This window comes from Bos indicus x Bos taurus, chromosome 11 (genome assembly GCF_003369695.1).
Source record: "Bos indicus x Bos taurus breed Angus x Brahman F1 hybrid chromosome 11, Bos_hybrid_MaternalHap_v2.0, whole genome shotgun sequence".
Taxonomy (NCBI): Eukaryota; Metazoa; Chordata; class Mammalia; order Artiodactyla; family Bovidae; genus Bos; species Bos indicus x Bos taurus.
In genome coordinates, this window is record NC_040086.1 from 66,442,972 (window position 1) to 66,515,060 (window position 72,089).

At 41.1% G+C, this 72,089-nt stretch overlaps 1 protein-coding gene across 2 annotated transcripts; it reads left to right on the forward strand.

Moving 5' to 3' along the window:
• The first annotated feature begins 9,494 nt into the window (after positions 1-9,494).
• PLEK (pleckstrin) lies at positions 9,495-36,862 on the forward strand. Of its 2 annotated transcripts, none has more exons than XM_027555664.1 (9): positions 9,495-9,694; positions 20,799-20,954; positions 21,196-21,377; positions 23,207-23,298; positions 25,236-25,420; positions 27,083-27,187; positions 32,815-32,898; positions 33,731-33,800; positions 35,144-36,862. In XM_027555664.1, the coding sequence occupies exons 1-9, from the start codon at positions 9,653-9,655 to the stop codon at positions 35,278-35,280; spliced, it is 1,053 nt and encodes a 350-aa protein (XP_027411465.1). In that variant the 5' UTR covers positions 9,495-9,652; the 3' UTR covers positions 35,281-36,862. The 2 variants fall into 2 exon arrangements, with proteins under 2 accessions (XP_027411465.1, XP_027411466.1); XM_027555665.1 differs by lacking the exon at positions 9,495-9,694 and adding an exon at positions 18,802-18,899.
• The last annotated feature ends 35,227 nt before the right edge of the window (positions 36,863-72,089 follow it).

Sequence of the window (72,089 nt, forward strand, 5' to 3'; positions counted from 1 at the left end):
GTAAATTTTCCTTTTACTTTGAAAATAGTGCAGGGACTAGCTGAGGGTTCCCATTTGATTATGGTGGCTCATGACCAAGCCAGACAGATACCCATCTCTTTTAATTTTTTTTTTTTGGTTTTTAAAAAATTAATTTATTTTAATTGGAGGCTAATTACTTTACAATGTTGTAGTGGCTTTTGCCTTACATCGACATGAATCAGCCACGGGTGTACACGTGTCCCCCATCCTGAACCCCCCTCCAACCTCCTTCCCGATCCCATCCTTCAGTGTCATCCCAGTGCACTGGCCCTGAGCTCCCTGTCTCATGACTGAACATGTACTGGTGATCTACTTCACATATGGTAATATACATGTTTCAATGCTATTCTCTCATATCATCCCACCCTCGCCTTCTCCCACAGAGTCCAAAAATCTGTTCTTTATCTCTGTGTGTCTTTTGCTGTCTCACATATAGGGTCATTGTTACCATCTTTCTAAATTCCATGTATATGCATTAAGATACTTTATTGGTGTTTTTCTTTCTGACTTACTTCACTCTATAATAGGCTCCAGTTTTACCCACCTCTTTAGAACTGATTCAAATGCGTTCTTTTTAATAGCTGAGTAAAAGACCCTGATGCTGGGAAAGATTGAGGGCAAGAGGAGAAGGGGACGACAGAGGATGAGATGGTTGGATGGCATCACCGACTCACTGGACACGGGTTTGGGTAGACTACGGCAGTTGGTGATGGATAGGGAGGCCTGGCATGCTGCTGTTCATGGGGTCGCAGAGTCAGACACTACTGAGAGACTGAACTGAACTAAATTCCATTGTGTATATGTACCACAACTTTCTAATCCATTTGTCTGCCGATGGACATCTAGGTTGCTTCCATGTCCTAGCTGTTGAAAACAGTGCTGTGATGAATATTGGGGTACACGTGTCTCTTTCAATTCTGGTTTCCTCAGTGTGTATGCCCAGCAGTGGGATTGCTGGGACATATGGCAGTTCTATTTCCAGTTTTTAAAGGAATCTCCACACTGTTCTCTATAGTGGCTGAACTAGTTTGCGTTCCCACCAACAGTGTAAAAGGGTTCCCTTTTCTCTGCACCCTCTCTAGCATTTATTGTTTGTAGACTTTTTGATAGCAGCCATTGAATGGCATGAGATGGTACTTCATTGTGGTTTTGATATGCATTTCTCTAAAATGAGTGATGTTGAATATCTTTTCATGTGTTTGTTAGCCATCTGTACGTCTTCTTTGGAGAAATGTCTGTTTGGTTCTTTGGCCCATTTTTTGATTGGGTCATTTATTTTTCTGGTATTGAGCTGTATGATCTGCTTGTATATTTTTGAGATTAATTCTCTGTCAGTTGCTTCATTTGCTATTATTTTCTCCCATTCTGAAGGCTGCCTTTTCACCTTGCTTATAGTTTCCTTCATTGTGCAAAAGCTTTTAAGTTTAATTAGGTCCTATTTGTTTATTTTTGCTTCTATTTCCATTATTCTGGGAGATGGGTCATAGGGGATCCTGCTGTGATTTATGTCAGAGAGTGTTTTGCCTGTGTTTTCCTCTAGGAGTTTTATAGTTTCTGGTCTTACATTTAGATCTTTAATCCATTTCAAGTTTATTTTTGTGTATGGTGTTAGAAAGTGTTCTAGTTTCATTCTTTTACAAGTGGTTGACCAGTTTTCCCAGCACCACTTGTTAAAGAGATTGTCTTTTCTCCATTGCATATTCTTGCCTCCTTTGTCAAAAATAAGGTGTCCATAGGTGCGTGGATTTATCTCTGTGCTATTTTGTTCCATTGATCTATATTCCTGTCTTTGTGCCAGTACCATACTGTTTTGATGACTGTAGCTTTGTAGTATAGTCTGAAGTCAGGCAGATCGAGTCCTCCAATTCCATTCTTCTTTCTCAAGATTGCTTTGGCTATTCGAGGTTTTTTGTATTTCTATACAAATTGTGAAATTATTTGTTCTAGTTCTGTGAAAAAGACTGTTGGTAGCTTGACAGGGATTGCATTGAATCTATAGATTGCTTTGGGTAGTATACTCATTTTCACTATACTGATTCTTCCAATCCATGAACATGTTATATTTCTCCATCTATTTGTGTCCTCTTTGATTTCTTTCATCAGTGTTTTATAGTTTTCTATATATAGGTCTTTTGTTTCTTTAGGTAGATTTATTCCTAAGTATTTTATTCTTTTCATTGCAATGGTGAATGGAATTGTTTCCTTAATTTCCCTTTCTGTTTTCTCAGTGTATAGGACTGCAAGGGATTTCTGTGTGTTAATTTTATATCCTGCAACTTTACTATATTCACTGATTAGCTCTAGTAATTTTCTGGTGGAGTCTTTAGGGTTTTCTATGTAGAGGATCATGTCATCTGCAAACAGTGAGAGTTTTACTTCTTCTTTTCAAATATGGATTCCTTTTATTTCTTGTTCTTCTCTGATTGCTGTGGCTAAAACTTCCAAAACTATGTTGAATAGTAGTGGTGAGAGTGAGCACCCCTGTTCCTGACTTTAGGGGAAATGTTTTCAGTTTTTCACCATTGAGGATAATGTTGCTGTGGGTTTATCATATGTGGCTTTTATTATGTTGAGGTATGTTCCTTCTATTCCTGCTTTCTGGAGGGTTTTTATCATAAGTGGATGTTGAATTTTGTCAAAGGCTTTCTCTGCATCTATTGAGATAATCATATGGTTTTTATCTTTAAATTTGTTAATGTGGTGTATCACATTGATTGATTTACAAATATTGAAGAATCCTTGCATCCCTGGGATAAAGCCCACTTGATCATGATGTATGATCTTTTTAATATGTTGTTGAATTCTGTTTGCTAGAATTTTGTTGAGGATTTTTGCATCTATGTTCAAAAAAAAAAGCTTTCTTTTTTTGTGGCATCTTTGTCTGGTTTTGGTATTAGGGTGATGGTGGTCTCATAGAATGAGTTTGGCAGTTTACCTTCCTCTGCAATTTTCTGGAAGAGTTTGAGTAGGATGTGCATTCGGTTCAGTTCAGTTCAGTCACTCAGTCATGTCCGACTCTTTGCGACCCCATGAATTGCAGCACGCCAGGCCTCCCTGTCCATCACCAACTCACGGAGTTCACTCAAACTCACGTCCATCGAGTCGGTGATGCCATCCAGCCATCTCATCCTCTGTCGTCCCCTTCTCCTCCTGCCCCCAATCCCTCTCAGCATCAGAGTCTTTTCCAATGAATCAACTCTTCACATGAGGCGGCCAAAGTACTGGAGTTTCAGCTTTAGCATCATTCCTTCCAAAGAACACCTGGACTGATCTCCTTTAGAATGGACTGGTTGGATCTCCTTGCAACTCCAAGGGACTCTCAAGAGTCTTCTCCAACACCACAGTTCAAAAACATCAATTCTTCGGTTCTCAGCTTTCTTCACAGTCCAACTCTCACATCCATACATGACCACAGGAAAAACCATAGCCTTGACTAGACGGACCTTTGTTGGCAAAGTAATGTCTCTGCTTTTGAATATGCTATCTAGCTTGGTCATAACTTTCCTTCCAAGGAGTAAGTGTCTTTAAATTTCATGGCTTCAATCACCATCTGCAGTGATTTTGGAGGCCAAAAAAAAGTCTGACACTGTTTCCGCATCTATTTCCCATGAAGTGATGGGACCAGATGCCATGATCTTCGTTTTCTGAATGTTGAGCTTTAAGCCAACTCTCTCACTCTCCTCTTTCACTTTCGTCAAGAGGCTCTTCAGTTCCTCTTCACTTTAGTGTGGTGTCATCTGCATATCTGAGGTTACTGATATTTCTCCCAGCAATTTTGATTCCAGATTGTGCTTCTTCCAGCCCAGCGTTTCTCATGATGTACTCTGCTTATAAGTTAAACAAGCAGGGTGACAATATACAGCCTTGATGGACTCTTTTTCCTATTTGGAACCAGTCTGTTGTTCCATGTCCAGTTCTAACTGTTGCTTCCGTTAGCTCTTCTCTAAATTTTCAGTAGAATTCAGCTGTGAAGCCACCTGGTCCTGGGCTTTTGTTTGTTGGAAGATTTTTGATTACAGTTTCAATTTCTGTGCTTGTGATAAGTCTGTTAAGATTTTCTGTTTCTTCCTGGCTCAGTTTTGGAAGGTTATACATTTCTAAGAATTCATCCATTTCTTTCAAGTTGTCCATTTTATTGTCATATAGTTGTTGATAATAGTCTCTTATGATTCTTTGTATTTCTGTGATGTCTGTTGTGATTTCTCTATTTTCATTTCTAATTTTGTTGATTTGATTCTTCTCCCTTTTTTATTTGATGAGTCTGGCTAATGGTTTGTCTATTTTATTTATCTTCTCAAAGAACCAGCTTTTAGTTTTGTTGATTTTTGCTATAGTCTCCTTTGTTTCTTTTTCATTTATTTCTGCCCTAATTTTTATGATTTCTTTCCTTCTACTAACCCTGGGGTTCTTCATTTCTTCTTTTTCTAGTTGTTTTAGGTGTAAAGTTAGGTTATTTATTTGATTTTTCTCTTGTTTCTTGAGGTAAGCTTGTATTGCCAGGAACCTTCCCCTTAGTACTGCTTTTACTGAATCCCATAGGTTTTGGGTTGTCTTATTTTCATTTGTTTCTATACATATTTTGATTTCTTTTTTTATTTCTTCTGTGATTTGTTGGTTATTCAGAGGCATGTTACTTAGCCTCCATATGTTTATATTTTTAATAGTTTCTTTCCCTGTAGTTGACATCTAATCTTACCACAGTGTGATCAGAAAAGATGCTTGAAATTATTTCAATGTTTTTGAATTTACCAAAGCTGGATTTATGGCACAGGATGTGATCTATCCTGGAGAATGTTCTGTGTGCACTTGAGAAAAAGGTGAAATTCATTGTTTTGGGGTGAAATGTCCTTTAGGTATCAATTAGGTCTGATTGGTCCATTGTATCATTTAAAGTTTGTGTTTTCTTGCTAATCCCCATCACTTTAGATCAATTGATAGGCAGTGGAAATTGGGGGGAAACTCAAGATCAAGTGCTTATGGAAGATCAGGCTATAGAACAGGTGAGGTGATACTGCATAAGAGCCTGGGAGAAAATAGAGGTTAAAGGACAGGCTTTCTTTACTTTAAGAGAAGACCTCATCTGCCCAGAGAGACAATCTCTGCTGGGACAACTTCTTATTAGTCTGTCCAGTCCTGTCATCAGAGCCAATTTGAACATTCTCTGGTGTGATTTTTAACTATGAAACTATGACTACAAAAAGAAAGATGAAATTTTTGATACTGAATGGCCATAATATTCTTTAGACTCCAGAGAAAACGGGTTAAAATGAAGCCTTTTGAAATTGCAAAACTGGTTCTTCTTGCACATGTAATTAAAATAAAAATGTTGGCTTGTTAAAATACTTTTTTGGAGCTCAAATTCTACCTGAGAAACAAAAACAGGCCTAGGCAAAAACCTAAAGTTAAGTCTTATCATGTGCTTGGGATGCACAGCCCACTCTATCTGGGACTCCAGCCATGAACAAATTGGTAGAACTCAAACCAAGAAAAAGAGAAGGGGCAAAGAGACATTTTAAATATCGAATAGGAAAAAGAGACATTTTAAATATCAAGCAGAAAACTATGAGATCTCTGTCTATATGGCTATCAAAATTTATGAGTCTCAGTGTGTGTCTTTGTCCTTGGACAAAATTGCTAAAGGCTGATTGGTCAATGAGCTCTATTTAATTGGCCTAAAGAGAAATAAGTGCTTACAAATCAATTCTAAATTCAAAAAAATTAAACTAAAATGAATTTCAGACTTGTGTAAACTGGGAAATATTCACTATTGATTTGATACCTGGTATTAATGTTTATTTATTGACTCTGTGAAGATACTTTTGCAAATGACATAGCTTTGAGTGGTTTATATTTACCAATCTACAGAATGATGATATAAGGTACAGTTCATGGTTGCTAAAGGAAAGTAAGCTGTGTTTTTAATAAAAAGGTATAAGGAATGGAATTACATTCTATTAACGAAAAAGGAAGTACATCTGAACTTGCAGGTGGCTGTTTTCTGAATGGGCAAATAGAGTGATGAATATAGAAGTGTAAAAAAGATGTGTGGCAAGTGAAAGAGAGTTTTGTGCATGATACAAGTTTCTTAAGACGTTAAACTGCCTTTGAAATCTTTTACTGTTACTATGACTAAATGAATAACTATTGTTTCACAATGAATTTAAGCTGGTATCAATCTGGAATTTGATTTTCTTTTCTTGTTAAAAAAAAACAAAGTCTTCTTGGAATATGGCTTTTGATAACAGACTATGTAAATTTCTTTGTCTTTAAGTGAGTCATATTTGCTTTTAAAATCTTTTGTTACTTTGATAAAGTGAATGAGTGTTATTTCACAATGATCTATGAAGACTGTGACACGCATAGACAAAGCTCATTCTGCTTCTACAAAATTAACCCCTCATCAGGAAATTTAAAATGGATAAACAATGGCTATAAACCAAACAGTCAGGGCTATGGGAAATCCAAGATAGCTGCTTGGCTTTTCCCTGCTCCCTGAACAACCTTACTTTTATTTGATAGGATGAAGCCTTTCTTGGCTGTGGGGTTAATAATCTCACAATGAAAAAAAAAATGGTTAAAATACATTTTCTGCAATCTCCAGTGATCGGAGCACCCACTTTGCTGGTCAGGTCATACAGACACTGGCAAAAATTTCATGAGCTTCTTGGAGACCATCACTTTCACTGATGTCCTTTGTTGTCAAGCAAGGACCACAGAACAAAGGAACTGGTTACATGAGATTAAACAGACTGCTAAATATAAATACTATTTTCATGACTTTTAGTCTGATGCATTACTGGCTTCTAATCTTTGTTTTCAGATATAAAAATCTTTTCTCCTCAAGTCACTGATGGTTTAAAACAATTTAGTGATTTACACCTGTGGGTAAAATTAAAACATTTTTCTTTTCTCTCTGCCTCATCCCTCCAGAAATTGAATACACATGAGTTCTGAACAGCCTCATCAAGGTAAAAAAGACTGTCTCCAGACATATACAAAAATCTCAGAGTATACTGGGGAGCCCAAACTCATATAGATGAGATTAACAACAGGTTGGTGGATATAAAAAAATGCAATGCTACTCTTAGAAGATGAAGTACAATGTCGTAAATTATAAATATGTTTAAAGTGTGATTGGAACATTACTACTTTTTGTGTAACCCCCCAGGAATATAACCAATCTGAACACTCCTGGGAAAAAGTTAGATGGCACTTGCAGGGCCATACAGATGACAAACCTTCCTCTAGATATTAAAAAGCTACAAGCAAAAATCATTGGCATGCAGCATGGTTCTCTTAGACTATTAACAGATATAGGTAAACTTCAAGGAATAGAAGAGAGCCTTAACTCATTGAGTCCTCTCGATGGATCAAAGGCATTGGAGGTGGTCTCATTGAAACACTAGCCTTGTTTTGCTGTTTGTTGTTTTAGCTATAATCTTCTGTTTAGTCCTCAGATACATGCAAAAATCCCTCTGAGAACCAATGAAGAAAGAAATTGCAAGAGCAACATATCTTCAGCTACAAAAACAAAAAAGGGTGTATGCAGGGGTTAATAGTCAAGCCACCTGTTGTTCTGGCCAAGCCATGAGAAAATCACCATGGGAAAAGAATAAAAGCAAAATATAGCAATACAACATAACCCAAATAAAAGTACATTGGGTTGATCAGTTGGGGTTGTCATGCCCTGTTAAGCTAAGGAAAAACATAGTGAGGACCTTGGAATGCCAGGTCAGCATAAGTTCAGAACACTGCTTGTGTACACCCTAAGATGTTTTCCCAAGGCATATGCAGGTCTATGTACAAGAAAATAACAAAGATGGTTTAAAGTAACCAATAAAATTGGAGACGTGACCGGGGACACAGGAGGCTGATGACTTCATTGTAGCACAACAGATACTTTCTGCTTGCCAAGACACTCAGTAAAAGTGATGTGGCTCTGAGGAACGGGGCTCTTGACTCAAGAGGTCTTGAGTCTCCCGGTCCCATCTTTTAAAACTTTAATTCTGTCTCTAGTTTCTTTTTCCCAAACTGTGCGTCAATTACTTTTGATCCCTACCTGCTGTGCTGGCTGCAGCAGACATAAAACATCAGAGATTGATCATTTCACAATCCTGGAGGTTAGAAGTCTGAAATCAACTGGCAGGGCCATGTTCTCTATGACTGCTGTAGAAGAGAAATTTGCCTGCTTCTTCCAGCTTTTGATATTTGCTGACAGTCCTTGACATTCTTTGGCATGTAGAGATATCACTCCAATTCTGCCTTTGCTCTCACATAACTGCTTTCTTTCTGTGTCTCACTCCTCTTCCTTTTTTTTTTTTTTTTTTTGATGTGGCTATTTTAAGAGTCTTTATTGAATTTGTAACACTATTCTGTTTTATGTTTTGGTTTTTTGACCACAAGGCATGTGGGATCTTAGCTTCCTGACCAGAGATCAAAACTGTACCCACTGCATTGGAGGGTGAAGTCTTAATCATTGGGTGACCTGGGAAGTCCCCTTACTCTTCTTATTTAAGGGAACCAGTTATATTGGATTAAGGCCCAACCTACTCCAGTATGACCTCATCCTAACCAATTACATCTTCAATAACACTATTGCCAAATAAGGTCGCATTCTAAAGTACTGGGGGTTAGGACTTTTTTTTGCGGTTGAGGGTCATTTTTAGATATTCATGTTAAATATGTTTTTGAGTTTTTTTTTTCAATTCAACTTATAACAAGAATGTTGATAGAAATTGCTCAAAAAAGAATTCTGTGGTCAAATGAATTTGAAAAACACATTTTAAACACCATGACAGCAGGATTCTTGGCTGTAGTACTTGTGGGTGTGTGTGTGTTGCGGGGGGGGGGGGGGGCGGTCTTTAATTTGTACAGCTTCTCAAACATGTTTGAATACTGGCTTCTTTTTACTGTGGGATTAACGTTCTGTGTGACACACGCATCTCGCGCCAGATAGGAGACCCAGCGCCCTGGTAAGGACGCTCCCTACTCTTCTGGCCCTTACCTGCTGTGTATCCTCAAGACAACTCTTTTCTTCTCTAAGCACAAGTGTCCTTACATCTTGAGTTTTACAGAAGGAACAGTATACTGTCCCCTATGGGTTTCTTGTAACAGCTACATTAAATGAGGCCGGCCGAAACACACCTCGGAGAATACCTGGGACAGACCTTCACTTAATACTGGTTGCCTTTATGTTCACCAGTTTTGAATTTCTTGGCATTTTTATTAAGCATTTTGAGGCTCTCAGGAATAATTCCTAAGCCAGGACAATTTCCATGAGTAGGGTTTTCTTTTTCACTTTCACCTTCCTTTCCCCATTTTTCTCCCTTTAGGAGAACGCTTTCGTTTTTGGTAATAAAAATTGACCCTCAGGTAAATATTCAACCCAACTGTACTTATGGTAAGTCTCCAACATTAGCAAAGAATGGGTTGTTTCAAGCTGCAGTTCCTTATTCTGATCTTCCACCCCAGTGAGGAGAAGAGGATGTGATCACGAGATTGCCCGCAGAGGGGAAATTGTGAAAGAGACCTCACTCTAGAAAAGCAGCCCACAACTGCCCCACCTCTCAGAGGAGGCTGAGCTTCTGAGACGACTCATCTGTGAGGGCCCCCGGCTGTCTGTCCATCCGACATGGAACCAAAGCGGATCAGGGAGGGCTATCTAGTGAAGAAGGTAAGCAAAGAGTCACCTGCATCGGTGACCCTGGGCATAGGGTGGGGTAGGATTGGGGTCCAGCTTTGCACTCTCTACCGCTGAAATAGGAGAGTACTGCAGGTTGTGGAAGGTTGTGGGGAGAAGCCAGTATGTATTCCACTGCCTTCTGGTTCTTAAAGGTGGAAGGTTCCACCTCAGGTGTCAGCATAGCTTGATTATGTGGGACTGAGAATTCCAGAATGCGGGGTCTGGAAATCCTTCATGATTTAGAGCATCCTTTTCAAGAGTATGCGTGTGTGTTATGCCAGAAGACTCAAACTCCTGCTATAGAGGTTATTAGGAGAAACTACTCATTTGTTAGTTAAATTCTTCCTCCCCTTTTTACTTTTTTGGAAAGGAAGAAGAAGCAAATGATTAAAGATGAGCTGATATAGTGATACAGTAATGGTAGCTTATTTATCTTTTTTTACTGGACTGAAATCTCTTTATTTGTAGTTCTTAGTGAATTTGTATAACATGCTGTTAAGATGGTAGGTAGATACACCATTTTAAAGGTTAGAAAATAGAGACAGGAGTTTACTCAAAAAAGCTCAGTTTGACTGGTTAGGCATCAGGAAACTGAATTTCATTAGCACTGCTGGTTTATCTTCTGATGGTGGGTGTGTGCCGCGCCACTGTGAATCTTCCCAGGAGGGTGAGTTCTCACATAGGCTTGTTAGCATCCTGTGGACGACACTTTTATGAGCAAGTAACTCACACTGACCCAAGTGAGCTCAGGGTGTTAGAAGTGAACTGGATTCAGTACATTCCTTTAGAGGCCCCGTTTTTTAATTGATGGAGTGCATAGTGGGACTTTGTTTAGACCATTCATGGTTTAACCTGAATTTTAGCCTGAAGTGTTCTACTAAGAGGGGGTCAAACTGCTCACATTGCTGCCTGATTCTGTTTTGATTTAAATCTAGAAGGGACCTTAGACCATCTGACCTCATTCCCTCATTTCCACAAGAGTAAGCTGAGACCCAGAAGCTGGTGACTGCTCAAAGTCACATGGCTGTGACAGTGTTGGGATCAGAAACTTACTCCCTGTCTCCTGGCACTGCCTGTCTCCAGTACACTGGGATTTTCAGAGTAAATTTCAGAGTAAACCCTAAATTAGGGTTTGTAATGTGTAATGGCACCCCACTCCAGTACTCTTGCCTGGAAAATCCCATGGACGGAGGAGCCTGGTAGGCTGCAGTCCATGGGGTCGCTAAGAGTCAGACACGACTGAGCGACTTCACTTTGACTTTTCACTTTCATGCATTGGAGAAGGAAATGGCAACCCACTCCAGTGTTCTTGCCTGGAGAATCCCAGGGATGGGGGAGCCTAGTGGGCTGCCGTCTGTGGGGTCGCACAGAGTCGGACACGGCTAAAGCGACTTAGCAGCAGCAGCAGCAATGTGTCTGTGGTTGTGAGAGTTACAAGTAGGTGCCAGAGAATAAATGAACCCTCAGCAGGTATTCTCTCTCATTAGCCATATTTTGAAACATCCTTTGGAAAAGATGCACATATACACACAGAGGTGTATGTAGATACTTTGCAGTAGGCCCTAATAATCTCTTTGAGAACCAGTAATAATTAATGTTGCTATTTCTTTCCTGCTTGCTTAGGCTAGTATCCTGACAAGAGCAGATGAATGGAAACATTTTCTGCAAAGGTTTTCTGTTTGTTTTAAAAACAATTTAAGCATCTTGTAATTAAAATTGCTCTTATATTGTATACTTGTATTTTTAACTCTATAAATTAGTTTATCAGAGAGAATAAGTGACTTGCCCATATCCAACAACTGATAAGAGGACAACCTGGGATTAAAACCCAGGCTTGCCTAACTGCAAAGCCTACCACCATCTTGTTGATCCCAGGCAGCCTTCTGAAAGGCAGGTTTCCCCAGCCAGCTAAAGGGAGGTGAGATGAACTTTGCAGAGCCAGAGTGGGGTCTGGACAAACTGGACTGTGGGTAAGAGTGTGTGCAGTGACCTCAACCTCTCTTTGTCTCTGATTAGGGGGTTACTTCAGACAATAAGCATAAACATATTTTGGAGGTCCTTGAAAGCAGACCACTGATTTGAATATGTTTGTAATAATAGCTTAAAAGAAGAGAGAGAAGCAGGTTATATGCAACCAATAACTTAGACTCCACCAAGTCACCTCCCAAACTAACCTCATTTCTACACAACTTATGGAATCAGCTGTTGTTTCTATGACAACCATTCCACCATCATGTTGAATGGCAGGACTGATCCAAAGAGTGTATTCGGAATTTAGGTGGCCTGAGAGGCTGGGGAAAGCACAAGAATAGGAGTGGTGAGAGAGAGGACAAGGGATTTTTAAGGAAAGAAAATGGCTGCAAAAGACGGAAGCAGAAGGAGAAAAGCCTGGGGCAAAACAGAGAGCAGGACTCGGTGGTCTCCGCCCAACAATTCTTCCAAACCTTGTCTTCCAGATGCCATGAAATAATCCCCTATGATCTGCACCCATTGAATTATCATTGTCAGAGTAGCCAGTATATGTGGCCCTTACTTTGTAGCAGTAACAGATCTAACCATTTAATGCACTTTATGTACATATAATGGGTACAACTATTACCTTTACTTTATGGAAGAGGAAAGTAAGATCTGACTTTCATGGATTGTAGCCCGCCACGCTCCTCTGTTCATGAGATTTCCCAGGCAAGAATACTGGAGTGGGTTGCCATTTCCTTCTCCAGGGGACCTTCCTGATCCAGGAATTGAACCCACATCTTCTGCATAAACAGGCAGATTCATTACCACTGAGCCACCAGAAAGTAAGGTACAGAGAGGTAAAGGGCCTTGCCTAAGGTCACGCAGCTATTAAGTGGCAGATCTGGACTGGAACCCAGCAGTGTGATCCAGTGTCACAGAAAGCCATGCCTAGCCATGTTTTATGTGGCCCTCATGGGCCCAGACTGCAGTGATTTTTCTTTTCCAAAGAGCTGTTGTTGTGACGGGTGGTACCCAGGAGAACCTTAGGCCAGAATGACTTCACAGTACTGCCTACAAAACTGTGCTATCTTATCTGCCTATATGGTTACCATTTTTTGAGCATCTACTATAAGCTAGATGTAAGTTATCAGCCCTTAAAGTGTATTATCTCATTTAATCATTGTAGTAATGGGAAATTGGTACTATATTATTTTCATTTTACAAGTGAGGAGACTAAGGTTTGGAAAAAATGAAGTAACTTGCCTATGGTCATGGAACCCGGAAGAGACAAACTTGAAATTTGAACCTAAATCCCTAAGACCCCAGAAACCATACTGTTAAACATTTGTGTCATCTCTCTATTGCTAACATAATATGTTTTCATTGAGAAATTGTCCAACCTGGAAAAGTTTATATTTATATAAAAAAATACACTGCTGAACAAATTAGTTTCCTTGCCTTCAAAGTATTCAAACAGGAACAAAATGACCATGGATCTGGGATGTTATACCCGTGATGTCATGGATCAGACTGGTTGACTAAATGATGCAATCTAGGATGTAGCAGAAATAAGGACTTCATTGACTGTAACACCAAACTTAAAATAACATTTCCCACAAGCATGGGAGAATAGATGATACTGACTCACAATTCTGCTTTAGTTCAATACGTAGTTTTGACCATCAAATAGTTTTCCTTTGAATTCTAGCTGTATGTCAACATGGGAAAAGAGAAGTTTGAGGAAAAGGAGAAGTGAAGGGAGGTGTCTGGGAGGGGGTTCCACACAAAATCAAGCTTCTCCACCTTCAGCAATGAGTCATGACTTCTTTCTGTGAAACTGCCCATGTGTAGGAAGGCTTCTCTCAGTTTGTGCATTATCACTCTGACCTGGAGTTTCAGGTCAAGGTCACTCTCTCCCCGGTTAGACTATGAGCATTTTGAGAGTAAAGATAGCATTTTGTTTATTTTTTTACCGCAGTACAAAGGCAAACGTCTGAAATGTGCAGGCTGCTTTATCATCATTTGTAGAGAAACCAGTTAGCAGGGCAAAGGCTAATAGAGTTTTGCCAAGAGAATACACTGGTCATAGTAAACACCCTCTTCCAACAACACAAGAAAAGACGCTACACATGGACATCACCAGATGGTCAACACCGAAATCAGATTGATTATATTCTTTGCAGCCAAAGATGGAGAAGCTCTATACAGTAGCAAAAACAAGACCGGGAGCCGACTGTGGCTCAGATCATGAACTCCTTCTTGCCAAATTCAGACTTAAAGTGAAGAAAGTAGGGAAAACCTCTAGACCATTCAGGTAGGACCTAAATCAAATCCCTTACGATTATATAGTGGAAGTAACAAATAGATTCAAAGGACTAGATCTGATAGACAAAGTGCCCGAAGAACTATGGATAGAGAGGTTCATGACATTGTATAGGAGGCAGGGATCAAGACCACGCCCAAGAAAAAGAAATGCAAAAGGCAAAATGGTTGTCTGAGGAGGCCTTACAAATAGCTGTGAATAGAAGAGAAAGTGAAAGTGAAGTTGCTCAGCTGTGTCCGACTCTTTGCGACCCCATGGACTGTAGCCCACCAGGCTCCTCCATCCATGGGATTCTCCAGGCAAGAATACTGGAATGGGTTGCCATTTCCTTCTCCAGGGGATCTTCCCAACCCAGGGATTGAACCCAGGTCTCCCGGATTGCAGGCAGATGCTTTAACCTCTGAGCCACCAGCTCAAATTGAATAGAAGAGAAAGGAAAGGCAAAGGAGAAAAGGAAAGATAAACCCATTTGAATGAAGAGTTCCAAAGAATAGCAAGGAGAGATAAGAAAGCCTTCCTCAGTGATCAATGCAAAGAAATAGAGGAAACAATAGAATGGGAAGACTAGAGATCGCTTCAAGAAAATTAGAGATACCAAGGGAACATTTTATGCAAAGATAGCCTCAATAAAGGACAGAAATTGTATGAACCTAACAGAAGCAGAAGATATTAAGAAGAGGTGGCAAGAATACACAAAGAACTATATAAAAAAGATCTTCATGACCCAGATAATTACAATGGTGTGATCACTCACCTAGAACCAGACATCTTGGAATGTGAAGTCAAGTGGGCCCTAGGAAACATCACTATGAACAAAGCTAGTGGAGGTGATGGAATTCCAGTTGAGCTATTTCAAATCCTAAAAGATGATGCTGTGAAAGTGTTGCACTCAATATGTCAGCAAATTTGGAAAACTCAGCAGTGGCCACAGGACTGGAAAAGGTCAGTTTTCATTCCAATCCTTAAGAAAGGCAATGCCAAACAATGCTCAAACTACTGCATAATTGCACTCATCTCACATGCTAGCAAAGTAATGCTCAAAATTCTCCAAGTTAGGCTTCAACAGGATGTGAACTATAAACTTCCAGAAGTTCAAGCTGGATTTAGAAAAGGCAGAGGAACCAGAAATCAGATCGTCAACACCGGCCAACATCCGGAGAAAAATAGTTGGGACTAGGAATTGGGGCAGAAAGCAAAGAACTAAAGAGCCTCTTGATGAAAGTGAAAGAGGAGAGTGAAAAGCTGGCTTAAAATTCAACATTCAGAAAACGAAGATCATGGCATCTGGTCCCATCACTTCATGGCAAATAGATGGGGAAACAATGGAAACAATGACAGACTTTATTTTTTTGGCCTCCAAAATCACTGCAGATGGTGCCTGCAGCCGTGAAATTGAAAGATGCTTGCTCCTGGGAAGAAAAGTTATGACCAACCTAGACAACATGTGAAAAAGCAGAGACATTACTTTGCCAACAAAGGTCAGTCTAGTTAAAGCTATGATTTTTCCAGTAGTCATGTATGGATGTGAGAGTTGGACTATAAAGAAAGCTGAGCCCCGAAGAATTGATGCTTTTGAACTGCGGTGTTGGAAAAGACTCTTGGGAATTCCTTGGACAGCAAGGAGATCCGACCCGTCCATCTTAAAGGAAATCAATCCTGAGTATTCATTGGAAGGACTGATGGCTGAACCTGAAACTCTGATACTTTGGCCAGCTGATGTGAAGAACTGACTCATTTTCAAAAGAGCCTGATGCTGGAAAAGATTGAAGGCAGGAGAAGGGGACAACAGAGGATGAGATGGTTGGATGGCATCACCAACTCAATGGACATGAGTTTGAGTAGGCTCTGGGAGTTGGTGATGGACAGGGAAGGCTGGTGTGCTGAAGTCCATGGGGTCACAAAGAATAGGACATGACTGAGTGACTGAACTGAACTAAACTGTAGAGAAACCAAAATGTCAGGGGTTCATATTATAGTAACTTAAAAAATTTCTATTGAAGTCATTTTTAGACATTCATGTTAAGCAGGTTTTTGTGGGTTTTGTGGGGTTTTTTTTTTCATTGTTTTTCTTGCAGATGAGGCCCAAGTGTTCAGATGAGGATAAGGAATTAGGAGACTAAAGGCACAATAGGGACAACAGGTTTTTGGAACAGATGTGTAGAATCTGAGGATTGAAAGGAATGTGAAGTATTTAATTGAACTTCTCATCTGTGGCCTGCATTTCTTTTACTAATCTGTTCACAAACATGCTAGAAGACCTCTTGTGCCAGGGAACTCACTAACTTGACTTTCTCCCATAAGTTATGCAACAAACTGTTTTTTTTTCCTGAAACTTTCACCTGCTGGGACTTCAAAACAATTTAGTGTTTCACACCTCTGAAGACAGCCCTCATTTACTCTGTCTGTCCCCTTTTGAGCCCAAATTTGTGAGTTCCAATAATTTCCCAAGAGAGATGCCATTTTTTCTCTTTTTTAAAAAAATTTTTCATTGGCTTATAGAACAGGCTTCACTTCATCTGCAACTTCGAGGCTTCCTGAACTCAGTTTCATTCTCCAGTTATATCTATATGGTTAGTCAATCAGTCGTGTCCGACTCTTTTGTGACCCCATGGACTGTAGCTCTCCAGGCTCCTCTGTCCATAGGATTTCCTAAGCAAGAATACTAGAGTGAGTTGCTATTTCCTTCTCCAGGGGATCTTCCCAACCAAGGGTTCGAACTAGTGTCTCTGATGTCAGGTGAATTCTTTACCCACTGAACCATCAGGAAAGCCCTGAGGTATATCTATAAACACAGAATTACAGAGACTAGGTAGGTTTTATTGGTATATCTATAAACACAGAATTACAGAGACTAGGTAGGTTTTATTGGGTGCTTATTATGTTCTGGATATTGCCCTTAGCAATTTACATGGATTATTTTAGTTAATCTCCCAATCATCCTAAGAAATATGTAGTAGCATTATTTGCATTTGCCAGACATAGCAAATGAGGTTTAAACATTCCTCAAGGTCACATTCCTAGAATGAGGCAGAGCTGGGATTTGAGTTTGGGCCACCTATCTCCATGGTCACTACTGGTTAGGCTCCATTTAAAGTTAGAACCTTTCTTACTTTCCTATGCTTCTATTTATACAGCCCACAAATGACTTCACTCATTTTGACATCCCACATCAAAGTGCTGACTCATAGAGCTTCTTTGTTGTCCTCCACATGCCAATTTCCCCAAATCTTCATATATTTTATAAATCTTTTAAAAAAACATATTAAAAAACAAGACTATATTTTATTTAATTTGCATGTGTTTGAATGCTGTTGAAGCAGTGCATTTTTACATTTATTGGACCCAGATGTTTCTTCTCTTGAAAATTGCCTGCTTATATCGGTTGCCCATCTAAAAAATTGATAGGGTTTGTATATATCTTATTGATTCTAAAGGGTTAAAAATATATTAAGGATATTAATCTTTAATTATATGATAATTTGTTATAAATATCCACACCTTTTAATTTGTTTTTCAGTTGTTCAGCATTTTTGTTGTTATTGTTGCTGTTTGTTCATTTGCTTTCTTACTGTACAGAAATTCAATTTTTTTATATGGTCAAGTATCTTGACCTTTAAGTTTTCTTCTTTTCGTGTCATTCAGTGTCAGACTTTTATGCACGAAACTAGCTGTTTCCATGGTGATGTACAGTGACTCACTTGGAAACTTTAAATTTGATTTAGTACCTAAAACTTGCTGGTTCTGACACGTAATTGTATAGATTTTGGCCTATAATGGAAGAAAGCAGACATGTGCCACATATATATTTATTTATGTGTATAAACCTTATATATGTACAGTATCATAAAACATAGCTTTTATATATGATCATGCTATGACATGATTTATGATTTAGATATGTTTTATGATTGATGGAGTCATAAAGAGTCAGACATGACTAAGTACACACACACACACGATTTTATACACATACACACATATATATAGCTGGCTAAGTGACCTAAAAATTGATTTAGATTCCAATATGACTGAAGTTTATGTGAGACCCAGAATGGAGATGGCATCTAAGAGGAAGTAGAAAGAACATAAAGTTGGGTATCAGTAGACCTGGGTTCTAATTTTGGTCTCACATTAACTGGTCGAGTATACTAGCCCCAGTTACTTAAACGAGCTTCAACTTTCTTGCTTGTGTGATGAGGGTGATGGTAGATGATACTAAATGTCCTTCTAGCATGGACACTCTGTGATCACACTTCAGGGTTTGCTCTTGTGTGAGCACCAAGAGAGTTAAGGACAGAGAAGGGTAAATACAGGGATGGTGGAGGGAGGTGCTTTCAGGTTACTCCAGGGAGAAGCTGGCAGATGCAGAGAGTGATGACCCAGAATTCCATCATCCTAACCTAACTAACAGTGTTCTTGTCTGGAGAATCCCAGGGACGGGGGAGCCTGGTGGGCTGCCGTCTCAGGGGTCGCGCAGAGTCGGACACGACTGAAGCGACTTAGCAGCAGCAGCAGCAGCAACCTAACTAACCACCACCAAGCCTGGAAGAAAGTCCCCACTTTATAAGCTCTCGGGATTTCTCTTGCTTTTACCAATATCAGCCTCCTCAATGAACACAAAGGCCCCGAATCCCAAATGACACCCTCCTCTGAGTGAGCAGACAGACCCTGAGGCTACATTTGAATTAGGAGAGCACAAGCTCATTTTGAACAGTTGGCTGCATAGTAGTTTTATTTAAACTGTCTACAGAAGGAATGCAGTGTTGGCTGACTTCTCATTTTATGCCAGTTCCAAGGTCAAAAGCCCTGAGTGACTCTGGCATTTATAAACCTTTGATAGGCATGAAGTAGAATCTAAAATTTGAGCCTTGACAGGCATTTCAGCAGTCATCTAGTCCAGCTTCTACTCCTAGCTCTGTGAGTAGATCTTTTACTTGTTTCAGATACTTGATTTTTTTAGACTTGTCTGTATATTTCCTTAAAAGTACATCCCAAATTTCAATATGTAGTGTCTGACCTTGCTCATTTCTTTTAAAAAAGGGAAATAATCCAGTGTTAGCATGAATAGTTATTCTGCCTGTACAGAAAAGAGATAGTGTGTTTTAATTAGTGTCATATTGTTAATTTATTTATTACTTTTCCCCAATTATTTAGAAAAATTTCAAACTCATAGAGAACTGGAAAAAATAGTGCAATTAGCTATATACTCTTTCCCTAGATTTATTAATTGTTAATTCATGGCTACATTTGCATATCACTCCATATTACTATATAAATATATACACATATTTTTTTGCTGAGATATTTGACAATAAGTTTCAGACATCTTGCTCCCTTGTGTCTAAGTGTATCAACATATATATTCTGAGAATTAAAACATTCTCCACAGTTTTCCTAATTGAATGTACCATATTGCTCTCCTGCCAGCCATGTATGGGAGTTCCAGTTACTGTCTTTGTGAAGTCTTGCTTTTCTCAATCTTTCAGAATTTTAGCTGCTCTAGTGTGTGTGCAGAGGTATTTCATTGTGGTTTTAATCTGAGTTTCCCTGATGGATTGTGATATTGAACATATTTTCAGAGTCTTTTTGGATACCATCTCTAATGAAATGCCTCTTCCAGTTTTTTGCTCGTTAAAAAAATAGATAATTTGTATTTTTTCTTATTGATTTGCAGGAGTGTTTTATATTCTGAGTAGATGTAAAACAGAAAGACATTTGATTGAAATTATTTCATGTGTTGGCATAGTGTCCGACCTTGCCCATTTTTTTAAAAAAAGGGAAATAATCCAGTGTTAGCATGAATAGTTATTCTGCCTGTACAGAAAAGAGACAGTGTGTTTTAATTAGAAACTTTTTTTTTCAGTAACTAAAACAAAGGAAACACTTGGACCAGCAAAATGATAGTTCCATGAGTATTTATCTTCAATGCATAAATAGTCTTCCTTTTGGGCAACTGGACCTTTATATAGAGGCTCTTGGTATTTTAAGATAAGCAGAAGGATCTTCTAGGAACTGGTTGATAATTCCATTTTTGTGGTAATCATGACAGGGTGACAATCAGGAGTTCAAAGATGAGAGGCAAAGAACGCTATTCTCTTCTTTTTCCAAAGTCCTCATAAAGTACAGACAAGAAAGAAAGACTTCCTAGTCAGAATGGTTATCTGTTACTAAAGGCACAGTTGGCATCAACCCAAACTGAAAACTTTTAAAGTAAGAACTGACATGATAGCACCATGCTGGCATCAGAGACCATTCTGAACGTGGTTTTCATCCCTCCTAGCCATGCCTATACACAAGGCTGTGCTCTGAGTCTCTTCTTGACATTCATACCCAGATAAAATCTGATTAGACCAAAGGATGGAAGTAAGTGGAGCTTCCATGCTGCCATTAATGGCACTTTTCCAGGGAGTCCAGCTTCAAGCACCAGCTACTATGCAGTCTGAGTTGGCACTTGAGGTAGATTCTTTTGCCATCCTTACTTAAGTTGAACTGAAAACAACGGGCAGGGTTAGGAGCAGAAAATATGCTGCAGAAAGTCAGTCTGAAATGCACAAGAAGGAGAGTTGAGATCCATACCATATTCCCTTGGTAATGGCCCAGGAGAGGCTTATGGGCTACTGATAGATGTGTATACATTTTATATTAAAATTTTTAAAGAAGTTCCAGAAGAATGGCATTGCCCTTCTCCCCTGGTCACACAAATGTGGGTCTCCTGCATCCACGCTGGCCAAAGGTAGGCTGTTTACCGAGCCCTGCGGCATCTACAGAAGAGCTTTAGAAAACATCCTTACCCGAATCTTTCTGTTGGCATCACAGGGGAGCATGTTCAACTCTTGGAAACCCATGTGGGTTGTATTGTTAGAAGACGGAATTGAATTCTATAAGAAGAAGAGTGACAACAGCCCCAAAGGAATGATTCCCTTGAAAGGAAGCGCTCTGACCAGCCCTTGTCAGGACTTTGGAAAAAGGATGGTGAGTTGATGTCATTAACTGTGATGAACATCTTCTCAGGTGCTGACCTTTGCATAGCCTACTAATGTGAATGGAGCTCCCTGGGCCAGTCCCTCTGCCCACCACTCATCCTGAACCCTGGGCGTTTGGGTCTTTATTGGCTAAGCATTTCCAGAACAGGGTTGGCTCAACTCCTGTGCTTCATAAAAGCCCTCACCCCCTTGAAAGGAGTCGTTCCTAATGGGATGTGTTTTGATTTCAGTTTGTGTTTAAGATCACTACGACCAAACAGCAGGACCACTTCTTCCAGGCAGCCTTCCTGGAGGAGAGAGATGCCTGGGTTCGAGACATCAAGAAGGCCACTAAATGCATTGAAGGAGGCCAGAAGTTTGCAAGAAAATCCACCAGGAGGTCCATTCGACTGCCAGAAACGATTGACTTAAGGTGACTTTCTATGTCTACTTTCCTTCACTCTTTCTTCCTTCCACCCCACTCCTTGAGGCAATCCCACAGCAGACCCTACTCCAAGGCCTGCTTTGGGCACCTCTGAAGGCTGTACACACCCTTACCAGTCCTTAGTACTTTCACTTGATGTACTAAGATGTTTACCTGGCTCTGAAGGAGTGGTCATGGCATCTCCAAAGCCTAACAGCTGAGGAGAGGAGGCATGGGAGTTCCCTCATGTCTGCGTAATCTTTGCAGAGGGACGGACGGGGAGAAGGAGAGATAGAGAAAAAGGAGGGAAGAGAGAAAGAGATAATACATCATTGCATTTATAAAGTAGCTATAGTAAATTACTCTTAAAAGAAAGCTTTGGGATCTATACATAGGTAGGAAAAGATAGGAACTATGTGTTCATGCAGGTAAGGTTTTTCAAGTTCAAGTTCACATATTCAGCAAGAGTGAATATCTCTCCTAGGCAGAAACCATTTGTGCCCCGACCTAGCTTAGTGACCTCTAATGTTGACTGGTGATAGTTGACAGGTGATAGTTGTTGCCTAAAGATTGATATCACTTAAGTCCCTTTCTTTAGGAGTGTCTTTATTTTTTACTGGTTTTTGCTTTTATGTGGCACATACCCTGTAACAGGAGCTCTATCAGGAAGAATTTCATATTGACTACTTACAGCATCTATCCAGGATTCTGTTTACCAAATGCAGGAAGTCCCTAGGAAGAGAATAGAAAAAGCCCCATGCACACCTAATGCAGGATTTGGCAGGTCATAGGAGTTTCATGAAGTTTGCACATTGAGCTTAGAGAGAATGAGCGCTTTTTCTCACTAAGAAAGCTTTCTGGTAAAGACCCAAGAGGAGTTGCCTAGTCCAGCTGTAGCTGCTGGGTGGGTGGTCCAGTGACTGCATTTCTGGCCACAACTGTCAGAGCTAAGTGGGAATGATGTTTGTGCTACATGGAGCCACAAGACACACAAAATTGCTGCTTGCAATTTTTCTGATAAGGCTATCTTTATTATTCAAGGATAAAAATGAGAACATCTCACTATTTTGTTTTATCTCTTATAAATTTTAGGATAAAGGATAAGTTTAGTCAAAACATTCACTTTCTTGGGACTTCTGTGATGGCCTGGTGGTTAAGACTTCACCTTCCAATATCAGGGGTGTGAGTTTGATCCCTGGTTGTGGAGCTAAGATACCACATGCCTTGCAGCCGAAAAACCCACATGTTAAAAAAAGAAGCAATATTGTAACAAATTCAATAAAGACTTTAAAAATGGTCCACATTAAAAAAAAAACAAACCAAAAAACTCTAACCCCTTGCAACTCCCCTCTGCTGCTGCTGCTGCTGCTAAGTCGCTTCAGTTGTGTCTGACTCTGCGACCCCATAGACGGCAGCCCACCCCACCAAAACACATTCACTTTCTTGGAGTCAAATGTCTACACCAGATGGTCTCTTAAAGGGCACAAAGAACTGGGACATGAGTATTGAGGCCTGAGAACTTTTAATCTTTTGACACCTAACTGGAGACAACTCTCCATCTCAGATACTAAAAGTTAAATCAACAAAATTTAGTGAATTTAAGGGCTATTAAATACCTTCCCAGTACATTTTGCTGAATGCTGTGCAGGCCGCAGAGTTCAAGTATGAGCTCTGCCTTCTAATGACCTACTTATGATCCAGTGGAGAGATTAGGCTCAGGTTTCACCTGGGGAGGGGGAAGCTTGTGCTCAGGGCCAGCCCCTCCAAGCCAGCGAGTCCCAGAGAGGACGAGCTATACTGAACCGCTCCTGCTCATCCATGTGTTTTCATCTCTGCAGTGCCTTGTATTTGTCCATGAAAGACACTGAAAAAGGAGTAAAAGAACTGAACCTAGAGAAGGACAAGAAGATTTTCAATCACTGCTTCACAGGTAAAAGGCCTTGTGGGTCTGATGTGGGGCTTCTGGGGCAGGCAATATGGAGGTCTTGCTCAGCCTTGAGTGTGTGTAGGGGGATGTGGAGCGAGGTGGGGGGTTTGGTCTCATGGAACACAGACCGATGGACATGATCATTGGACTTCCCCAGCATGGAAAGAGAAAGAAAGGTAGGCCCATACTTTGTGGTTCAAGGTAAAATCTTAGAAGTTCTAGCTATATCAATCAAAGGGTCATTTTTTGCCAGAAAATGGCAGGATGTTGAAATAGACACAGAGTTGAGCAAGATGATAAATAAGAATCAAGACACCTAATGTTAGACTTAAGTGACAAATTAGGGATGTCTGAGGCTGCATAGTGTTTTGTTGCTGTTCAGTTACTAAGTTGTGTCTGACTCTCTGTGACCCCATGGACTATAACATGCCAGGCTCCCCTGTCCTTCACTATCTCCCAGAGTTCGCTCAGATTCATGTCCATTTAGTCATTCTTAAAAGAGGTCTGTACTTACCTCCCTACCTCTTTTACAGGATCACTGCAAGGATTAAAAGCAGAAATGCAGTATTAATTAGTTTTTCTTTTCAGAGAAAGAAAACTGGGCAAAGCCTTTTGTATATGAAATTCATGAAAGGTGCTCTTATCAACTAACTGCTTTCACTCTTGTTTCAAAGATGGTATACCTTACTGCTTTGATGACCTGGGGCCTGTTAAGTTGGCTCTTTGGTTGGCTATATTTGTACAGTATATATTGTAGAGCACAGGGAACTATACTCAGTATTTTGTAATAATGTATATTTAATAACATAAATTTATACATATACATAAATGTTTGAAAGAAATTTGTTTTATTTACTTTTATTGAAGTATGGTTGATTTACAATATTGTGTTAATTTTAGGTGTATAGTGCAGTGATTCAGTTATGCATACACACATACATATATATATTCTTTTTCAGATTATTTTCCCTTATACATTTTTACAAAATACTGAGTATAGTCCCCTGTGCTATACAATAGGTCCTTGTTGGTTGTACAAAATATTTTTAATACAGAGCTTCATTGTAGCCTGCTAATAATCCAGTTGGTGGGTCAATTTCATTTTATTCTCCTCACAGTCTTCCCTTGATTCAGAAGACTGATTGAATGACTTCTCAAGGTCCCTGCTAGATCCTGCAGTGGTGTGACATTCGATGTAAGGGATGGCATAAAATTCTAAATTAGGACATACACATACTAGCACATGTTGTTTTCTGCTTAAAAACTTGCAACAGCTCCTCATTGCCAAATTCTTAATGTACTATCAAAGCTCTCCCCACCCACCCCATGACTTCCTCTCTCTCTTGTCTTCTTTTGTCTTCTTTCCACCGGCCCCTCTCCCATCAGCACCCGGAAGGGATCCGTCATGCCTGTTTGAGTCTGTTCACACTGCTGCTCCCTCAGATCCTGCTTCTCCTTCGGCCTCTGCCTAGGTAAATGCTTGATAAACATTGTCACTTCCTCTGTGAAACAGTACCCATTGCCCCAGCCACCCCTCCACACCTTCCTACAGATTTGACCCAGCAGCTCCACTGTGCTGACCCCACAGCAAGGCACTTGTTACAACACTTACTCATTACCCAGATCTTCCTTTTAGACTCCCCCCGGGGGGCCTCCCCAATAGCCATTACTGAACTTAGTTCTCAGCAGAAGTTCTGGGTCATTAATGGAAGACGCATGCATTGCTGCTTAAGGAGCATGTAGGTGTTTTTTTAAAACCGTTTACATGGTTCCTTTTGTTTCCAGGTATCTATCTCAATAATTTCATTTTTCCTTCTTGGAGTAACAGGGAAGATGAAACAAGTAAGAAAGCTGGGTGCTCTGCAGCTCTCTAGGGGCAACTGTCTGTGCCTTGTTCTTTGAAAAAGAGAATTAACCTTCTTTCTGATGGTCCCATCCAGGTAACTGTGTCATTGATTGGCTTGTTTCCAATAAGTCTGTTCGGAACCGCCAGGAAGGCCTTGTGATCGCCTCCTCCTTGCTCAACGAAGGGTACCTGCAGCCCGCTGGAGACCTCTCCAAGAACGCGGTGGATGGAACTGCTGAAAACCCTTTCTTGGACAACCCTGATGCCTTCTATTACTTTGTGAGTGAGGGAGCTACCCATCTACTCCTCCGGGCATGGGGGTTGACCTGGGTGCGTTCTAGGTTGATTTCAGTTAATATCTGCTGATGTGAAAGAAAGCACCTATCCCTACAGCTTTGGTCCATGTCCTTGACTTGACAGCTGTCCCTCTCCATAATGCCTATCACATCCAGTAAGTTAGTCTAAAGGAAAATACTGTTTACTTGAATAGTTTTCTTTATTTTTGTTTAAAAATTTGCTATATTTATTTCTATTTTAAGCAAGAATTTCTTTTGTAAAAGCTTATTAGGCCCCAGTACATGCCAAGTGGGGCTTCCCTGGTGGCTCAGTGGTAAAGGATCTGCCTGCCAATGCAGGAGATGAGGGTTCATCCCTGGGTCGAGAAGATTCCCTGGAGAAGGAAATGGCAACCCACTCTAGTATTCTTGCCTGGGAAATCCCAAGGACAGAGGAGCCTGGCAAGCTACAGTCCATGGGGTCACGAAGAGTTGGATGTGACTTAGGGACTGAGCACATGCCAGGCACCCATTTAGTCAAAGTAGATCCAGTAGTGGAAGGAAAAATAACCAGCAAAATTATGGCCCCCGGGAGTCCAAATATACATTGAAATATGTGACTCATTACCAAGTATGTTCATCCTTATTCCTTCCCTCTGTCATCATGGGTACCTCCAGTGGCATGCTTCCCACAGGCTGGGAAACACTGTATGGTACAACATGGACTTAAATCTTGGGTCACATGAACATCTGGCAACAGTGGATTTCTAGGGGGATTCTGGCAATTTTGTTTCTATTTGGGGTCAGAACACAAAAGTAAGGAAGCTACTTATATAAATGAAGTGAATGTACCAAAGAGAGTTTCATTTCACTTTGGGGAATTTCCTCTACCAGAATATTTTTTTCTTTTCAGAATTTTAACCTGGTTGTTTATAGCTATTTAAATGTAGGACTCTAAAAAAAAAATGTAGGTCTAAAAATACCGAGCACAGTGGCTTGTGTGATTCACTGGTCTCGTTTAGCTGAGCAAGGCCCAGTTCCTGCCTGAACTCAAAGGATGTGGCTGGACCTGGGCTCTTGGTTTCTTAAAGTGGGGGAGCCGAGGAGCAGGGGGCATATGGAGGTTATGTTTTATGGACAGTGTCTTATAAACCAGCCAGCTCGCTTTCAGCAATGTGGCCATGAGGTCCCTAGAGAAGGAAGGCTTTGAAGGGAGAGATGTGCTGAGCTAGACATCCAATACAGCTTGGGGAACCCAGGAAAATGAAAGTATATGGACAAGATCATAATTGCATGGAGACAAGGGAGCATCCAGCAACAAGCAATAAACATCTAGATGGGACTTCCCTGGTGGTCCAGTGGTCAAGACTCTATGCTTCCACTGCAGGGGGTTCTGGTTTGATCCCTTGTCTGGAAACTAAGATCCCACATGCTGCATGGTGCAGCCAAAACAAAACAAAACAAAAAAAGAAGAAGAAATAAGCATCTAGAAACAAGAACAGTGCGGAGGGGGAACAAGCTAACCAAGGATAACCTTTAACGTTCAGGTTGGGATGCGAATCACAGGGAGAAGGAGTGGCTAGAGGGAAGAGGGGAGAGGAAGGTGGTATAATTAGCACTATGCCTAAGACTGGAAAAATAAACTGGTTCTTTGGTTCCCCAACAGCCAGACAGTGGGTTCTTCTGTGAAGAGAATTCCAGTGATGATGATGTGATTTTGAAAGAAGAATTCAGAGGAGTCATTATCAAGCAGGGATGTTTACTGAAGCAGGTGAGTGGTCACTATATTCTACCCTAGGCTTTCTCCCTAACCAGGCCCTTTGTATTCTATAGGATCAAATGGTGTTTTGTTTGTTTGGTGAATAGTCAACTAGAGAATGAAACTGACCTAGTGAAAGAGAGACAAATAGTTAAGTAGATGATCAAAGTGGCATTAGGTCAGGAGGACTGAGGCAGGCAGGGCAGAAGCACCTAAAAATAGGGAAATTTCTATCAGTGTTTCAGGAAAATGCTGAACTTTTCATTAGTTGGAGGATATCAGTTGGCCAAGAGATGCCATCCAAAAGACAGAGATGTTTCACAATGAAAGTTCTTCCATTGGCCTATCCTTCCTCCTTACAAAGTAACCAGGAAATAGAAACAAGCTGCACCCAGAAGAGGAGCATCATAAACCACTGAGAGCAAGGAAGTACCATTGCAGACTGTGGGTAGGTCACAATGAGACCATACCCAGGCCAGCTCTGCAGGAGCAGCAACAGATGAAGGTCAAATCCGGTCAGAGGGCATAGACTCAGTCATTATCAGGTATCATCAGGTACTGGCCACTGTCAGTCTGGGAGACAGGGGCTGGGGTGAGCTGAAGAGCTCTGGTCAGTTACCAAGTGCAAAGGCATGGGACACCAAGAGGTAAGAGAACCCGAGGGCTGGAGCTGAGTGAGGAAGCCAGGGTCAGCACCTGGTAGAGAAGAAGCAACTGGAAAACAGGAATATTCAGAGTGAAACAACTGATGCTGGTATATGTTGTCATAGAAGCCTAAGCTGCTTTATGAGGCCAAGGTCTTGCCCCTTGTGATTGCGTCATGAGCTGTCTCAAAGGCACTGCTCTGTACCTGTTAATAAAAGAGAGGATCTGGCTGCTGCAAGATTTCTGTGCATTGTGTATAGATCTCATGGGACTGAGAGATTTGACTTATCTCATGATAGAAGCCTGAACTTCTGGGTAAAGAGGGAAGAACCAAAGTTGAGCATATATTTACATTTAAAAAGGAGAACTTTGGGTTGACTAAGTATAGATAGACATTTTTTAGTTTCATTAGAAGTAGAGCATTAATGCAGAAAACTTACCTTCCCATTATATTTTGAGAGAACAGGGTCCTAAGAGGATGGGGAACACATGTATACCTGTGGCGGATTCATTCTGATATTTGGCAAAACTAATGCAATTATGTAAAGTTTAAAAATAAAATAAAATTAGAAAAAAAAAGAAAGAAAGAATTCCAGACTATTCTAATAACTTGTATGCCCACTGACTAGATTAAAGAATGAGCAAAGGAGCAGGGTCAGCCTTACACAGGGTAGGTTCTGGAGGTTGCCCATAGGCAGAGTTTGCATATCACCTGCTTCCTCTTTGGTTCTGGCAAATGTTTGTATGTATATGGCTCTGATCACAGGCTGTTAAGGCAGGAGTCACTTGGAAAGGAGTTCCATTATTTCCTTATGATATCTTCTATAATTCTATGTTACTATCAGCCATGAATGTCTTTTCTTGAGTGAGTTGATCCGACTGAACGTGAAGGTTGAATAGGGATAGATGAAGTCCAGGCTGGACTGGAGTGAGGTCTGGGCAACGGATGCAATGGAGATGCTGGATGTTCAAAAGTCAGCTGAGGGTTGTGGTGTGAGTGTGTGTTGAAAGTAGTGGGACTAGATGTAGGCTTCCCCTTCCATTTTTCTTCATCTTCTTTACGTGGCCTTTGATAGGTACAGGTCAGCCTTCAATAGCTCAGGTGGTGTACATTTGAACCCTCCAGGGATCTGTTAAAATTGCACCCCAGGCCAGTTAAATTAGAGTCTCTATATGTTACAGGTCCCCAAGAGATTCTGGTATGTGGCCAATGTAAAGAATTACAGAGCTAACCATTTTCTTAAAAGTGAGTTTATCCTATTATCAAAATATCACTGTTTAAATAGTCATAAACCTCCTTTTAACATGAAGAAAACAATTTTTTTTTCATTCAGGAATTTTGTTCTTTTTTAATATTCCCCCCATCTCTAATTTCTAGGGGAGGGAGAGGGAAGAAAAACCTCTTCTACTTGAATTGATAGTCCCCCTTTAATGTTTCCTGTCCCTTATCTCAGTCGTGTATAATCCTAGCTCATAGCAGGATCATCTGAGAGATTTTTGAAAATCTTTTTAAGTACCAAAAAAACTAATCAACCCTATGTCTTCTGTTGTGAGTTAGCCCGGGTTACCTGGCAGAAGCCTTATTTCAAAAAAGGGTACCTGTGCTCCACACTTCATAGGTGGGAAGTAGATGGATCCACTTGGGGGTCAGTCCTTACCCTCATTCTACCCCATTCACTGGTTCCAGAGGCATTAATTCAGTTTGGGGGACATAGCCAGTTTGAGGATGAATGATACTGGATTATATTCAACATAATCCTTTTTATATAATTCATTCTGTGACTACTGCTGCTGCTGCTGCTAAGTCACATCAGTTGTGTCCGACTCTGTGCGATTCCATTGACGGAAGCCCACCAGGCTCCTCTGTCCCTGAGATTCTCCAGGCAAGAACACTGGAGTGGGTTGCCATTTCCTTCTCCAATGCATGAAAGTGAAAAGTGAAAGTGAAGTTGCTCAGTCGTGTCCGACTCTTAGCGACCCCATGGACTGTAGCCTACCAGGCTCCTCCGTCCATGGGATTTTCCAGGCAAGAGTACTGGAGTGGGGTGCCATTGCCTTCTCCGTGACTATGATGAATAAAATACCTCATTTCTCAACCACATGTAGATTCTTTGATGAGAAAGGACAATGTGTTATACATATTTTTCTTGTATCTGCTGCAGAGTTCAGCATCCTTCTTAGTCTGTAATAGACAATAAACATTTTTAGAGTGAATTAAGTTGAATGTAGGTACACCCGTTCCTCAGTACCCACAGAGGATTGGTTCTAGGACCTGCTATGGATACCAAAATCTATGGATGCTCAAATCCCTTATATAAAATGATGTAGCACATAGATGTTGACAGAGCAGCAACACTTCTTGGAAACCCCAGCTGTGCATGCATTCCTTAAAGTGCCTCAGGAAACACTCATTCAGTGAAAGACAACTCTTCAGCGCCTCACATCGTGTGCCAGTGAGGACCTCAAGACAATGTGGTAGTTGGCCAGGGCTGGCTGATTTCACATCCTCCAGTGCCTTCCTCTTCCATTGACTCCTGAGTACTTGATACTCACCCACTGACTGTGTACGAGAACATGATTTGTGTGCCTGTAGATCTGGAGAAAATGTTGTGGGGCAGCACCCTTTGCGACCCCATGGACAGTAGCCTGCACCAGGCTCCTCTGTCTGTGGGATTTTCAAGGCAAGAGTACTAGAGTGGGTTGCCGTTTCCTTCTGCAGGGAACCTTCCCAACCCAGGGATCGAACCCAGGTCTCTCGCATTGTAGACAGACAATTTACCGTCTGAGCCACCAGGGAAGTCCTCTTGGCCTATGGGTAACGTCAATTAAGGCAAAGAACAGGGACTCCTGACAAGAATTTTAGAAGTTGATGCTTTACAAAAGCCATATAATATTGCAGATAGAAATATTCTGTTTTCTCCCGTATGACTCTGCAGTGTTCTTGGCTCCATCCTTCAGGCAAGGAAAGTGTTCTTTGGAGATGAGCTCCTTGACCAAATGCTCTGCCAAATAACTTAAACCCATTCTTGAAAGTGCCCTGACCTGGCTTTATGAAGGAGACATCGTTTGCTAAAATCGCAGACGTTCCATTGCTTTCTATACAAACACAGAGAAAAACTTTGGAAGCTTTCTGTATGTGCCTCTTAATACATGCTGCTTCAGAAATAACACATAATATTCTTCATATTGGCAACATGGAAACTATATATTTTCTAATCTAAGGTTTTTAACTTCTGGAGTTAAAAGTCACTTGAATTTACTGTAGGAAATCATAGAATCAGGTTTAGCACAACATTTTAAACAACTACTATCAGCTAATGGAAATAATTGGGCAATTCAAGGCAATTACAAACATACGAAGTGGCTCCCACAGGCCAGGCGCAGTGCTGGGCTTGGGAGGAACAAAGAGAAACAGACACAAATCCTGCTTCAAAACCCACAGTCTAAACAATGGCAGTGTTTGACATTGGAAGAGTCAATGGTTCTCTAGGGAAGGGCCAAGTCCTGTTCTTCCTCATCACGTCTGTCACAACCACTACTGCTTCCAATTTCCATTGCTGCTCCCTGTTGTTGCTGCTGCTGCTGCTGTCACTTCAGTCGTGTCCGACTCTGTGTGACCCCATAGACGGCAGCCCACCAGGCTCCTCCGTCCATGGGATTTTCCAGGCAAGAGTACTGGAGTGGGTTGCCATTGCCTTCTCTGGCTCCCTGTTGTTAGTCCCTACTAATTTTATGCTGGGATTGTTGTAGTCATTTCTTGATGGTCTTCTTTCTACCTTATTATATTTCCCCTGGCTTTATCTTTAATCCCTAGCTGATCCATCCTGTATGTTGTCCCCATATTAATCTTCCTAAAGTGTTACAGTAATCTTTTTGCTTCCAACTCAAAAGCTGTGAGTGACAACAACCCCTGTGTCTTATTTTTACTGTCTCCTTCCACTTTTCCAAACTTGCCTCTGCTATACCTGCCTTCTAGCCTGATGGTCTTACTCATCAGGGTCTGAATATGCCTTAGACATTCCCACCACGGTTTTTTTGTTGTCAATGGTCTTCCCACCCACCTCTTTCTCACCCGTCTAACTCCTGTGTGTCCCACATGGATAAGTGAAGGTTTTTATGAGGCTCTCTTTGACATGCCAAACCACAATTATATATCTTTCATTTAAATCCTTTGAAACTGGACCTACTGAATAGCACAGGGAACTATACTCAATATCTTGTAATAACCTATAATGGAAACGTATCTAAAAAAGAATAATATACGTGTGTGTGTGTGTGTATAAGTGAATCACTTTGCTGTATACTGGAAACTAACACAACACTAAATCAACTATATTTCAATGAAAAAAAAAAAACCTCAAATGAAGTTTCCAAATAATAAATAGTAAATTAAAAAAAAATCCTTTGAATCTGTATATATGGAATCTAGAAAAATGGTACTGAAGAATTTATTTGCAGGGCAGCAGTGGAGAAACAGACATAGAGAATAGACTTATGGACATGGGGAGAGGGGAGGAGAGGGTGAGATGTATGGACAGGGTACCATGGAAATTTACATTATCATATGTAAAATAAAATGAAAAATCCTTTGAAAAACCCTTATCTATAGAGATTATTTGATTTGGACATTTGCTATTTTATATTTCCACATAGATTATAGACTCTTTGAAGAGCAGGGCCATGTCTTAAATCTCTTGATAGCCCCACATTACCTAACATAGTATGTTATACATAGTGCTGTCTTATATGATGCTAAAGCTGCGAGATGATCTTAGAAATAATTTAACCCACAATTTAATAACATCTAAATTGTTTGTTGGTTCTAGTGCTATCTCTGACAAGGCCTGGGTTGTGGCCTGAATTCTTCTGGAGATAGAATATCATCTTTATTTTTTTCTTCTTTCAATTCAACAAGATTTATCCTGTAGGGACTATGTGTACTGAGTGAGACTAAAAACTCATCCTTCCTTTTTCTATGTTCATCCTGGATATAGGGCCATAGGCGGAAGAACTGGAAAGTGAGGAAGTTCATTCTGAGAGAAGATCCTGCCTATTTGCACTACTATGACCCTGCTGGGGTGAGAAACTGTGCTCCATAAACCCTCCCAGTAGAAGCTTGCGCTGCTCCTAATCACAGGGCTGCCCGGGCCCTTCCTGCTCTGCTCCCTTCATCTTCACCCTCCCTCTTCTTTTTCCTCACCCTCCTCTACCTTTTCCAACCCCTTCTTATTGCAAAGATCTGAGACCTTAGGCTTTGAGGCCAGCAGAATCTCAGGGGATGGAAGAAAATATCATTATATGGCCATTTATTTGATCAACACAATACAACTTTTTATTATTTATTCCAAGCTGATATTTTCAGAGGAACTCAACCAACCTAGCACTGTGCTCTTGGTTTAATGTGCAAAAAAGTGATAATCCCTCTTCTAGGCCTATTTGAATGAGAGCATCTTTTGAGCCCAACCGTTTAGGCTGTTGACTATTCAGAAGAGGGCTTTTTCCTTAATAAGTTGAGTCATGTCTATCTGGGTTGGGTCCTCAGCTTCTGCAGGGCTCTCTTGATTCCCTCCTATGAGGGTTCTACTACTATGTCTGTTGCTTGGGGCCAAAGGACTCTGGAAACACCTGGCCATTATCCCGAGGGGAGATGATTCAGCCTCCCTACCTCCCCCAGCTGTCACTTTCCTCCAGATGTGAAGCTCAGGTTGACTTTCGTCTCCTCGTCCAGCTCCCCACCTCCCCGCTGTGTGAAGTGGGAAGAGGGGTGGAGGATCCAGAACGGGTTCCCTTTAATCTCCTTCAGCTCTTTTCTAAACCACAGTGAGTCTGTGTGGCTTTTGCACCAAGAGGATCAAGTATACGCCTATATTTTACTTTGGAAACATAATGAAGGACTCCTTTCTCCTTTAGGGGGAAGATCCCTTGGGAGCGATTCGCTTGAGAGGCTGTGTGGTGACCTCAGTGGAGAGCCACCCAGATGGTAAGAATGAATTTTGGGGGGAGAGAGGTGTGTCTCCCCTGGCTCCCTTCCCACACCTGTGCACCCTGAGCCAACAGCAATCACTCCCTCACTCACTCCCTTACTCAGGCATGAATGAGTTCACTGTCTGAAAACTTCAGGGAGACCCAAAGCTGTTCTCTCTCAACTGCTGTCCTGGCTGTCTGGGTCTTGGGGAGCTGTAGTGGTTTTGTGGATGCCTTGAATAAATCCTAGCACAATGCTGAGAAAAACCCGTCCCCTCAGAACCGGCATGGGTGGGGAGACTTTTTACCTCCTGATGCCTGTGATGGAGCCCAACATTCCTCAACGTGCACCTTTACAAAATAGGAAACGTCCCACAACAAGAGGAACATTTGTGCGGGGAGGCAGTGTGGGGAACAGGAAGTGCTCTGGGGTTATGTTAGGTCTAGGTTCCTTAGTTAGGGGCACAACTTTGAGTGAGTTGCCTAACCTGGGTTTTGGTTCCTTCTCTGAGAATGATGGAGTCCTACCAGCTGACCCTTGGGTCCTGATCACAACTCTATGATTCGGTGATGACGGTCCTACACCTGACCGTCTTCTCAGGTGTAGGAATGAGTGAGTAGTGTCAGCAGGAAGATGTGGTTCAGACCCCCAGACCCTGGTTTCTCTTGTCATTTGGGCTAGTGATGCTATAGAGGTGGACTGGAAATGCTGCAGCTGCAAGTGCCTAGATTTTAACTATTCCTGGATCTGCTCCCTCCCCTCTCCCCTTAGAGTCATCCTTCACTGTCAGGGTGGACAGTGTGCTTCTTTTTGATCTGCGATGGATGTGTTTTGAGCCTTGTCACAGTATTGGCCAGTTTTCTGCCTTCTGATCTTTCAGTAGAGATGCTCACTTAGCGCTTGATAAAAACTAGTTTAGACTGCACCGATGGTACTGGTGGCACATCTTTTTTTTTTTAAATTTCTTTTTTAAGAAAACTAATATTGAGGCCAGCTTTTGATTTATATTGTGAGTGGAGTACCTTTCACTCACTGGACACTATTACAGATTACTCATTATACACTGTATGCAAAAATGAGAAATTTAGTTTGCTTACAAAAGAAAATGTTTTTCCTTGACTGTTTTTAACTTACTTCTTAAACACACAAACACAATCATACTGCACACCTGTCTGTATAAGTACTATATATATATATATTAATCATACATATATAAATGTATAAGCATACAATAATGGTAAGTTTGAAAATCGCATTTAATTTCCTTAGAACACTTGGAAAATTGCTTGCAGAAGGAGGGCAAGCTAGGTGGCCTTTCTGGTGCCCACGCTCACTGTCATCAATTTCTTTCTCACCAGGCAAGAAGAGTGAAGAAGAGAACCTCTTTGAGATCATCACGGCTGATGAAGTTCACTATTTCCTGCAAGCAGCCACCCCCAAGGAGCGCATTGAGTGGATCAAAGCCATCCAGGTGGCCTCCCGGACAGGAAAGTGAAGACACTCCCTTCCAAGGGAACCACATGGATAAGCTCAGACCAGGGCCTGGCCACTTCTGCAACAGAAGGCCCAGGGGTGGGATATTGTCATCCTCGGGGGTCCTGAATGTAACTAACCTCATGCCGTGTGATGTTCGCCCACACTGACCACATCAGTCGCTGAAGCCTCTCTGCCACTCTCTGTGTTCCCTGGGCAGACATGCCAAGCTGTGTGGCTTGGGGACATTGCTTACCCTCTCAGACCTCAGGTTCCTCCTCTGGAAAATGAAGGAGTTGAACTAGAGGAGAACTGTCCTCCCTAGCTTCAAAAGCCTGCCAATCTAATACCCATGGCAGGGCAGCTGAAGTCCCTCCATGACCAGGTCTTGGCCTTCAGAACCTGAGACAACTGTTCCTGTTAAAGCCATTGCCCATCTGTACTAAGAGCACTAGCACAAACCTCTTTTGTTCCCCTTTGCTGCCTTCCCCTGCTCTTGGCACAAGTTCATGTATCAACACCAAAGAGAACCCTCTTCTTCCTTCTTTGCCCTCGCCAGAAACTTCCTGACAGCCAGTATACTGCAGTCGTGGTTTTTAGCTTGAAGCCTTGTGACTTCAGTCTGGAAAGTTTTGTCTTCAGAGAAAAAGACCCGAGGAAGCCAGGGGTAGCTGAGGGTCCTCTCCTCTTCCCGAGGCCTCCCAGAGCAGGCGTGTTGCACTCTACTGGGGGCTGGTCAGACAAGAAGCTATCTTTGCCTCTTTCCAGAGAGCATTTCTAATTAGGAGCAGGAACTCCAAATTTGTGAGATTCTGTTTCATTTGACTGTTTACAGAGAAAAGTGGCCAGAGGGGTTTTCTCTATGAGGTCTCTGCTTGGGTGAGGGGGCTGGACAGCTGCCTGATTCAAATGTCCCCTCCTCCACCCCCCACCCCAGCTCCAGAGGGTGGAGGACTTAGATCACGGGCCAGCTGATGGGATAATGAGTTTATACAAAGACAGCTCTGAAAGGACTTAACGTTTAGCTTGCAAATGGATGTGGCCGTCACATCACACTGTGCCTTCAGTGCTCGAGTTGTTGAGATTGTGGTCACACCTTAAAGCATGTGCTTTAAGCACAAGCTGTCCGATCTCCTGCTTGGCCAACAAGGGGCCTCATGGGCCCATCATCATTCAGAGGGGTCTGATCTAGATTCAGATTGTGTACTGGTTTTCAGTTTTTTGTTTTTTTTTTTTTTTATCCTGTCTGCCAACTAATGATTCTAAACCAAAATTGAGAAAGAAATTAAATATGTTTGCGAAGGTGTATTTTCCAACTTTCGATTTTTAATTTTAAGGCCCTAGTGAGAAAAGAAGAGTAGAAAGTTCTTCTTGATTTTAGCAGCTCCTTTCCCCTCCCCCAATTCCACACAATATCCTTGAGGCTACTCTTACCCCCAGATTGTTTTCTCATTGGCCAAGAGGTGAAAGACTACTTTTCTGTGATTCTTTAGTAAACTGTATTAGAACATGCACAGTACTTTTTCTACATTCAGTGTTAGAAGTATTTATTAATGTGGAGTGAATTTTAAGTTTTGAAATAAATGTTACCATGTTGTGTGTCATCTTGGTGTGATGACTGACGTTTTGCCTGTCGCTAGTGACTCTGCTTTTCTACCACCTACATTCCCTTACTGATTTCCACACCATCTGTCATCTATGAAGTCATCCCAATGGTTTTAAAATTGTTTTAAAAACAAAGTCCGTGTATTCTAAGGAGCAAGATTATAGGGAAAATAAAGATAAGGCTTAGGGAATAGAAAGATATATGGACAGCATAACTTTCTGTTCCCTAAACCTTTATCAGTGATTAAAAAAATGAGTTACTTGCATTATACACTTTTTTCTTTTCTTTTTTTATTTATTTGGCTGCATCGGGTCTTAGTTGTGGCATGTGGGATCTTCATTGCCTCATACAGGATCTTTCATTGTAGCATTCAGACTCTAGCTGTGGCCTTAGTTGCTGCTCAGCATGTAGGATTTTAGTTCCCCAACCAGGGATTGAACAAATGTCCCCTGCATTGCAAGGCAGATTCTTAACCACAGGACCACTAGCAAAGTCCCAGTAATTTTTAACTTATGAGAACTTATAATGTTTAGGCAAGCAAAAGAGTCCATACATGGCCATTACCTATTAAGAATGCTGAAAACTGCTTACATTAGGGGGAAAGAAGTTTCTCACTGAAAGGCTGCTCAGTATGGTTGAGCAGGATGTGCACTGCTCAACTTCAGGGGGCCTTGTTCACTCTGTATCCGGGCGATTGTCATCCCTTGGAATCTGCATTACACAATTTGCATTACATGTTTGAATATTGTGGTCTGCAAAGAATTCAAAGCATCATTATGGCTTCCTAATGGGGGCAACTGGAATGAAGGTATCACTTGCCAAAGTAGATATTTAGAGTATAGGTATAGATATTATCCCGGAGTAGGAAATGGCAATCCACTCCAGTATCCTTGACTGGGAAATCCCACGGACAGAGGAGCCTGGTGGGCTACAGCCCATGGGGTCGCAAAGAGTCAGACACAACTGAGTGACTGAGCATGCATAGATATTATGTCTGAATTGCTTTGGCTTAGAAATCATCTGTGTGAGCATGCTTAGTGGCTCAGTTGTGTCTGACTCTTTGTAATCCCATGAACTGTAGCCTGCCAGGCTCCTCTGTCCATGGAACTTTCCAGACAAGAATACTGGAGAGAGTTGACATTTCCTACTCCAGGGGATCTTCCTGATCCCTGGAGTAGAGACCCAGGGATCCAACCTGAGTCTCTTGCATCTCTTGCATTGGAAGACATATTCTTTACTAGTAGTAAACAATCGGCCTTTCAGTGCAGAAATAAGCAAACTACACAGGGCAGAGCCCCAGTGATGAATATTGCCCTCAGTGATGTGGGTGAAGGAGTGTACTACCTGTCATTCCATTTGAAGGACATTAGAAGCTAGGAAAGGGCTGCTCAGCATTTATCCAGGATTCCAATTTAGAGTGGGGAGAAAAAAAAATCGGAAAAGAATAATTTATAAGAGAATTAGGAGAATATATATAAAGGGGGAAAATGGATTCTCACATCATGTAACTGACAGCAAGTCAGAAAAATAAAACATTAAGTCTGCTAAATCTAACACCCTTCTGGGAAACAAAAAATAGAAGGAGAACTTGTAAGGTGAGGGCTTCCCTGGTGGCTCAGCTGGTAAAGAATTTGCCTGCAATGCAGGAGACCCCAGTTTGATTGCTGGGTCAGAAGATCCCCTGGAGAAGGGATAGGCTACCCACTCCTGTATTCTTGGGCTTCCCTGGTGGCTCAGCTGGTAAAGAATCTGCCAGCAATGCAGGAGACCTGGGTTCAGTCCTTGGGTTGGGAAGGTCCCCTGGAGAAGGAAACAGCTTACCCACTCCAGTATTCTTGCCTGGAGAATTCCACAGACAGAGGAGCCTGGCAGGCTACAGTCCGTGGGGTCACAAAGAGTCTGACACAACTGAGAGACTTTTAGTTTGTGAGGTGAGAATCTTACACGCAGGTGGAAAACCCAAGACTAATTTAAGGAAGGATGTTAAGTGTCTCTTGCAGACACATAGGCACACACAGAGTGGCTAAAATCCTACCAACAGGAGTTGTCTTTCAAAACCAGAATGAGGAACAGGCTTAGATTAAAATAACAACCAGTTTCCCAGTGCTTGCTGGTAGACATGTGAGAGAGCTAAACAGCGCATCCATATCATTTCCTGTGGATTTCAGGTGAAGTCCCCTCTGGACAAACCCCCTCCGATCCCCAGCTACCACCCATGTTACCCTTAGGGTAAAAAGAAAACCACGAAAAGAATTATTTAAGATTTTATGTTCCGTTTGTGTCTTGCTCTGAATAAGAAGTTTTGTGACTGCATAGGGTGCTTTCCCATGTACACTGCAGTATTATTTACAAAAACCAAGATCTGGAAGCAGCCTCAGTGTCCACTGATTGATGAATAGATAAAGAGGATATGATGTATATGTACAATGAAATGCTACTCTGTCATAAAAAGGAGTGAAATCTTGTCATTTGCAATAACATGAATAGACATTAAGGGTATTACACTGATTGAAATAAGTCAGAGAAAGACAAATACAGTCTGATATTACTCGTATGTGGAATCTAAAATACAAAAAGCAAAATACAACAAAATCTCTTACATACAGAGGTCAGATTAGGGGTCACCACAGGGGAAGTGGGTCATGGGTTGGATAAAATGGGTGAAGAGGGTCAGCTGGATGGTAATGGATGGTAACTAGATTCATGGTGATTATTCTGTAGTGTATATAGATGTTGAACTATAACGCTGTACACCAGAAACTTTACAAAACAAAACTGCATAGAATAGATTAGGAGGTGTCACAGAGAAGAGGGTGGAAGAAAAAGAAAGTTGGAATAAACTTGATTATAGAAATGGCAACCCACTCTAGTATTCATGCCAGGAAAATCCCATGGACCACAGAGCCTGGTGGGCTACAGTCCATGGGGTCGCAAAGAGTCGGACACAACTGAGTGACTTCTGTCTCTTCTATAAAAATAAACTCCACTTGAAATGATGGCCCTCAGTGATTTTGGCTCAGCTTCAGGGCAAAGGGAAGGTAAACTCAGATTTCACTGGAGGAGAGAAATGGGGATGGGGGTGAGTGATTATGATGCCACTTTTGCTACTGGGCTTTGAACTGCACTAAGATACAGGGGAAGGATGACGGGCGTTTCTGGGGCAATCGGGTGGTACGGAACAAAGTATAGTCATTCTGACTCCTGGGACTTGACTTTGAAAACCCTCATTGTGACTTATAGGCTTCCCTTGTGGCTCAGCTGGTAAAGAATCCGTATGCAATGTGGGAGACCTGGGTTCCACCCCTGGGTTGGGAAGATCCCCTGGAGAAGGTTGTGGCTACCCACTCCAGTTTTCTGACCTGGGGAACTCCATGGACTGTATAGTTCATAGGTTAGCAAAGAGTCAGACACGACTGAGCGACTTTCACTTCACTTCTGTGATTTACACATCTGAGTTCTGACTTCTTTATCCCTAACATGAGAATCAGAAAGTACCCCCCCAATGGACTGTTGTTAGGACTCAATGGAAAAATATCTGTCAGTCCCCTGGCATGTGTGGGCTCTCAGCAAATCCTAGTTTTCTTCCTCCTGACCCCTCTGCCAGAGAAATTGTCATGATAATCCAAGTTTTTAAGGCTTTGTAGCAATGGATTTCAACTTCTGGTTTCTATCAAAACAGCCTGTGGAATTCTTTCCCTGAGCCTCTGTGTCAGGAATTCTGATTTCTTAAGTGTGCAGTGGGATCTATAGGTTTGCATTTCTGCTTTTTAACAAAAACAAGACTGGTAATTTTAATCAACATTAAAGTTAAAAACTAGCAATAAAGTGCTTGAATCCCCGCTGCTTCTAGTGTAGCTAGCTTTAAAGACTTTTTAGACTAAAGACTTTTAATGACTTTTCAAGAGCTGGCCCCCAGTACCTTTCCTAAGTAATTGCTCCTTTGCCCCCAACTCCGGACACCTGCCCTCTCTCTGATTCTGAGAGACCAGCACCACCATGGGACCCTTGAGGCCCAGAACACTCTTTGCTCCCTGTCTCTTTGGCCCTCTCATTCTTCTTCATCCTCAGGGTCCAGCTGGATTCCTTAGCGCCTCACCCTTCTCTCATATTCCTCTCCCCACAGCTGTGGTCGACCTTACACCTCTGAACTTCTCCGTTATCTGCTTGCATCAGGCATTTATGAACAGTTGCATACTGTGTTGGCTGAAGTTACTAACTCTGCTTCCTGTTTTAGGGTTTGTGTTCTTTGGGGTCAGAGAAAGTACCTGTGTCTTACAACTCTTTCAATCCTTCCTAACACTTGTGTAGAAGGTGCACTATAAATAGCTGGTAGTTAAGTAATGTGAATGAATGAATTACTAGTCACAATTAGGAGGCTCCAGATACACTGTCTTGAGCTTAGAGAGATCACTGCAGCTGTAACAGCAAATGTTTCCTGTTTGCTACCGCCTTTCTAAAGACTTTGCACACATGAACTCAGCTGATATTCATAATAAATCTAGGAGGTTTATCTCATATTATTCCCATTTTATGGATGAGAAAATTGTGCCTGGAATGGTGACGAGATTGTCCAAGGACACACAGCTAGGAATTGTCCAAGTTGAAATTCTAGCCAGGTTGGGCTGACCCCAGAGTTCATGCTTTTAACCCCTACTTTTAATTTCCCCTTCATAAGAGCTGGAGTTTAATTAGCGCTGACTATGAATGCTAGGAACTTGGCTACATACCACACGAGTTTTCCACTTAATTTGTACAATTCATTTTTTTCTAAAATTCGGAGATATATTTGAGTCCAGGTTTTGATTTTAACTTGCATCATTTCACTGTAGTTAAAAGCAGTTTATGGTAGAATGGCCACACTTTGAATTAACCCAAGCATGTTGTGACTCCCTGTCTGCCTTTTTCTAAGTGAATGCTATTTTGCATCATCTTTTTCAAACTGCTCTGATAAGCTATCAAAAAAAATTAGCTTCTTTATACTCAATCTACAAGTAAGGGAAGACATTCCTTTGGAAAGAAGAGAGAAGTTGCATGGTCTAGAAGTGTTCCCTGTGGCACAGAGTGGAGGGATGATTGGAAATGGGTTAGGTATTTATTGGGTTGCGTCCCCAGTTTGCAAATGAAGGAAATGAGTATAGTCATACTGGGGAAGGGCCCCAAGCTGGTCGCCCAAGGAGATTCAAACACAGATCAGCCTGGCTTCTGAATCCCCGTGCTGAAGTGCTCTGTTCTGTAGTGGATAGATCTCACTCTCACTGCCTTTGGCTCTTTATCTTGTTGCCAAGGGAACACCTGGCTTACTCCACCCATCCGCCTGCCCTATCAGCTGCAGCCCACGTTTCCTGTCAGGCCACGGCTACCTTCTAGGCTTTTCTTAAGGAAAACCTCTACAGTTAGATACAGCTATGCAAATAGCTCTGCCCTCCTGATACTGGTTTTGAGGCTTTTGAGGATTGTATTCTTAATGTTACATGTGGCAAAACATTTCCCGAGTTGATTACTGTGTATGCGCCTATATATGGACACATATGCAGTATATATATTTATTTGTATGCTTATGTGCCTATTTAAAGTTTTTAAACCTAACTACTGATATCACTGGGTGGATGCACATGAAAAATTGCTATGTGGTCAAAAGCCATGTTTTGCCAATAATAAGAAATTAAAACATAACTCAGTTGGTAAAGAATCCGCCTACAGTGCAGGTGACCCCAGTTTGATTCCTGGGTCCGGAAGATCCACTGAAGAAGGGATAGGTTAGTCACTCCAGTTCTTGGGCTTTCCTTGTGGCTCAGCTGGTAAAGAATCTGCCTGCAATGTGGGAGCCCTGTGTTCAATCCCTGGGTTGGGAAGATCCCCTGGAGAAGGGAAGGGCTACCCACTCCAGTATTCTGGCCCAGAGAATTCCAGGGACTGTATAGTCCATGGGGTCGGAAAGAGTTGGACACGACTGACTGACTTGCAGTTTCAAAATATAATAAAAGGGGGGACATTGTGCTGAAGATGTATGGTTGGCAAATAAGCACATGAAAAGATGCTTACCATCATTAGGGAAATGCAAATTAAAACTGCAATGAGATGCCAAGGCATTTCTAGTAGAAAGTCCAGAATTACAAAGACTGATCACTCCAAGTGTGTGCAAAGTGCAGAGGAACTGAAACTCTCATATGCTGCTGGTGGGATAGTAAAATTATTACAACCATTTTGGAGAACAGTTTGAGAGCTCCTAAAAAAACTTGAACATGCACCAGCCATTCCACTCCTGGATATATTTTAAGAGAAATGAACGCATATGACTATACAAAATTTACATATGAATGTTCATAACAGCTTTACTTGTAATAATCGAAAACTGGAAACAACCCAAATACACAGTAAAAGGTTCATAGAGAGACAAATTATGTATACTTATACCAGGGAATGGGAGAAGGCAATGGCACCCCACTCCAGAACTCTTGCCTGGAAAATCCCATGGATGGAGGAGCCTGGTAGGCTGCAGTCCATGGGGTCACTAAGAGTTAGACACGACTGAGCGACTTCATTTTCACTTTCCACTTTCATGCATTGGAGAAGGAAATGGCAACCCACTCCAGTGTTCTTGCCTGGAGAATCCCATGGACGGAGAAGCCTGGTAGGCTGCAGTCCATGGGGTCGCACAGAGTCGGACACGACTGAAGCGACTTAGCAGCAGCAGCAGCAGCATACCAGGGAATATTACTCAGCAATAAAAAGAAATGAATATTCAACATGGTGGTGTTGGTTTAGTTGCTAAGTTGTGTCTGACTCTTGTGACCCCAAGGACTGTAGCCTGCCAGACTCCTCTGTCCATGGGATTCTCCAGGCAAGAATACTGGAGTGGGTTTCCATTTCCTTCTCCGGGGGATTCTTCCTGACCAAGGAATTGAACCCAGGTCTCCTGCATTGCAGGCAGATTCTTTATTGACCGAGCTATGAGGGAAGCCATGACATTCAACATGGGGTGAATGTAAAAATAAATTGTGGTGAGTGAAAAAAGCCAGACAAAAAAGTGTACCTACTGGACTCCTCTGATGGTCCAGTGGTTAGGAACCCACCTACCAATGCAGGGGATACAGGCTCAACCTCTGGTCTGGGAAGATTCCACATGCTGTGGAGCAACTAAGCCCATGAGCCACAGCTACTGAGCCCTTGTGATGCAACTACTGAAGCCCACACACTTTAGGGCCCATGAGCTACTCCTTCTGAGCTCGCGTGCTAAAACTGCTGAAGCCTGTGCACTTCCAGACTGTACTCTGCAACAGTAGGAGCCACGGCAATGAAAAGCCCGCACACTGCAACTACTAGGAAACTCTCTTAAGTACCCCTGCCCCTGCTCTGCACCTGATCTCTCACACTGACCTGCTGTCTTGTGGCTTGCTGCTTTATTTTAGATTGGAATATAGAAGAGAGTTCCTGTTAGTTTGAAGTTCTGGTCAGTTGGGTTTTGTTCAGTCAATTTTTCCTGTAATTTCAATAATCAAGTTCCCTTTGAATGGCAGTTCAGAGGAAATAGATTGTCTGATGTGCACAAATCTTGAAGCTGAACACACTCCCAAGAAAGGCCAGAATGACAGAGAAATGTTGAGTTAGCTGGTGAGCACACATTAAAATTGAAGTGTGTTTGGCTTCATGATCAGACAAGGAAGCCTGAAGTTCCTCCCAACAGCACACATCTAATAGATCAACCCACTGAAGTTGAATAATTTTAAATAATTGTGAATTTTTCTACCCCTACTACAAAAAGGGATTTTACCCATAGTCAGTAGGCAGATCAAATGCCAGACTTCCTTCACCAAATACTAACCTCTCTGAGCCTTGCATATACATCTGTAATGTGGAGAGGTTGACACTGACGTTGCACCATTCACATGACAATTAAATAAGACCATGGAAGTGAAATGACTTATGTGGGCATGAATGGTCAATATATAGTAGTTTAGCAACATGTTAAAATAGGATCCTTTTTTTTCTATTTGGGTGATGCCCTTAAAACGTCCTGGTATTGTACTCCCATGTCAGAACGACGCTAGACTTGCAAAAGATAGACAAAAGCCAGATGTAGGACTCTTTGTCCTTCTCCCATCTAAGAGATCTAAATAGGAAGAATTTAAAATATCATTTGGAAATCAGGGAGACTGTTTCTTTGGGGAAAGCACTTGCAGTGCAATGGAAGTTTTCTTTTTCACTCCATGAGGGTACTTCCCTTCACCCCAAGTAGACCGTGAAAGGCTTTGAGAAGACTCTCACCTTGACCTGAATCTGGTGGAATCTGTGTAGCCCAGAAGTTGATGGCAGATCACACCTGGAAATAGCCTAAGGCCAGAGGCTGTGACTGGTGTGTCCTGGTGGCAGAAGCAAGGAGCAAAGGTTACACTGGAATTGGGCTCTGCTCCTGGATTGCTGGGGCACTGGCTATTTGAATGAGTGTGTCCCAGTGTGCAAGGAGATCCAACCAGTCCATTCTGAAGGAGATCAGCCCTGGGGTTTCTTTGGAAGGAATGATGCTAAAGCTGAAACTCCAGTACTTTGACCACCTCATGCGAAGAGTTGACTCATTGGAAAAGACTCTGATGCTGGGAGGGATTGGGGGCAGGAGGAGAAGGGGACGACAGAGGATGAGATGGCTGGATGGCATCACTGACTCGAGGGACGTGAGTCTGGGTGAACTCTGGGAGTTGGTGATGGACAGGGAGGCCTGGCGTGCTGGGATTCATGGGGTCGCAAAGAGTCGGACACGACTGAGCGACTGAACTGAACTGAACAGAACTTACCCAGTGTGGGCCACAGGTAGGAGAAGGCCATGTGGAGCTTTATAAAATTCTGCCAGAGAGGACTGCCTGAATGGAAAGAACATGACCTCAACAATTGGAATAGGCCATCGGATTCTCATGGGCAAAAGGAGAAATGTAGGCAGACAGCCATGGGAACACATGTGGCAGGCCTCATGAAAAGTTCATCTTAATGTTGCTGGGGGTGTCTATGAGGGCAGTGTCTTTGGGAACCCACCAAAACCTCCCTGAAGAGGCAGCTTTGAACTTGTACAAGTTGAGAGGAGAGTAACACAAGATAAGATTGGTAACCAGAATGCGAAACCTTTCCTTCCCTTGCTTCCTTCCTTCCCCAACCCTTTTTACTTCTGGAGGAGCTGGAGGAAGCAGGGCCAGGGGTACAGGGCAAGGAAAGGGAGAGGACTTCATCCACCATCACCCTTTCTCCTGCAGAGTTCTCAAGCCCCCAGGACTGATCTGTGAAGGCAGCCTCCTTACCTTGAGATGAGTTTTGGAGTACTATATGGAACACTGCATTTTAATTACCCAGTTGAGATGGTTTTGTGACTTGAAGTATCTGGAGGATTTTTCATTACCCTGGAGACTGAAAATATGATGGAATCTGCCTGATAGTCCATCAAGAGTGGAGAAAGATGTAGTCCCAGAGAACTGATTTAAATGGGACCGAGGCTTATCATGATTGCCTCCTAGGAGACCAGCTTTCCAACATAATGGTTACAGTAGCTATGGTTATGACAGGAAGACGTTATTCCTGGAAGGCATATGTGGCAGTCCTGAAGGCTGCTCACTCTATCGGTTCAACTCTCTCTCTTCCGGAAACCTGGAAGGACTGTACTTTTCAGTCCCTCAGGGTTGGGTGTTGTCATGTGGCAGGTTCTGGGTTAAGCATTTCAACGTGGTATAAGCCTTTTAAGGGTTCTCTTTTCCCTTATCAGTGTCCAGATCCACCCTGTAGCCACTGTGTAGTCACATGGAGCCCCTGAGCACTCAAAAGTGGCTAGGCTAAACTGAGGTATAAGTGTAAAAGACACATCAGATTTCAAGGACTCAGTACTCCCCAATCCTTGTAAATATCTCACTAATATTCTTACATTTATTACTTGTTGAAAAGATACTATTTTGAATGCAGTGGGTTGAATGAAAACATTCTTAATCTCATCTGTTTCTTTTTACTATTTAAAATATGACTATGAGAAAATTTTAAATGTACATACTACTTGCTTTATGTTTTTTAAAATTTATTTTATTGAAGAATAGTTGATTTACAGTGTTGTGTTAATTTCTGCTGTACAGCAAACTGCATTATGTTTTGTTCTAGTAGTCATTCAAAAGGAGAACAGCAGATCCAACATCACTGTGGATTTTCCTTTTTTGGCAGTATCTTGACACATGGGAAGATAACTTTCCAGTTGTCTTTGGATTAGTAAATGAGTCAACATAAAAACGGAAGACAAGTGACCCAGTTTGGTCACTTGCTTCCTGCCACAGTGAGTGATCCAGTTGGATAAACAGTTGCTCTTTCTCTTATGCCTTCCTTCCTGTTCCTCTGGCTCTCTAGGCCTCTCTGTGAATGGTTTGCATTAGCATTTTACAAGGTCATTCTGACCACAGTGTGAGTATCTGGAGCTGACTGAGCATCTTTGGGAGAATAGTGGCAGTAAGCTCATTACTGTAATCCAGGTGAAAGGTAACAGAATCACAGCCATCAAGGTGAGGCAGGTGAGAGTCCATTTCAGTCAACAGTTGAATAAATATCTATGGAAGGTGCATCTTATGTCTGGATCTGTGCTAGAAAGAGAAGTACCTACACCTTACTCTCTGCCCTCAAAGAGCTCATGAACTAATGATTTCAATATCCTGTGACTGCTGAGTGTTCTGATGGGCAGATTAAGAAGGGAAAATGGCTGTTTAGGGTAGAATTCCTGGAGGTGGTGATAACTGAGTGAAACCTTGAAAGATGGATAAGATTTACCAAGGCAAAGAGTGTAGGAGACAGATTTGACAGATACTTTTAGGAGAAAGACTCAATCTTTTCATTAAGAAATCTAATATGATTTCCAGTTTCTGACATAGCAACCTGGAATTCTGATGACCATTTTGTTAATGAGTGTAAGAAATACAAAAATCTGCAGCCTAGTTCCTGAAAAGGATATTGCATTTAGATGGAAAAATATTGAACTTAAAGTCCTAGTTAGGAATCTAGGAGTGACTGCTTAGTAGGAATTAGGAATCTACAGGACTGGAGCAAAGAAGAAGGGTCAAAGTGGAGTTTGAGGTTTTGGAGTCATGAACTTGTCTGTGGGCATTTGAAGCTGTAGTAATAAGGGAGAACATGAGTCCATGTATTCATTCACTCATATATTCAACATTTACTGTGTGCCCACTGTGTGGTAACTGAAGAACTGTGAGATCAATCTGGGTCAGTGTTTTAATGACAAACAAGAGTTTAGACTCTTCTTTCAAGGTTCTTGATAGTGTAGAGAAATAGATGAATAGCTGATAATTAGGGATGGGAGAGAAAACCAAGAGAACACTCTTTAAGGATGAGATAGACTTTATGGAGTTGAAAAGTTGAATATAACCTACACTTGAAAAAATTTTTTGCCAGTGAGAGAATATAACTTAAAAATTTTAATTGATTGTACACATAGGTGTTAATACTGTTAAATGTGCAGAGATTCCAATAACCTTTATTAATGATTGTAATTAATTCATTTACATCTATGCTTTTTCTGATTCTTCTGTTTTGCACATGGGCACAGAAGACTTCTGCTTCAAAAGAAACTGGCTGGACCACCTTTAATTGACCAACTCCTGAGCTAGGTCTCATGCTGCTGCTGCTGCTGCTAAGTCGCTTCAGTCGTGTCCAATTCTGTGCAACCCCATAGAGGCAGCCCACCAGGCTCCGCCGTCCCTGGGATTCTCTAGGCAAGAATACTGGAATGGCTTGCCATTTCCTCCTCCAATGCATGAAAGTGAAAAGTGACAGTGAAGTCGTTCAGTTGTGTCCGGCTCTTCACAGAGGCACAAAAGTCAAGACCCAATCATGCCCTCTGGGGCATAGTGTCTGTTTATAAAGCTAAACATGAGTGCACTGTATAGATGATCCCTGTGATGAGACCACAGTTGAACTTAATACCATAAAAAGTAAGAAAGCAGACATATCAAGAAAAATCTAGAAAATTGGCTTGTGGCTCTATTTATACTGAATTAGTAAGTAAGGAATTTGAGCTTTCCATCTTTCTTTGGAGGCAATGGGGAGTTCAAGGGGTCCTGGATGGAGGTAACTTGGGAGAAGGTGACTCACGGACTAGGAAATTAGGTAGTGAACTTTTGTTTATTTGAATTGCTGGTATTAAGAGTGTAGGCAGTAGAAATAAGGATGAAGATAACCATTTCAGAGGAAGGATCCACAGGTAGTACAGACTGAATAAAGTGGTGAGAGTTGAGAAGTACTTAGAACTGTAGTATTTTAATCCTCTGAGAACAGCAGCTCTTTAGTAGAAAAAGGAAAATCATAGCATGAGGGTGGGTTTGGGACATGAATTTGCTGTAAAGAGAGTGGAGATGTAGGGGTCTACTTAGACTTATAGGCAAAGAAGGGTTGCAGTCTTAGGAGATGGGTTCCCCAAAGGAGAACGTGTAGAATTAAGATATGAACACAGGTTTATGTTGAAGAACTGGAACTACCTATAGATGGAGTTCAGGAGCAGGAAGAGGATCCAGCAAAGGGGTTGGTCAAGATGCGGTCAACAGAAGAAGGCTTTCAGAAGCCTTGGGAGAAGCACGATTCTGCAAGAAAACGTAAGTGGTCAATAGTGTCAAAGGCATGGTGGGTGCCTGGTGGGTAAGAAGGCTGAGGCCTCTAGAAGCCAGTTGGGTGTGGTCATGAAAGCACACAGTGGTGAAGTTTCAAAAGGATGGTGAGGGGAAAAGTCACAACAGAGTGAAAATGGGGTGGGTAGTATTAATAAAAAAGGGAAGCAGTGGTTGCAGATGATTCATTCTAGAACTTTGTTACATTGCGTTATAAGGTAGACAGTTGGGCTGTAGCTTCCAGAAGTATACTAACTCACATTAACTCATTCATTATTTGTTCAATGAACCCACATTAATTAGAGTCTATGAGTGCTTGTTCACTGCTAGGTGAGTAAGGCAGGTAAGATCCCCAGGATTAGGGAGTTTTCATTCTAGTGTAGAGGAATAGTATGTAAACAGTCAAGACAATTTCAGATACTGAAAGTGCTTTTGATGAAAATAAAACAAGGCAAGAAATAAGTACATACTAGTCTGTGGAAAGAGAAAATGCACAGATCTGGAGGCAGGATTGAGTGTTGCATGATCAAGGAACAAAAACAGGCCCATTGTATCTGATGCTTGATAAACTAGGGGGAAAGTGATAGGAGAGATCAGAGAGACAAGGAAGGAACTTGGGTTATATTCTCAGTGCAAGAGGACATCATTGATGGATTTTAAGGAAGTGACATGTTCAGATTGACAGCTTTCAAATTCTCCTTGGCTTCCTCAAGAATGGACTATGAAGGAAAGAATTAAATCTTGGGAACATGGGAAGTTGCTGACTCATTCAGGCAAAGGGTAAGGTTGATTTATCCAGACTGGTAGCACTGAAAATGGAGAGAAAGAGTTAGAATGAGGATATGTTTTAGTGGTAGAATGATCAATTAGGATCTGCTAAACAAGTTGGGATAAAAGGAAAAGACAAATGAAGGATGACTCCTAGGTTTTTGACCTGAGTGACTGGACAAATGGTAGAGCATTTGCTGATATGAGGAGCCTGGGGGAAGTACAGATGTGGGGTGTGGTAGGATGTTAGCATCAGGGGTTTTGTTTTGCTCACAGTGGCCTGTTCTGAGTCATCCAAGTAGAGCTGGGGTCCAGAGGACTGGTCAAAAACAAGTGAAAGATTTTTGTTTCTAAGTGGAACACTGAATCTTTGTAAATTGTAGGCTGAGGATAGGAATACGTTGGAGACGATAAGAAAGGATGAAATGAGGAAGGAAGGTTATGGAGGTGGTGATGAAGGGTTGTATCATGGGGCCAGACAGAACATTTTCATGAGAAACAGGAGTGATACCACTAACATGAACAAGGAAATAGAGACAGACGTAGAAATAGATTTCTTTAGAAGTTGAGAGGAAGAACGAGGGAAGAGGTTATGCTGATTGCCCTTGACATCTCTCTAAAGCAAGAGAAGAAGTCACTGCAAAGGGAGTTTGAGTGAGAGGAATTCTTGGGGAGCTTGAGGAGAATGGTTTGGAACAGATGTTTTGGAGACTTGGTTGAGAATAAAGAGCATCCATCTCTATGTAGTGCAAGGATGAAGAAAGTCTTTTTGACCTCTTTCAGGAGTTCTGTCACTAAGATCCTAAAGTAAGAATGAGGAATCCAATGGAAATGAACCTGGGCACACAGGTTGGGTGAGTTACTAGCAGGAGGTCAAGCACATGTTGGTAGACTAGATGAAGGGCATGCATGGGATCTGAGCAGGGGGTCTGGAGTAACCAGAAAAGCCATATGTGCTGAGATGGGGTGAGGAACCGGTTAGGTTCATGATGTAGGCCAACATGGAGTGAGTTCACTGTGGGACAGAGATGTGAAAGTATGGCTATAAGAGTGGTCCACAGACTGGCAGCCTTAGCACCTCCTGGAAGTCTCTTAGAAACACAGAAGCTGGAGTTCCAGTCAAATCTCTGAGTCAGAGCATGAGTTTTAACTAGATTCATCAGATGATGTCCTATGCATATTACAATTGGTAATAAGCTGCTCTGGGGAATGAGCTTGCAAAGGTTAAATATCTTTAAAAATAAGACCTGTGTGTTTCTGCTGAAGATCAGAAGATCTCTCTTAGGTTCAGTCATTCAGTCGTGTCCGACTCTTTGCAACCCCATGGACTGCAGCTCACCAGGATCCCCTGTCCATCACCAACTCTCGGAGCTTACTCAAACTCATGTCCATTGAGTCGGTGATGCCGTCCAACCATCTCATCCTCTACCATTCCCTTCTTCTATGCCTTCAGTCTTTCCCAGCATCAGGGTCTTTTCCAGTGAGTCAGTTCTTCCCATCACGTGGCCAAAGTACTGAAGTTTCAGCTTCAACATCAGTTCTTCAAATGAATATTCAGGACTGGTTTTCTTTAGGATTGACTGGTTTGATATCCTTGCAGTCTAAGGGACTTTCAAGAGTCTTCTCCAAAACCAAAGTTCAAAAGCATCAATTCTTCAGCATTCAGCTTTCTTTATAGTCCAACTCTCACATCCATACATGACTACTGGAAAAACCATAGCTTTGACTAGATGGATCTTTGTCAGCAAATAATGTCTCTGCTTTTTAATATGCTGTCTAGGTTGGTCATAGCTTGTCTTCCAAGGAGCAAGCTTCAGTCACCATCTGGAGTGATTTTAGAGCCCAATAAAATAAAGTCTCTCACTGTTTCCATTGTTTTCCCATCTACTTGTCATGAAGTGGTGGGACTGGATGCCATGATCTTTGTTTTTTGAATGTTGAGTTTTAAGCCAGTCTTTTCACTTTCCTCTTTCACTTTCATCAAGAGGCTCTTTAGTTTCTCTTCACTTTCTGCCATAAGGGTGGTATCATCTGTGTATCTGAGGTTATTGATATTTCTCCCAGCAATCTTAATTTCAACTTGTGCTTCATCCAGCCCAGCATTTCGCATGATGTACTCTGCAGAGAAGTTTAATAAGCAGGGTGACAATATACAGCCTTAACATACTCCTTTCCCGATTTGGAACCAGTCTGGTGTTCCATGTCCAGTTCTGTTACTTCCTGACCTGTATACAGATTTCTCAGGAGGCAGGTCAGGTGGTCTGGTATTCCCATCTCTTGAAGAATTTTCCACAGTTTGTTGTGATCCACACAGTCAAAGGCTTTGGCATAGTCAATAAACAGAAGTAGATGTTTTTCTGGAATTCTCTTGCTTTTTCTATGATCCAATGGATATTGGCAATTTGATCTCTGGTTCTTCTGCCTTTTATAAATCTAATTTGAACATCTGGAAGTTCATGGTTCATGTCCTGTTGAACTTGCAGAATTTTGAGCATTACTTTGCTAGCGTGTGAGATAAGTGCAATTGTGCAGTAGTTTGAACATTCTTTGGCATTGCCCTTCTTTGGGCTGGAATGAAAACTGACTTTTTCTAGTCCTGTGGCCACTGCTGAGTTTTCCAAATTTGCTGGCATATTGACTGCAGCACTTTCACAGCAGTATCTTTTAGGATTTGAAATAGCTAAACTGGAATTCTATCACCTCCACTAGCTTTGTTCATAGTGATGCTTCCTAAGAACCACTTGACTTTGCATTCCAGGATGTCTGGCTCTAGGTGAGTGATCACACCATCGTGGTTACCTGGGTTGTGAAGATCTTGTATATAGTTCTGTGTATTCTTGCCACCTCTTCTTAATATTTTCTGCTTCTGTTAGGTCTATACCATTTCTGTCCTTTATTGTGCCCATCTTTGCATGAAATATTCCCTTGGTATCTCTAATTTTCTTGAAGAGATCTCTAGTCTTTCCCATTCTATTGTTTTCCTCTATTTCTTTGCATTGATCACTGAGGGAGGCTTTCTTATTTCTCCTTGCTATTCTTTGGAACTCTGCATTTAGATGGGTATATCTTTCCTTTTTCTCCTTTTGCCTTTTGCTTCTCTTCTTTTCACAGCTATTTGTAAGGCCTCCTCAGACAGCCATTTTGCCTTTTTGCATTTCTTTTTCTTGGGGATGGTCTTGATCCCTGCCTCCTATACAATGTCACAAAGCTCCAACCATAGTTCTTGAGGCACTCTGTCTATCAGATCTAGTCCCTTGAATCTATTTGTCACTTCCACTGTATAATCGTAAGGGATTTGATTTAGGTCATACCTGAATAGTCTAGTGGTTTTCCCTACCTTCTTTTAGTTCAGTCTGAATTTGGCAATAAGGAGTTCATTATCTGGGCCAAAGTCAGCTTTCGGCCTTGTTTTTGCTGACTGTACAGAGCTTCCCCATCTTTGGGCGCAAAGAATATAATCAGTCTGATTTTGGTATTGGCTGTCTGATGATGTCCATGAGCAGATTCTTCTCTTGTGTTGTTGGAAGAGGGTATCTGCTATGACCAGTGTATTCTCTTGGAAAAATTGTTAGCCTTTGCCCTGTTTCATTTTGTACTCCAAGGCCAAATTTGCCTGTTACTCCAGGTAACTCTTGACTTCCTACTTTTGCATTCTAGTCCCCTATGATGAAAAGGATATCTTTTTTCGGTGTTAGTTCTAGAAGTTCTTGTGGTCTTCATAGAACCATTCAACTTTAGCTTCTTCAGGGCATAGACTTGGATTACTGTGATATTGAATGGTTTGCCTTGGAAATGAACAGAGATCATTCTGTCATTTTTGAGATTGCACCCAAGTACTGTATTTTGGACTCTTTTGTTGACTATGAGGGCTACTCCATTTCTTCTAAGGAATTCTTTTCCATAGTAGTAGATACAGTAATGGTTATCTGTTAATCTCTTAGAGATTAACATATTTTACTTTTAAATATATCTATGTTTTTCTGCCTGTGGTCATGTATGGATGTAAGAGTTGGACTGTGAAGAAGGCTGAGCGCCGAAGAATTGATGCTTTTGAACTGTGGTGTTGGAGAAGACTCTTGAGAGTCCCTTGGACTGCAAGGAGATCCAACCAGTCCATTCTGAAGGAGATCAGCCCTGGGGTTTCTTTGGAAGGAATGATGCTAAAGCTGAAACTCCAGTACTTTGGCCACCTCATGTGAAGAGTTGACTCATTGGAAAAGACTCTGATGCTGGGAGGGATTGGGGGCAAGAGGAGAAGGGGACAACAGAGGATGAGATGGCTGGATGGCATCACTGACTCGATGGACGTGAGTCTGAGTGAACTCCGGGAGTTGGTGATGGACAGGGAGGCCTGGTGTGCTGCGATTCATGGGGTCGCAAAGAGTTGGACACGACTGAGCGACTGATCTGATCTGATCTGATGTTTTTCTGATTTTAAAAAAGAATGTATACCTGTTTGGAAGTGGGAAATACAGATGTGTGTGAAGAAAACCATAATTCAATAAGATACATGCATCCTAATGTTCCTTGCAGCACTGATTACAATAGCCAACTACATGGAAACAACCCAAATGTCCATCAGCAGATGAATGGATAAAGAAGATGTGGGTCTTCCCAAGTAGTCCTAGTGGTAAAGAACCCACTTGCTAATACAGGAGACCAAGGGAACCAGCTCAATTTCTGGGTCAGGAAGATCCTCTGGAGGAAGGCGTGGCAACCCATTCCAGTACTCTTGCCTGGAAAATTTCATGGATAGAGGAGCCTGTCCATGGGGTTGCAAAGAGTCAAACACAACTGAAGTGACTTAGTCCGCACACACACATGATGGAATACTCCTCAGCCATAGGAAAAGAATGCCTGTTTTTTGTCAAAACCTCATAACTGGTTTTTCTTGCCTTATTATTGGCTCCCTTCAACGTATTTTCTGTACAGAGTCAAATATTTTAACTCTAAACTCCTCCACCTGGGATGAAGGACTCGAGGATTTAATCCCATGTATTTCACAAATATCAGCCGTCCTCTCTAACCATCCCTTGCTTAAACTCTAATGAACACTCATGAACTATAGGGAGTCCACCTTAGTCAAACACTAATGATTTCAATCACCAAATCCAGAAGGTTCTATTGGATAGAAAACCAATTCAACACAAACATTTTTACTGAAAAGCAGACTGTTTAAAAAAAACTATGCCCCTCTCAAACATCCCTCCCACTTAAACGAATACCCATGTCCTGCCACCACATGAGTGTATTGTTGGTAGCCACGATGTTGTCTGGGATAAACATCTGGTAATAGGGTGAAAAAATTTACAAGAATTCCAAAGGATGTGGGATTCTAAGAGACTAATACAAGTGTTTCAATAGCAGCTCCAAGAATATGAAAGCCAATGATAAAGGTTATCTAGGAAGAAGCAGAAATCAGCAGGGTGATGTGAGATAGTCACTTCAAAGGAACATGATCTGAAGATCAAGATGTTAAAGCCACAAAGATTTCTGCAAAATAACTTAAGTTCACACTGAAAAGAATGATCTTGTGTTCATGGAATTCGTGGAATTCTCTAGGCAAGAATACATTCCCTTCTCCAGGGAGATCTTCCTGGGTTTCTTGCATTTTAGGCAGATTCTTTACCATTCCTGGTGGCTCAGACAGTATTAATATGTGGAAGACAAAATTTTGATGCTTTATAAATTTAATTGTATGCAGGATTTCAATAAAAATTTATTATATTAATTTCCTGCTGTTGTAATAAATTACCACAAGTTTAATGACTTAAAATAGCACACAGTTATTATCTTTTAATTCTGAAAGTTAGAAGTCCAAATGGGCCTTACTGGGCTAAAATCACAGTGTTGGCAGGGCAGTGCTCCCCTCTGAAGGCTCTAGTCGGGGAGAGTTGTATTTTATTTTGCCTTTATGAGCTTCTAGAGGCTTCCTACATTCTCTAGCTCAGAATCTCTCTCCATTTTCAAAGCCAAAAATGGCCATATGATGCCATCTGCTTGTTTTTGACTCTTCTGCCTCCCACTTCCCCCATTTAATACCCTTGTGATTACACTGGGCCCACTCGAATAATCCAGTAGAGTTTCTATACAATATTGTAAAGTTTAAAAAAAAAAAAAAAAAGTCAGTTGGTTAATGGGACTTCCCTGGTAGTCCAGTGGCTAAGACTCTGTGTTTCCACTGGGGGCACAGGTTCAATCCCTGATGGAGGAACTAAGATCCTGCATGCTATGTGGTATGGACTACCTGCCAAAACCTCCAAAACAAACAAGCAAAAAAACCTGAAAAACAAAGGCAGTTGGTTAACAACATTCATTCTCTCTTACCAAGTATCCTGATATACTCACATGTTCCAGGGGATAGGATATGAATGTAATTGAGAGGCTTGTTATTCTACCATAATTATTATCCTATAGGCTTCCTTGTGTTGTTGAAAGAGGGTGTTTGCTATGACCAGTGCGTTCTCTTGGCAAAACTCTATTAGCCTTTGCCCTGCTTCATTCCATATTCCAAGGCCAAATTTGCCTCTTGCTCCAGGTATTTCTTGACTTCCTACTTTTGCATTCCAGTCCCCTATTTAAAAAATGGACATCTTTTTTTGGGTGTTAGTTCTAGAAGGTCTTGCAGGTCTTCATAGAACCATTCAACTTCAGCTTCTTCAGCATTACTGGTCGGGGGATAGACTTGAATCACTGTGATACTGAATGGTTTGCCTTGGAAATGAACAAAGATCATTCTGTCATTTTTGAGATTGCCTCCAAGTATTGCATTTCGGAATCTTCTGTTGGCTATGATGGCTATTCCATTTCTTCTAAGGGATTCTTGCCCACAGTAGTAGATATAATGGTCATCTGAGTTAAACTCACCCATTCCAGTCGATCTTTGTTCACTGATTCCTAAAATGTCAATGTTCAGTCTTGCCATCTCCTATTTGACCACTTCAAATTTGCCTTGATTCATGGACCTAACATTCCAGGTTCCTATGCAATATTGCTCTTTACAGCGTCAGACAGTACTTCCATCACCAGTCACATCCACAACTGCATGTTGTTTTTGCTTTGGCTTCGTCTCTTCATTCTTTCTGGAGTTATTTCTCCACTGATCTCCAGTAGCATATTGGGCACCTATCGACCTGGGGAGTTCATCTTTCAGTGTCCTATCTTTTTACCTTTTCATACTGTTCATAGGGTTCCCAAGGCAAGAATACTGAAGTGGTTTGACATTCCCTTCTCCAGTGGACCACATTTTGTGAGAACTCTGACAAAACAAGACTGGGAGCTAACTGTGGCTCAGATCATGAACTCCTTATTGCCAAAGTCAGGCTGAAATTGAAGAAAGTAGGGAAAACCACTAGACCATTCAGGTATGACCTAAATCAAATCCCTTACGATTATACAGTGGAAGTGACAAATAGATTCAAGGGATTAGATCTCATAGACAGAATGCCTGAAGAACTACGGACGAAGATTCATGACATTATATAGGAGGCAGGGATCAAGACCATCCCCAAGAAAAAGAAATGCAAAAAGGCAAAATGGCTGTCTGAGGAGGCCTTAAAAATATCTGTGAAAAGAAGAGAAGCAAAAGGCAAAGGAGAAAAGGAAAGATATACCCATTTGAATGCATAGTTCTAAAGAATAGCAAGGAGAGATGAGAAAGCTTTCCTCAGCGATCAATGCAAAGAAATAGAGGAAAACAATAGAATGGGAAAGACTAGAGATCTCTTCAAGAAAATTAGAGACACCAAGGGAACATTTCATGCAAAGATGGGCACAATAAAGGACAGAAATGGTATAGACCTAACAGAAGCAGAAGATATTAAGAAGAGGTGGCAAAGATACACAGAACTGTACAAAAAAGATCTTCATGACCCAGATAATCACGATGGTTTGATCACTCACCTAGAGCCAGACATCCTGGAATGTGAAGTCAAGTGGTCCTTAGGAAGCATCATTATGAACAAAGCTAGTGGAGGTGATGGAATTTCAGTTGAGCTGTTTTAAATCCTAAAAAGATGATGCTCTGAGAGTGCTGCAGTCAATATGCCAGCAAATTTGGAAAACTCAGCAGTGGACACAAGACTGGAGAAGGTCAGTTTTAATTCCAGCCCAAAGAAGGGCAATGCCAAAAAATGTTCAACCTACTGCACAATTGCACTCATCTCACATGCTAGCAAAGTAATGCTCAAAATTTTCCAAGTTAGGCTTCAACAGGACGTGAACCATGAACTTCTTGATGTTCAAGCTGGATTTAGAAAAGGCAGAAGAATCAGAGATCAAATTGCCAGTATCCATTGGATAATAGAAAAAGCAAGCGAATTCCAGAAAAATTCTACTTCTGCTTTATTAACTACACTAAAGCCATTTACTGTGTGGATCACAACAAACTGTGGAAAATTCTTCAAGAGATGGAAATACCAGACCACCTGATCTGCCTCCTGAGAAATCTGTATGCAGATCAGGAAGCAACAATTAGAACTGGACATGGAATAACAGACTGGTTCCAAATTGGGAAAGGAATACGTCAAGGCTGTATTGTTGTCCTGCTTATTAAACTTCTCTGCAGAGTACATCATGCGAAATGCTGGGCTGGATGAAACACAAGCTGAAATTAAGATTGCTGGGAGAAATATCAATAACCTCAGATACACAGATGATACCACCCATATGGCAGAAAGTGAAGAACTAAAGAGCCACTTGATGAAAGTGAAAGAGGAGAGTGAAAAGTTGGCTTAAAACTCAACATTCAGAAAACCAAGATCATGGCATCCTGTCCCATCACTTCATGGCAAATAGATGGGGAAACAGTGGAAACAGTGACAGACTTTATTTTGGGGGCCTCCAAAATCACTGCAGATGGTGACTGCAGCCATGAAAGTAAAAACACTTGCTCCTTGGAAGAAAAGTTATGACCAACGTAGACAGCATATTAAAAAGCAGAGACATTATTTTGCCAACAAAGGTCCATCTAGTCAAAGCTATGGTTTTTCCAATAGTCATGTATGGATGTGAGAGTTGGATTATAAAGGAAGCTGAGTGCCAAAAAATCGATGCTTTTAAACTATTGTGTTGGAGAAAACTCTTGAGAGTCCTTTGGACTGCAAGGAGATCAAACCAGTCCATCCTAAAGGAATTAGTCCTGAATATTCATTGGAAGGACTGATGCTGAACCTGAAACTCTAATGCTTTGGCCACCTGATGTGAAGAACTGACTCGTCTGAAAAGACTCTGATGCTGGTAAAGATTGAAGGCGGGAGGAGAAAGGGATGACAGAGGATGAGATGGTTGGATGGCATCAGTGACTCAATGGACATGAGTTTGAGTAAACTCCGGGTGTTGATGATGGACAGGGAGGCCTGGTGTGGTGCAGTCCATGGGGTCGCAAAGAGTCGAACACGACTGAGTGACTGAACTGACTGAACTGACTGAAACTTCTTTACTTTACAATTAAAGTTTTCAAGATGAAGTCCTAATCAAAAAAGTTTCTTAACTATTCACTATCATATTTGATCGCATTTTCAAGTGGCATCTCCTTAAATAGACTTTTCCTATGGGGCTGCACAGAGTTGGACACGACTGAAGTGACTTAGCAGCAGCCGCAGTACCAGTTACTCTTGGATAAAAGAGTCCTCTGACTCTAGTGCTCCCATGTCAATAACATGCCTCATGATGATCCAATCTCTTGTCCTGGCAATTCTTTGAAATATAACAGAAAAATTTTAGCTGTAAAGAATGAGCTACGCAGGTTTCTGTGGGGAAAAACATGGAAAAATACATATCAAGAAAGAAAAAAAAAATCGGCTGTGACTTCCCTCTCAAGGAGCTCGAAAGTCAGTTCACCCCTCAAGGAGCAGAGGCTGTGTGACCGCCTTGACCACTCCCAGAAACTTGGCTCTGTCGTTGGTGTTGATTGGGCCTTTGTTTTCTGAGAGTTCTGCACTTTACCTGTTACCCCTGTCTCCTGGAGAAACAGTCCAGCAAGTGTTCTTCAGTGGTAATGATCCAGCATGCATGGAAAGTTTTCCAAAATTTTACACAGTACTTAGAAAAAATATATTTTCTGGGTAGGACAAGGCATCAAGTAAGGTGATTTATATGACTTTAATTTTAAACAAGATTGACTGGTGAGTTCTTATTCTCTTAACTACATAAGATCTCTAAATTCCATTGTTGAAGCACTGCAGTTATGATGCTGGAGTGGATGGTGCTAAACTACCTGGTAATTTTGTTTTTGTTTTGTTTTTGCCCAGGCCATATCGTTTGTGGGATTTTAGTTCTTATATCAGGGTTTGAACTCTTGCCCCCTGCAGTGGATAGATGGAGTTTTAATCACTGAATCACCAGGGAAGTCCCCTACCTGGTAATTTTGTAATCCTCTGTAATTTCTCATAATTTTGTAATCCTCCGTAATTTCTCTAATTTTGTAATCCTCTATAATTTCTGGTAATTTTTTAATCCTCTGGAATTTACAGGTAAAAAAATCAACATGAAGTTTCATCACAAATAAGGCAATGGGATGAATACTGAAAAAATCCTAAACTTGGATTTGACTTACACTTAAAAAAAAAAAAAAAAAAGAGCTTATGGTATAAAAATGGAAGATTTTAAACAGAGAGTGTAGTATTAATTTTTCTAGGCCCATCATTGTGAAATTCAAGAACATCAGAGAAACAACAACAAAAAAAAATTGGGCACACAGATGGAACTGGAAATAAGAATGTTATTGGATTCCTCAACAGCAACATTGAAACTGTAAGACAATGGATCAATGCCTTCAAAATTCTGAGTGGAGTTTATTTTTGACCTGGAATTCTATATTTGTCTCCCTTAAGGCATTGTACCTTCAATTTCTGAGCCATTCTGGATTTCCACTATGCTTCTCACTCAGATTCTTTCTGGTATCTCCCCCTGCAGGCACTTAAGATCCCTCCTCCTCTTCCTCTGCTAAAGCATTTCACATTCCTCTAGCTACTTTCTGTTCCCATACCATGTTTTTCTTTTTTTCCCTTTGAGAAAATCTTTATTACACATCATTGAATTAATTTGTTTGAAAAAACAGCACACAAACAAAGATTTATGTTGTGACTGTAGACTTTGGTTTTGTGTCTTTTTAAGGCATATGTTTCCCATTTATTTTTAAATTTTGAACATAATTGTTTTCCAAAATATTTTTGATGTCAGTTATAGAACTTCTCCCCATGAAACCGCAGTTCCTGACCCTTAAAATACTACTCTTTTCTATGAAACTGAATGTGCCCCCAAGGGACCTGGTGCATCATGCACTTTTCACAAGGCTGTGCAAATACTAATAAATCAATCCTTGTGGGATCGAATATTCATTTGGTATGCACTTTATTATTTTTTTTTTTTTTAGGGTTAGAGCACTTTTTATAGATGCCTGGGTTCATAAACACAGCAGCACTGCTGCCTCACAGCAGTGTTGACACATCTTTCTTTTTCTTTTTTTTTTTTTAATTTTATTTTATTTTTAAACTTTACATAATTGTATTAGTTTTGCCAAATATCAAAATGAATCCGCCACAGGTATACATGTGTTCCCCATCCTGTATGCACTTTAATTTTCATAGATATATAGAATACTCTTTCAGCTTTGTCCTTTAATATTAAAGGAAGGGAGAAAACCTATACGCAAGTACTAAAAAATGTGATCTTCTCCAGAAATCAAAACAGTATCAAATAACAGTTGTCCTTCAGAACCGAATATGTGACTGTTAGCTGATGATTGTTTTTCCTTTCTCATTCTTTCTTTTGAAAGTGAAATTCACTTAGCTGTGTATGACTTGTGAGATCCCATGGACTCTTGTAGCCTGCCAGGCTCCTCTGTCCATGGAATTTTCCAGGCAAGAATACTGGAGTGGGTTGCCATTTCCTACTCAACCATACCATATCTTCATGTAGTCTTAATGAAGATGCAATTTGTATTGCTGTTTCTTTCACTTCTTCTTGTTTTGGGGTAATATGCAAGAAAGCCCATAAGTCTTTGCCTTCCTTCCTTGAGATGGAAAGTTCATTTTTCTTTGTACTACTTATTCAGTCTTTCAGCAGGTGCTGATTGCTGCTCTCAGCAAGCCTGAGAAAATAAAACAAAGGTAAGCTCCTAATGGCTTTATTACAACCTATTGGCAGTTCTAATTCCATCCTGTTCTTCCCATGCAGGTTGATGACTCTAGGTAGTGCTGAGTCACTCAGTCATGTCCAACTCTGTGACCTCATGGACTGTAGCCCTCCAGGCTCCTCTGTCCATGGAGTTTTTCCAGGCAAGAATATTGGAGTGGGTTGCCGTTTCCTCATCCAGGGGATCTTCACCAACCTACAGACTGAGCCTGAGTCTCCTGTGACTCCTGCATTGCTGGTGGATTCTTTATAGCTGAGCCATTGGGGAAGCCCACAGGTAGATGACTAGGTCAGGTTTTAATTCTCAGGAAGGCAAAAGAATAAAACACATTCAAATTGTGAACACTATCCTGTTTCTTGCACATTTTCACACCCCATCCCATATCCTCTCTATCCTCACTCTTCATTTGCATTTATCTATGAATTTCTTGTCTTTTGTCAAATGAGTCAGCAAAGATGTAAATGTCCCTTTGTATGACTTGTTTCAGTGGGATCCTGAAGCATCAATGCCAGAGATGCTGTACTGAGGTCCACCGTGTCTGTACATGTGGCATATGGTGTGCACATACGAAGCACCTATTTATCTTTTCTGCTCCATCTGGACATGAAGCTGTTGGATACAAATGCTAATTGGTTGAATGCTTTGTGTACTTTCTTTTACAAAGTTTGAAGGTTTTTTTTTTAAAAAAAACAAACCTGAAACTTCTAACATCGATAAAGCTAAAGTTAAAAAGTGAAGCCTCAAAATAAAATATGGTATATGTAGTTTATTAAAAAGCTAACTTGAGAAAATTATCATTTATAAAGAAAGAAACTTTAAAGTAATACATTTGCTGTGCTGTTCAGTTGATAAGTCATATCCGACTCTTTGTGACCCCATGGACTGTGCCAGGCTCCATGGGGTTCTCCAGGCAAGAATACCCCAGGCAAAAAATGGGTAGTCATTTCCTTCTCCAGGGGATTTTCTGACCTGGGGATCAAACCCTGTCTCCTGCGTTGGCAGGTGGATTCTTTGCCACTTGAGCCACTAGGGAACTGTATAATTCTTCTACTAACTAGTGTGTAAAAAAAAAGCTTATACAGTATATATTTTTTATTCATTCCAAATTGAATGAAAAAACTTCAGAAACTGTTGTTACTGGAGGGTATTTAGAGAAGAGGAAAGAATCCACATTAGAGCTTTGAAGAGAATGCTCTCAGGTAGCCATTTATATCTTGTTAGACATAAACGTGAGGGTGGGGATATTTGCAAGACATTTGCCTTGTGGACTCTAAAAATATGTCCCTTAACCAAAGTTGGGGTTTTCACCCTTCTTGGTGAATGAATAATTATGTTGCATCTAGTTGCTCTGAAAATATCCTGGCCAGTTGTTTTTCATTCATTTTTTTAATGAATGTTCATTCAAAATATTTATTGGATAATCACTGTCAGCCACTGTTTTGGCTGCTAATCTCATTGAGTTTATATTCTTGATAAACAAATAAATTATATGATAATTGTTACACAAAAAGATAATAGGAATAAAGGATTGAAGGTCAGTGCCTAGTGGTGCTCTTTTAGTGAAAGGAGTTGGGGAAATCCTCTTCCATAAGATGGCATTGGAGCAGAGACCTAAGGGAAGAGATTGAACCATGTTGCTATCTGGAAGGAGAAGCATTCTAGACAGAAGGAACAGAAAGGACAAAGGCTCTGAGGTGGGAGTGTGCTTGAGGAACATCAAGGATGCCAGTACAGAAAAGGCAAAGTATGAGTGGAAGGAGAACAAAAAGGTCCTGAAAGTAAGATCAAGCATCTGTGGAGTCTAGGTCAAATGAGACCACTTAGAAAATTTCCTTGTAATGTGTCCTACAAGTTCTCAGGCATCTTCTCAACTCTTGAGCAACAATATTTCCAATTGAATCTGTATATGCAATAAATGGTACTTGTTAACTTTTTGTACACATAAATGACCTCTACATTGTTAAAATCAATGGTCTTAGTCATCCTATTATTTGACTTATCAGTGGCACCTGCAGTCATTGATTTCTCCTGCCTCCTTAGAGCATTTCACTTCCTAGTTTTCCCTCTACCTCATTTCTCAGTCTCCTTTGCTGACTCTTCTTCATAATTTTCATTTCTGAATCATGGGGTGTCTCAAGGCTCAGTCCACGGACTTTATCTACTTAATCCTGTGCTGTGAAAAGTCTTACACTTTTTAATTTAAGCTGATCAAAATATTATGCTTCTACAATGGTTGGTATTGATGCTGGACTTACTAAAAAACTTAAATTCAAAGACAAATATTTCCCAAGGATTTGATACATACACGTGTTCACTACAGGGTCACCAAGAATACTGTGTTTAAAATAAAATAGAAGAGACTTCCTTGGTGGTCCAGTGATAAAGAATCCCTCTTGCAATGCGGGGGACATGGGTTTGATCCCTGGTCAGGGAACTAGGATCCCACATGCCACGGAGCAACTAAGCCCAAGTGTTGCTACTATAGAGCCTGTGTGCCACAATTAAGAACTGACACAGCCAAATAAATTAATATTAAGAAAAAAGTAGTTCTAAAAATTAGAAAAATATAGAAAACACCATGGATGCATCACTACGAACTAATATGACACCGTTGCTTCAGTTCAGTTCCTTCACTCAGTTGTGTCTGATTCTTTGCGACCCGATGAACCGCAGCACACCAGGCCCCCCTGTCCATCACCAATTCCCGGAGTTCACCCAAACCCACGTCCATTGAGTCGGTGATGTCATCCAACCATCTCATCCTCTGTCGTCCCCTTCTCCTCCTGCCCTCAATCTTGCCCAGCATCAGGGTCTTTTCAAATGAGTCAGCTCTTTGCATCAGGTGGCCAAAGTATTGGAGTTTCAGCTTTAGCATCAGTCCTACCAATGAACACCCAGGACTGGTCTCCTTTAGGATGAACTGGTTGGATCTCCTTGCAGTCCAAGGGACTCTCAAGAGTCTTCTCCAACACCACAGTTCAAAAGCATCAATTTTCCAGTGCTCAGCTTTCTTTACAGTCCAACTCTCACATCCGTACATGACCACTGGAAAAACGTAGCCTTGACTAGACAGACCTTTGTTGGCAAAGTAATGTCTCTGCTTTCTAATATGCTGTCTAGATTGGTCATAACTTTCCTTCCAAGGAGTAAGCGTCTTTTAATTTCATGGCTACAATCACCATCTACAGTGATTTTGGAGCCCAGAAAAATAAAGTTAGCCACTGTTTCCCCATCTATTTTCCATGAAATGATGGGACTGGATGCCATGATCTTCGTTTTCTGAATGTTGAGCTTTAAGCCAACTTTTTCACTCTCCTCTTTCACTTTCATCAAGAGGCTCTTTAGTTCCTCTTCACTTTCTGCCATAAGGGTGATGTCATCTGCATATCTGAGGTTATTGATATTTCTCCCAGCAATCTTGATTCCAGCTTGTGCTTCTTCCAGCCCAGCGTTTCTCATGATGTACTCTGCATATAAGTTAAATAAGCAGGGTGACAATATACAACCTTAATGTACTCCTTTTCCCAATCTGAAACCAGTCTGTTGTTCCATGTCCAGTTCTAACTGTTGCTTCCTGATCTGCATACAGGTTTCTCAAGAAGCAGGTCAGGTGGTCTGGTATTCCCATCTCTTTCAGAATTTCCCACAGTTTATAGTGATCCACACAGTCAAAGGCTTTGGCATAGTCAATAAAGCAGAAATAGATGTGTTTTTCTGGAACTCTCTTGCTTTTTCGATGATCCAGCAGATGTTGGCAATTTGATCTCTTGTTCCTCTGCCTTTTCTAAAATGAGCTTGAACATCTGGAAGTTCACAGTTCACGTATTGCTGAAATACCCAAATGATTTTATACTCGGTTTAATAAATTTGCTGCACAATGTGGCAGCAGCAATTGAATGACTTAGTTCTGCAAAATGTTGAAGAGATTTCTTGAAATGTTAAACAAAACAACCAACTTGTTTCATGCTATTACAAAAGAATCCCTACCTTAGATAACCAGCAAGGTTGGATCAAAGGTTTGTTTTAGTTGTCATTTCAGCTCATCACTCTGAACATCATCTTGCCTGGGCATCTTTAAGTGGTGACATAAATATATTATGTAACCTACTCTTTCCTGGAAAAATCTTTCTTGAGGAAACTCAACTGGCACATAAAAACCTGACCCACTTTTGCTACACTGAAGTCAGTCTCCAAAAATAGAAATTGTCATATGAAGTATGATTGTGAAAACTAAGGACTAAACTTCAAAAAGTTCTCTGATTTAAAACTTTATGAAAATGAGCTAAGATTCTTTTTACCATCTAATTGAATATTGAGTATATAGAAAATTGCTACAAAGGGAGTCTATGAAATTGCAGTTAAACAAAATCATAAAGAAGAAATAAGGGGAGTTCAGAAGGGGAGAATTTTACAAATATCTTGAGAGGTAAGTAAAGATACAAAAACCATGGTGCAAAGATTGCATCCATATTTGGAAATAACTATATTTGCGATCAGCAGATTTTATTATAAATGAAGATAAGTATCCCTTTTGTTTTAAGGCTAAATCCTGCATTGCAAATTGGAGCAAAAAAACAAAAAACCCCACCACCCGACAGCGGCATCTTAGTGAGGAAGGAAATGTTTGAGATTTCAGTTCCAAATTGAAGGGGTAACCACTTTTTTAAAAACTTGATTTGATAGAAGTGATATTTAGAGAGTATCATTATGTCTTTTGTAGTACCATTATGCCTTTTCTAAGTATCATTATGCCTTTTCTAATATATGACTATCTCCCTGGTTGGTTTTGGAGGAGATTTCAATCTATTACAGAAGCTGTGTGAGAGTAAGAACAATGTAATACTTCTTTTCTGACATTCTTTGAAATTTACAGCAAGACAGTAGGCTTAAACTGCAGTTAATGGTGAGAGAGAGGGTTTAAGTTTTTTTTAAGGCCTGAACACTGAGTTACTGTAAAGAAGGGACCCCAGTAGGGATGGTGAGGTGGTGAAGCTAAAGCACAGGAAGTGCTGGTGATTATGGAAACCCACCTGTCTGTTCTAGTTATGGGATTGTGGGGAAGGGCAGAGAGAAAGAATCAGGAAGGTGAGAAGGAGTGTGTTGTAATTGCCCTCTTGACTCTTGGTGTGGACAGTAGGAAGAGACAGGTAAGTTGAAGGGAGAGTGGCTTTTCCTGCTCTCAGTTTGAGATTCTGTGGGAGGGGCTCCATGCCAATATGGGCCAACCAGCACAGCCAAGAGAGTTGTTGGACATGGTCAAGAAGAGAGCAGCTGTAGTTTAGACACCAAGTCTCCCTTGGTCCCATGCTGACAGCCAGAGGGCTTGTCATCATGCCTGCCATTGGTAGGAGCAGGTTGCTCCACAACAGATATTGGAGGAAGACCAACTGGCTATGTGACTGCATGGTGGACCTGGAAGAGACTCAGGTCTACAGCCAAGCGATAGCCAAGGGTAAACTGGAGTAGCTTGAGGCTGCACAGAAAAGACCACATATCCATCAGATGTCGGTCAGCAGTTGACGTCAGTAGAGGGCCCTTGGACAGTACCAGTCAACCATGCTTCCAGCAGCCATAAGAGCAGATGATGATAGAGGAATGAATGTCATATGACTTCTTCTGATGTGAAATCACATAAATCCCTCTGTCCCTGGGAGCTTTTTACAATTTTTTGAATGATAGTAGGGTATAAGGCAACAGAGTTCAAGGTAGTGAACATTGTTCTCAAAAGTTGGATATTTAATAATGCTTTCTGTCATTGGATTGGTCTAAGGTTTGAAATGAATTCAATAGTAAATCTTTCTCCTTCTGAAACTCAGAGGTTATGGGCTTGCAAGGAGCACAGTTATATCAGCTAATAAAGGAAAAACACCTTTCTATGTGTATGTAAGTTGTGTATAAAACCTGTGATAGTATTTAGGATCATTATATTTCTAATATTTTTCATTGTTTGGGTGGGGTTTCCATTTCATTTTCAAAATAAAACTTCCAATATTTTATGAATGTATATGAGATTGTGTGCTTAATCTGTAGTTGAATCACAACAAGATAAGTTTAACTATGTCTTTCTTCTGTTGACTTCTACATTCAGCCTACTTCATTCCTATATATTGCCGATTTGACTTCTGAAGGTATTTGCGTTTATAATTTTGTATTTAAAGAAATCAAATAACTCTCCAGGAACAACTTGACCCTGAAAAGAATACAAAGGGTAGAGAGTGAAGAAAATCCATACAGTAAGTAGATTTCAGACATTAAAAGATTCTTTAAGAAATTCCCCAACAATGGACACAAATCCAATTAAAATTCACAGAAGTAGGCTTGTGAGGAATATGTTTGCCTCATTCCACAAGGGTTTGCAAGAAGGTTATAGTTCCTTACAAAGGTAAGCCTGAGTGTTACATTAAGGGGTCCTTCCTCTTCCTTCTCTCATCCTTCCTTATTCCCTTCCTCCTTTCAACAAATATTGCCAGGACCAGTTCTGGGCACTGGGGAAATAATGGGGAATAAGATGGGTATGTTGGTACTCATGATATTTAGGCATTTGGGAAGAAGACAAAGAGAAAGCGAATAGAGAAATATATAGAGTAAGTGCAAATTATATGTAGTAAGTCCTCCCCATGAAGGAAAAGAAACAGGATGCTGAAATGAGAACAATGAGTGGTGGTTGAACGGGGAACCCACTGTGGACATCACGGGCTAGGAAAGCTTTCCTGAGGAACCAAACTTGAACTGAGAATTGAAAGTTCGTGATCTATTTGACCAACTCAATTTGTTCAGGACTTTATTGGTTTTAAAGCTAAAAGTTCTGCATCCCTGGAATCCCTTTAGACCTGTGCAAACCACCCTACCTGAAGGTCAGTCACCCTACCTGAAGGATGAGAAGGCACTGGCTTTACAAAGAGTAGGAAACAAGCCCTCCAGGAAGAAAGAATCATCAGTATTGATACAAAGGCTCTGAGGTGGTAAAGAGCTTGCCATATCAGGGAAGGGTCAGTGCAGGGAGGAAGTTCAAAGAGCAAGGTGAGGAGGAAGAGACAGGCAGGGACCAGGTCACTACGTGGAGATCTGGTAAAGAGTTCTGACTTACTTGAGGTACAGTGGGCAGAGAGACATCGAACAGTTTTACTCAGGGAGTGATATGGTTTGATACATTAACACATCACTTTGGCTGTTTTATGTACGGAGGGGTCAGCATTAGAAGTCAAGCTGGGATGATAAGGCAGTAGCCCAGGTGAGCAGTGAAACTGAAGACTAGGGGACAAGTATGGGATATACAGTGGTGTTGGTGAAGACTCTTGAGAGTCCCTTGGATTGCAAGGGAATCAAACCAGTCAATCCAAAAGGAAATCAGTCCTGAATATTCATTGGAAGGACTGATGCTGAAGCTAAAACTCCAATACTTTGGCCACCTGATGCCAAGAGTCAACTCACTGGAAAAGACCCTGATGCTGGGAAATATTGAAGATGGGAGGAGCAGGGGACAACAGAGGATGAAATGGTTAGATGGCATCACTGACTCAATGGACATGAGTTTGAGTAAACTCTGGAAGTTGGTGATGGACAGGGAAGCCTGGTGTGCTTCAGTCCCTGGGGTCGCAAAGAGTTGGACACTACTGAGCAACTGAACTGATGGGATATACATGGGTAGAATGGATAGAATTTACTACAGGGTGTATCCTGGGATTCTAGTTTGAGCAGCTGATACCTGGTTAGCTGCAAAAGGGAAAATTGGAGGAATATGTGGTACTTTTTGTTTAAATCTCTGCCCCTTATATTGGCTAGCTATGTGTCTTATAGACCTTAGATTTTTAGAACATGTAACTCCTTATAAAGGGCACTCATTCCAGCATTTCAAATATGTTTTTTTACATAAGTAGGAAGTTTAGAGCCATATGAAGTTGTTGTCATTCCTGAGTTTCTGGTATAACCTAGTTAACATTTATTTTTGGAGGAAAACACTGATTAAGACAGATGATCTGCCAAGCAGAGCCAGAGAGGTAAGCGTGGAGATGGCTAGAAGGAAAAAGGTACTCAATATTTCTGTTTGTGGTGTAGACCTCACCTTAGCTGTGTTACTTCTAGACCCATAAATCCTGCCTACAATTATAGGTTAGGATATAAAAAGGATAAAATATACACTGTGAAGTCAACAACAGATATGGTGAAGAGTAAAAATTCTGACCCCAAGATTTAGAAGAGTAAAATCATGACAAAGCTAAAATAAGCTAGAGGATAAATATAGAGTGCGAAAATAAGGAGGTGGCAAAAGAAAGAAGTGTACAGAAGCAAAATGTTAAAATTTGTTCAAATTGAACTCCAATTCTCCAAGTCCTCAAACATTTGTGGAATGAAGGTCTGTAAAACCTGTTACTTAAAAACAGAAAGAAGACTGAAGCTAACAAAGTTACTCAGAGTGATCTCTGGACTGAAGTAACTCCCACAGGTTGGGAGCTCCAGCAGAGCTTGAGGGCAGAGATGGCCTGAAATGCCAGGGTCTGTGATTCTTCAAGTGCCTTTTTAATGCCAGTACAGGTCAATAGCAAGTAATCAGCCTGGAGAGTCACTATTAACAGGTGTTAGTAATATTTCTATGGCTCTAATTGCTTCTATTTTTACTACACAGAAGTGTGTAATACAGACAATACCAGAAACACAATATTCCTTGAGTATCAACGAATTGTTAACAACTTTGCAACTTCAGCTATAAAAGAGTTATAAATGAGGTAGAGATTGGCAGGAGAGATAGTCCAATCACCAACTCTTTTTTTTCTGGGACACTTTTCTCTCTCCTCTTTGTGAAACACTCGGCCAACTAAGGTAATGTTAAAAACAAATAAATAAGAACAAAACCACCACTATCCTCCAGGAACCCAGAATAGCCAAAACAATCCTTAAAAAAGAACAAAACTGGAGGACTCACACTTTCTGATTTCAACACTTAGTACAAAGTTAGAGTAATCAAGATAATGCAGTGTTGGCATAAGGATAGATAGACCAGTGGAGTAGAGTTAAGAGTCCGGAAATGAACCCATACATTTACGGTCATCTGATTTTCAAAAAGGTGCTGAGACTATTCAAATGGGGAAGAAACAATTTTTTCAACAAATGGTGCCGGGATGACTGGAGAGCCACATGCAAAAGAATGAAGTTCCTTAATTCACACTATCTAGTTGCCTTGCACGTGAGAGTTAGGGGTGCCCACTCCACAGAGTCCAAAATCCACACCAAACGCTGTAGTCTGCCCTCTGTATTCCATATCCTTGGGTTTGACCGACTGTGGATCATGCAATTCTGTAGTGAATATTTAGTGAAAAACTTCAAGTATAAGTGGAGCCTTACAGTTCAAGCCCGTGTTGTTTATGGGTTAACTGTATAAAGAAATGAACTAAAAATGAAATTTCCAGAATAGGCAAAGCTATAGAGAGAGAAAGTAGATTACTGGTGGCTGAGGCAAGGCAGGAGGAGGTATGAGAGATGGGACATGACTGGCAATCCTCATAACAGCTCCACGAGTTTGAATACTTTTGTTCATTCTACAGATGAAAAGCAGAGGCAGAGACAACTTACTCACACAGTTAATAAGGAATTGTAGCAGGAATGAATTATCTCCAAGGGTTGTCGGAAAGACGTCTTCTCCATAGTAAGCACTCAACTTAGGGTAGCTACAAATATCTATACGTTCAACTTGAGTGGTAATT

Coding starts and splice junctions, on each gene's coding strand:
- PLEK (XM_027555664.1), top strand. CDS start 9,653: ATGGAACCAAAGCGGATCAGGGAGGGCTATCTAGTGAAGAAG. Junction 23,299..25,235: donor TTTCAATCACTGCTTCACAG/GTAAAAGGCCTT, acceptor GGTCCCATCCAG/GTAACTGTGTCATTGATTGG. Junction 33,801..35,143: donor AGTGGAGAGCCACCCAGATG/GTAAGAATGAAT, acceptor CTTTCTCACCAG/GCAAGAAGAGTGAAGAAGAG.